Raw genomic sequence first — 65118 nt, 5'->3', positions numbered from 1 at the left:
ATTAGCCTCCAAGTATGGTTACTGAATATGCAGAAGATCAGAAAGATACAAGTCTAGTACTTTTAACTATTTATAATATTTCTATAGCCAGACGTTTCTAAATAAACTTTGACTTGACATATATTTTGGCCAGTCTTTGAAGTACTTAATCTCTGACCTTGACAAATTTAATACACAATACATCATGTCTAAGTTTCATTGTTTCTGTTCCTTTAATAACTTACTCAGAATCTAAAGCTTGCTAAATGTCTGACTTTTTTCATGTTGTTTAAGACCATTTGGATGTGTAAATACTTTATTTATTTATTTAAATACTACATTTATTACATTCATGGGATTTCTTTCTAATACCTCTTCCATTACAAGCTTCTGTAAGATCTAACCTGTTTTGTGGAGAAAACAGGAGAGGAGAGGAGATTTCCACAGGCTTTAAGAAAAATCAAAACATCAGGTGTTTTAATTGTGGCAAACAAGGTCACCTAAAAAGGGATTGTAAGGATAATGCAAACAGAAAGCTCCTCCCTCTGGCATATACAAGACGAGTGGCAGGGCAAACTAGGCCCAATGATGTAGATCAACAAAGGAACATAGAGGGTAACCCTTTGCTATCAGAAAAATTTCACAGACCCCATGTCCTGTTTAGTTCAGTCATTCCCTGTACCCTTGGGGGAACCTCATTCCCAGAGCAATAAAAGGATTTATTGGCTATTGTAGATGATAAAACTGTTTTGGAAAATAAAACTAAAATTTCGGAAGGAACAATAAAGCAAATATTTTAGCCGCCTACTATAAATGATCAAAGACCAAAGCTAAAGTTCTAAATGAATGACATAATAATTGAAGGTCTTGTAGACACAGGGGCAGATACCACAATAATTGGCACAGAATCTTGGCATCCAAATTGGCTCCTTCAAGAGAGAAATGTTGGGTTGAGGGTAGCTCAGTGGTAAAGGGTTTGCCTAGCAAGTGCCTGAGTTTGATCCTCAGCTCAAAAGAGAGAGAGAGAGAGAGAGAGAGAGAGAGAGAGAGAGGAAGAAAGAGAGAGGGGGGGAGAGAGAGAGAAATGTTCAGCTTTTAGGGATTGGAACATTATTATATATATTCGGGTAAAACAAAGAACAGGATGGGCTGATGTGTAGGGCCAGAAGGAAAGAGAGGAAAATCTAAGCGAAATGCGGCTAATATTGCAATGAAAATTATAAGGATATTATTTGTTAAACCATTTCTATCAATCCTTGTACTGTCTCAAGCCTCATTTGCCTCATCTATGTATTGTCCATTCTGCTTTCCTGATTCCTTCATGTCTGACTACAAGATTTCCCTTTCTTCTACTTTCCCCTTTTTCTTTGCCCAGCAACACTGCCTATCCCTTCTCTGCCTAGCTATTTGGCTGATCATCTTTTTATTAGGCCAATCAGGTACCTTAGGCAGGCAAAGAAATACATATTTACATTGTTACCAAATGCAACATAAATAAATGCAACACATCTTTATATAGTTAAACAATGCCAACTTGGGGTTCACTACTGTGGAATATCTTTCTGTATAATTAGAATATGTGTGGCTCCCATTGGATAAATAAATCTTCATTGGCCTATGGCAGGGCAGGATGGAGACAGGAGGGAAAATCCAAAGGAGATAGTAAGAGAAGAAAGGCAGAGTGGAGAAATGCCAACCTGTTGTCCAAGGTGCAACATGAACTAAGACACAGGTAAAGACACAAACACATGGTGATATATAGATTAATAGCAATGGGTTAAGTTAAGTTATACAAGCTATTTAGCAAGAATCCTAAACCCCAGGCCATACAGTTTGTAATTAATATTAATCTTGGTCTCCACAATTCACACTCTTACTGTCCCTCCTCTTTCTTGACAATTGGACTCCTGGAGCTCCACCTGGGGCCTGGCCGAGGATCTCTGCTTCCACTTCCATCAGGTATTGGATGAGAGTTCCAGCATGACAGTTAGTGTTTTTCGGCCATCTGATCACTAGAGTAGGTCAGATCAGCCTTTCTCTCGACCATTGCCAGCAGTCTACATTGGATGTAGCATTGTGGATTTCTCGGGACCTCTCCAGCACTCTGCCTATTCCTGTTCTCATGTGGTCATCATTTATCATGGTTTGTTATTCCTTGTTCTCCCTTTCTGTTCTTGATCCAGCTGGGATCTCCTGCTCCCCATTGCTTTCTTTCCCTCAAACCTTGTGCTTCATTACTCCCACTGTTGTCCAGGTAGTTCATGTAGATCTCATCCATTTATATGTCATTGGGTGATTCCTGTGTCTTTCCTAGGGTCCTATTTTCCAGGTAGCCTAATTGGAGTTGTGTAGCAGTCTAGTCATCTTTGCTTTACATCTAGTATCCTCCTATGAGTGGGAACATACCATGTTCATCCTTCTGAGTCTGGGTTACCTTACTCAGGATGATTTTTTTCTAGATCCATCCATTTTCCTGCAAACCTCATGATGTCATTGTTTTTCTCTGCTGAGTAGTACTCCATTGTGTGTATGTACCATATTTTCTTTATCCATTCGTCAGTTGAAGGGCATCTAGATTGTTTCCAGGTTCTGGCCATTACAAACAATACTGATATGAACATAGCTGAGCAAATGCCCTTGTGGTATGATTGAGCATTTCTTGGGTGTACTCCAAAGAGTTCCACAGCTGGATCTTGAGGGAGATGGATTCCCAATTTTCTAAGGAAGTGCCATATTGATTTCCAAAGTGGCTGTACAAGCTTGCATTCTCACCAGCAGTGGAGGAGAGTTCCCCTTGCTCCACAATCTCTCCAGCATAAGCTATCATCTGTGGTTTTTATCTTAACCAATCTGACAGGTGTAGGGTGGTATCTCAGTCATTTTGATTTACATTTCCTGGATAATTAGGGATGTTGAGCAATTCCTCAAATGTCTTTCAGCCATTTGAACGTCCTCTGTTGAGAATTCTCTGTTTAGTTCTATAGCCCATTTCTTAATTGATACTGTTGTGCATTTTGATGACTAATTTCTTGAGTTCTTTATATATTCTGGATATCAGTCAGATGTGAGGTTGGGGAAGACTTTATCCCATTCTGTAGGCTGTCACTTTGCCTTGTTGACCATGTCCATTGCTGTACAAAAGCTTCTCTGTTTCGACAGGTCCCATTGATTGATTGTCTCTCTCAGTGTCTGTGCTGTTGGTGTTATATTTAGAAAGTGATCTCCGGTGCCACTGCGTTCAAGACTAATTCCTACGTTCTCTTCTATCAGGTTCAGAGTAACTCCCATATCCACCCTGGAGCTCCCATTTGGACAACATACAGAGACCCCAGCGACTTCCTGAGACTCAGAGTTCAGTCCCTAGCTCCCATGTGGCCAGCACTCCCATCTGAACCAGAGCTCCCATCCCACCCAGAGCTTCCATCTGGATCAGAGAGAGGATCCCTAAATCTGTCAACTCTGTCTGGACCAAGTGCACTGATAAGACCAAGAACTAATCCATAAGGAGATGGGTAGATGTCAAGGCAGAATTACATACATCAAAATATAGAGTAATACAGCATCACCAGAACCTAGCCCTCCTCCAACAGCTAGACCTGAACATAACAGAATGGAAGAAGCTGAAGAAAACAACCTTATAAATAATATCGTGAAATGTCTAGAGCCTTATAGAGAAGAATTCAAAAATAATGTGGAGAAACAGAAAAACAAAAAATGGGAAGAACACTATAAAAACTACAGGAAAGTACAAATACAGCAGAAGAAAACAATAAGTCCCAGAAAGAAAATCATGAAAAATTAATGAAACAGATGAGGGAAAATTCTTCTGCAGTATGAACTCTTATACAAACTGAAAACACACAAACGATGAAAGGTAACATTTATATAATATCCTTGCATTAATATAAGTATGGAATGTGTTGTGCACAGCTCAGTTATGAAGGATATTTTTGTTTTATGTTTGAGCAGATAAAAGGCATCTGTCAACTTTATGTCAGTTTGGACTATATAACCAAATCAGTATGGAAACTCTGTAGGCAACAAGATGTATCATGTCTCATACAGTTTCAGAGCTGTTCCCATGTAAAGGGATCAGAATGCATGTCACTTGCCTGGTAGTTTTTTTCTTAATTTATTTCTTTATGTCAGTGGTCAGTATTTTCAGGGGATCTCTCCTGATCACACCTGATCTCTATTCATTTTGAAGGAATCTTCAGCCTTTCATTTCCTGTGAAAACAAACATTATAACCTCTCCCTAAATGCAATTCATTTTCTGTATTCCATTTAAACTTAAGCCATCCCTTAAAGACCTAGGCTGGTTTAATTCAGCAGTCTCTTTTACAATCCAGTGTTCACAACAGCTATCATTCAAACATCAGCATTTAAAAAATTCAAAGTCAACATAACACCATATAGGATGCAGAATCCCTTTTTATTTCCCATCTTTATGTGGCTTTTTTCTTTTATGTTACTTTGTTCTCTCTTTAAAGAGTTGACATTATTTACAAGCTTTTTATTAGTTCTATGATTGACTAGACCCATTTTATGTTCTTTTTTATTCACTTAAGAACATTTTATGCACAATATAATGTGTTTTGATGTTTTAATTCCATCCAGACCTGTCCTTAATGTATGCCTGTAGTCTTTTCTGATCTCCTGAGCCAAACCTCAATTGACCAGGCTCCACTTAGCACCTGACACTGGTGACTGGTTCTGCCTCATCCTCAGGTCCAAGAGTCAGCCTTATGCAAACATGTTTGGGCAGAGAGCTGCATTTAACTGAGAGACAAATTTACCACCCCAGCTCTGGGAATTTGATGCTGTGGTGTTTTTGCTTACCAGGCTCTTTCAACTTAATCTTGTGGCTGCTCAAATGCTTGCAGTATGGCAGAACTCTGCCTCTGTATGCCAAAAGTACCAGGCTACTGGGTATGGTGATACTTTACTTGTGCTGAAATGTGATTTTATTTGTAAGTTAATAAATAAGGTTAGAGCTAATAGCAAGCTATAGCAGAAACGGGACAGTGATGGTGCACACCTTTAATCTCAATCACATGACAGGCAGATCTCTGTGTGTTCAAGGATCCAGCCAGCATGGAGACACGCACCTTTAATTTCAATACCAACTGTAGAGACCTAGAGGTCTGTATAGATAGGCAGAGATGAGGTGATCATGTGGTTGGGATTACAACCAATAAGAAGGCAGAACAGAAAGTCAATAAAAAGGCAGACACTGAGGAAGTAGGCCTCTTTCTGAGGGGAAGGAAGGCAGTGGCAATGAATGGTTAGAAAGTGTTTTTAGTATCAGCTGTTAGCTACTGCTACTACCTCTTGGGTTTTTAACTCGACATTTGGCTCTGTGTTTCTTCTTTAATAAGACTGCTACATCTACAACTTCGGAAGCCATGTCACTTTTTATTTTGTTTTCCTTTTTCAGGCCCTACAAGGAAATACAGGCGACACAATGTGCTTCAAATGTAGCAGGCTTTCTTAGACTGCCGGCCCCCAAAGCATGATGTGAAGACTTACTATTAGTTATGAATGCTCAGCTTTAGCTTAAGCTTGGTTGTAGCTAGCTTTTCTAACTTCAATTCACCCATTTCTATAAATATATGTGCTGCTCTAAGACTCACTTATCTTATTTATAAACTCTCCATTCTTCTCTCCTGTTTACTCCATGTTGGCTACCTCGCTCCCCTTTCTTCTTCTTCCTCCTTTTTCCTCTGTCCACTAGCCCCACTTATGCCTCCTCTGCATATCTAATGGTCATTCAACTTTTTATTCGACCAATCTTTGGACTTAAGCAGAACTTTCCATACTTAAACAATTTACATAGTTAAACAAAAGATTCCGTAACATACCAAATGCAATACATCTTTACATAGTTAAACAAATGAAAAACCAGGGTAAACAATGTGATCAAATATACCACTACAATCTTCTGATCGCTCAAGGGGCTGTCAATGCCTGTTCAACCACTTCTGCAATCCACATTAGCATGTGCCTACACCTGGTATTTTCCAAGGTGAGGTAGAAATGAGTAGCCCTGGGAAAGTATATTACCTGCACTAGAAATCATATAGTGAGCCAGACTGAGCATGCCATTCAAGTGTTAGTGTAGCTTTAAAGAATCCTCAGTGGAATATCTGCAGGCAGGACACAGGATAAAATTCCTTTATAGAGCAGTGGAGCACAGCAGTAAAGCAGCTGGACAGGTGATCTTCATTTCATTTCCACTGCTGCTGGCTGATGCTTCAGCACCATCATAGATTCCAGACAGAGGTGTCAAAAAGTGGACAATGGACTGTGGGCCAAAGGCCAATGTGCCGTAGATCCATTTGGACTCCAGGACAAAGACTGACACTAATGGTCCAAAAACCTGGGGTTGCAGAGCCTGCACAATCTTTGCTGTTTACTGTTTGAGATAGGGTCTCTCTTCTAACCTAGGCACTTCTAACCAAATATCACAGTGATCCTCCTGCCACAGTGTGCTCAGTACAGTGCATAGTTGTGTGCCACCCTAACTTCTGTTTATTTAATGACTAAATGTGAATAATTAATACAAGTCAGTCATGGTGGTGAAGCCCTATAATCTTAGCATTCTGCAGCAGAGGCAGTGATCTTTATGACCTCTAGGCTAGCCAGGTCTGCGTTATGGGTTCAAGACCAGGAAGGGTGGTAGAGTAAGACCCTGACAAAGAAAATGTAATAATAGGGGCATGATGTGAAAACACTTTTTCCTCATTTGGCTTACCTAATTTTCAGTAATGATGCAGAATTAATAGAAAATTAAATCTGAGAACTCAGATGTAATGTAGGTAGCAAAATATGTATAATTTAGCTGTCAATATCAAGAGGTTGTCTAGTAGATATGGAGTGATTAAGTAAAAATACTTTGATTTTGTAGGGTTTAGTAGACTAAAATTTTATTTACTTTTCTGGGTTTTTTTTCTACAGAATAGGTTTTTAAGAGATTGTATATTTTTACTACATTTTTTTTTAAAAATCAAAGTTTACAGAAGTGAAAATCATAGTACATTTTCCACAGCTGGCGTGATGTATGGTTGTCCATGAAACTGACAGGTTTTCTTTGTCCTTTCTCAGTTTCATAGCAAACATGACTAGTGCCCCAGAAATGTGTCCTGAACTCCCAAGAATTTGGTCAGAGTTAAGATCTGAATCAATAAGTAGCTGATCCCAGCAAAGGTTTCAGGTACCACACTTCTCTCTCTGGGTGTGATGGTGGGGTCTCTCACCCCACTCTGCAGGCTGCCATGGTGCTACAAAGGAGGTGCCTAACCCAAAAGTTACTCTGGCCCTACTGGGTAACACCTGAGTTCATGGACTTTCTACTGAGATTGCAGGACCTGCGGAAGCCTCCATCACCAAGTCAGTCTGGATTTCCTGTAGTCAGTGTTTCAGGTGCTGGGGACACAGGCCTAGAAGCATAACAAAGATGGGAAAGGAGTGAAATGTCATTTCACCTGCCCAGAAAGAAGGTCCCTGAGTAGCTCACTTGCATAGTCCACCGGATGTGGTGCCCTGCCCTAGGTTTGACATAAGAATATGGAGGTTCTAAGAAATAAAAAAGGAAAGGACATGAGTGCTACTAGGTATGGTGGAGGAGAAAATTTTTTTTAGATAAAAGGCAGAGTGCAGGGAGAGGCAGGGACATTTGAGGGAGTTCAGAGCGGACATGAGCTTGAACAATGTGAGAAGAGGAGCTAGGGGAGATGAGAGACAGAAAAAGAGTTCAGGAAGCTAAAGGGTAGAGGGGGAAAATCTAGGTTACCATAATGGTTGGTTTATGTAGGGAAATGCAGCCCAGCCCCTGGGCTGGAGAAGTTCTGGGCGGTGGGCGGGGCTTGCCAGCCCTACCCTGTAACAGGTAGGGGCTGAGGGATGCAGGGAGAATCTGGCAGACAATGTCTTGCTTGGAAATGGACATTAGGCACCTTAGCCATATGTCCCTGGTTTGAGACCTATCACCCTGTGTCCAGGACGAAGAAGTGCGTATCTGAGTGCAGGAAAGGTGCAGAGACGACCTTGCAGCCCAGTTCCAAATTTTGCAGCAAAGCCAATATCAGCCTGTCAGGGACAGCTCTGTGCCTTAAGGCAGAAGCCAGGGCTTGGAAACACCGTGCTGTGTCCCTTCAAGGTACTCTGTCCCTAGGGGAGCTGTTCCTGTCACTCAGGACACAATAGCCAATCAGGGCCTCCAGTCCGAATAGGGTGGGTATTTCCTGTCTTCCCATCTTCTGGCTTGGCGGCTCCGAGGCTGAGTGAGACTCTCTTGTTCCGTGTGCTGCGCAGTGACCCGCTGCCGGGAGCTGTGAGGAGAGCGGGGCGAGTGCCGAATCCGCCATGGTGAGTGAGGGACCTCCGTCCCCTTGCGGGGAGGAGTCGCGCGTGCGGGGTGGATCCCGGGGCTGTCGGAACCGACAAAGGCGGCGGCCCTGGAGGCCTGAGTTCCCTGCTGTTCCTGCAGCTCCCAAGTCCTGCAGCCTCTGAATAACTTGCATATGCCACAGAGGCGGCGGGGGCTGTGCAGAACACAGGGATGTGGGCACTGTGCTTGGGTATTTACTTATTGTGACATCAGCGTGTAGTGCGCCCACATGCGCCCCTTGTGTTATTCCCAGTGGAAGGAAGATTGTTAACTCACAGAGCCCTGGTTACTCTAGTGGCACTGAATATTCAGGTGTAGGATCCTTCTGCAGTTAATTCTGTTCAGAGGGTGTTTTTGTGTCATTAACATGTTTGCACGGTAGTCCATTCACTTGTGTCAGTAAGGTCAGGCATGCTGGGTTTCCTGGCCTGTGAGTCAAAATTGACTCTATATTTATTGTATCGTTTTAAAGTTTTCTCTTTGACCAACAGCACATAGTGAGTTCTAGGCCACCTAGTGCTGCATGGTGATTGCCCAACTCAAAAACCTTAAAGAAAGATATGTCTCTGTACCTTTTTGTCTGTTTGTTTTGTTTTGTTTGTTGAGTCAAGCTTTTTTGCCTGGTATAGGTTATGGAATTAATCTTGAGTTCCCTGCAAATAAGCAGTATGTTCTCTTAACAGCTGAGCCATCTCTCCAACCAAAAATCCAAGTATTAAATCTTTAATTTTAAAACCACAGTTTTACTTTCTCAAACATTTAAAAGTTGAATCTTTTATCAATATAAAAGCATGCAAACAATTATGATGATCTATATGAGAAAAATAAATTAACATGATACACTATTAATATTCAAAAATTACATTCAAGAAACTTGTCTCCGTAGAGCAAAGACTGTTGTCAACTCTACTCCATACATACATACGTGTGTGTGTGTGTGTGTGTGTGTGTGTGTGTGTGTGTGTGTTTTAATGGGGACTATGGGGATTCAGACCCTGATAGTTTCCTCCCAGGGTCCAGGAAGAATCTGCAACCAGCTGATAATTAATCTTTGACGAAAAATAATGAGTCTATGTACATGAAATTCCTTGGTCCATATACTTTATTATTCTGTGTCAGTTACAAGCTTATATTCTGCTCTCACATTTAGCTCCTTTCTTGCCCAATTACTCTTTACATTTATCTGTTGTCCCCTCCAGGTTCTATCTTAATTCCTTCATCTAGTTCTGCCCCTTCTAGAGTGTCATCCATCTAGTTCTTTCCCATATGAGCTCCTCTCCCATCTCTCCTTCTCTCTCGTCTTGTTCTTCCACATCTTGTTCTTCCCCATCTGGCTCTTCCTCATCTTTCATCTCATACCTCTAGTACTTTCTTCTAGCCCTTCAATGTAGTTCTTCCCCATCTCAGTTTGTTCCTCTCAAGTTCTTACCCATCTAGTTCTTCCATTCTGTTTTCTGTTCTCTGTCCCGTGTCCTGGAAGTCCCAGTATATGAAGGGAAGGTCCTTGCCAAATTGTGTAAAGCCATTACTTAACGTCCACCTGACCTAGGCAATGTCTCCTTGTGGAATTTACCTTAAATCAGGAGACTTGCATGTTGGCTGTTATCACTGTTAGTCCTTGAAAGTTGGTTGACAACCTGTGAGGTGTTTCCTGTAGTCCTTGAAAGTGGCTAAGGGAGGTATCTGATTTCAGAGAAAGCCTTTCCTGAGGCTGTTCTCCAAATTCCTGGAATGTGCATGTCCAGAGAATGATCAGTACACACTGTTAGCCCTTCTTAGAGAAAAGTCAATTGGGAAAACTATGAAGGCACACATGACTTTCATATCAGAAGACAGCTGATATATAACAAGCCAAATAACACCACAAGCTCCTTGGAATTTGGCTTCCTCTGGAGGAAATTCTTGATCCCTCCAGGTAGTGACTTGGTCATAACCAGCTGAATTCTTATGATATATTCCTGTAGCCTGCAGCAGTGTGTGTGTGTGTGTGTGTGTGTGTGTGTGTGTGTGTGTGTGTGTATGTCTCACTGTGTATCTTAGCTGGCCTAGATCTCAGATCCATCTCTCTCTGACCCTGAGGTCTAGAATGAAAGGCCTAAGCTACCATATCTAGCCATATTTATAACATATATGTAATTTTTACATAAACTGTTATAAGCTGGTGGGTTAATAAGTAAATAATTGCCTTCTAGATCTCAAGTAAATGTATCATGTTCATTGCATGCTTCTTTTTTAGCTTTCATTTGCTTTTGCTGTTCTTTTTTTTATTAAATTTTTTTGCATTTATTTTACATACCAACTAGTTTCCCATCCCTCCTTATCCTCCTTTTCCCTACCTTCATCAATGTATATGCTTGCCAACTTCCCTCTCACACCAGAAGAAGGGTCAGATCTGTTGGAACTGTAGGCATGGGAGACAACCATGCTGGGTGTTGGGCACCAGACTCAGGTCGTCTGCAAGAGCAGCATAGTCTTGACAATTCAGCCTTCTCTGCAGCTACTGCAGGTTTCTGAAGCTGGTGAGCCAGTACCCTTGGAAGATGGTTTTACTTAATTTTACTTTTTGTTTGTTTGTTTTTGTTTTGTTTTGAGAAAGCATTTCTCTGTAGTTTTGGTGCCTGTCCTGGATCTTGCTCTGTAGAACAGGCTGGCCTTGAACTCACAGAGATCCACCTGCCTCTGCCTCCCTATGGCTGGGATTAAAGGCGTGTATCACCACTGCCGGTTTAACTTTAGTTTTTAATGACATAAACCTGGTAGTCAAATTACACCCACTCAGTGCTACTTGATACCCTCAAATGAGCAAGAGTTCTTATAGAGTTCTGGCCATAGTCCTCATGGCTGTCTTCATGTTCACAAGTAAGATGCTACAAAGAAACATAAATTTATACTTTGAAATGACCAGATACTCCATGTGCTGTAATGTGAAGATACTTTGCCCCAGAAAAATCACTTGGTAAGGGAAAACCATCTTCAGCCACTGATCATCTTTTGCATTCTAGTCTTTTTAACAGTTGTGTACAATTGTGAACAGTTGTGACAATGGTACTGCTTACAACTGTGACCCATCCTTGAGCTATCAATAATTGTCCGGGCATTATATAATCACCATTGGCATGTGACTCCACCTTCCATTTTCCATATTTAGGTAGAAATGATTAGTCAATTTTAGTCTGGATTCAAATAGCACTAGTTCTTTTATTCCTCTTAAGATAATGTAAAAGGATTCTTCAATGCTGTCCCATAGTAGAGCTTAAATAAATTGTTTTGTGCAAAATTAGGTATTAGACATTTTGATTTTGATGAAATTCCACTGGAAATACCAAGAGCAGCTCATGAGGCTGAGAAAGAATTGGCAAATGAATTCCTTATTCCTGTAATGTTCTAGCTTGCCTAGTTTGTAAAGTTAGCATTTTCATAGGTTCGCATATGTCCTCATCAGGAAATGAAGGGAATTTAAGATTATGTAGATTATAGAATTCCTCACTACATGCTTCAAGATCATCTTCATGCCAATGTGCCTAAGTATTTAAAGGAGGTTTCAGTAAGGGAGCAGAAGGAACTGTCTCCACGGAGGTTGTCAATGGCACTATGATTCCTTTAACTATGCCATGACCTTTTTAGTTGTATTGATACGGTTGGCATATCCTGGTTGTTGATCATGAGGCTCTGCACTCAGGAAAATGAAATGATTTAGAGGGGGAAATGGTAGGACAAAATGCAGGCCTGTTCTGGTAGTTAGCCTACCTTATACACTGTGCTTCTAAGTAAGAAGTGTGGCTCATCATGCTCCTGAATATTCCCTGAAATGAGAACATTGAATTAAATATTGAGAAACAATCAAGCCTAAAAATTATTCTCAGTGCTGGTTTTTTGTTTGTTTGTCTGTTTGTTTTGTTTTGTCTTTCCTGGAAAGATCTTACAAATTCATGCTCACATGCCTGGAATTTAGTATATAGAGCATGTTTGCCTGTGGCTCCCTGGTGCTAATATTAAAAGTGTATGTCACTGTACCCAGCCTCACTGTTTACTATTTAAATATCACTACCTGGAGAATGTATCTTTGTAGAGATGAAAATGGAAGAAGACCCTCAGCTATTTACTGAACTTGAGGCCAACCTGAGCTACTTGAGACTATTTCCACCCGAAACAAACCAAGGTGTGTGTGGTGGAGCACAGTGTAATATCAGGACTCAGGTGGCAGAGGTAGAAGGAAGGAAGCAAATTTTTGTTAGAGTTGGCATAGAGATCCAGACCAGTCAGGACTGCATGAGCAGACTTTCTTCCTGAAGCAACACCACAAAAGATGCCATACCCTATGAAAGTAGAAGACCTACAAGTGATTAAGGTGCTTGCTTCTGAGCCTGAAGCCTTGCTTCAATCCCCAGGACCCACCTGATGAAAAAAATGACTCTGACAATTATTCTCTGTATTCCAAGTGTGTGCAACCCTTAAGTCACCATGCATGGAAGAAGGGTTTGGGGGATGTAGGACAGGGGTACAATACCTGACCAAGCATGTGAAAGCTCTGGATCCCATCCTAGCACCTCAGAAAAAATCTTGCTTGAGACAGAATTCGTCTTTGCTGTCCCTGATCTCCTGAACCTCCCTGTGCAGCCCATGCTAGTCTGGATGATGAGATAACATGCGTGTGCCACCTAATCGGCTTGATATATTGCTTAAAAGTCTCCTGAAGAGTTTGGGTAAAGACTTCCTAATCAAACAGAAGTACTAACAGCAGAATGCGTGTACACTTCTCTTGCTCCAGGAGTTCAATCCAGCAGGACTTAGGCTCTGGCAGCTCCTTTCTGTTCTCCCCAACTTGAGAAGTCACTCATCTGTGTTCCCATTTAAGCCACTTAATGTCAATCATTGGAGTGCGTGACAGTCTTATGTTAACTTGACACCAGCTAGAGTCATCTGAGAGGAGGGAGCCTCAATGAAGGAAATGCTTCCATAAGATCTAGATGTAGGCAAGCATATACGGCATTTCTGTACTTAGTAATTGATTGCATTATGCCCAGATATCAACCCCAAAGAGACCACCAAAGACTGAGGATGTCCAGAATGCAACAGCAAGGTTTATTCCATAGACAGAACCTAGGCAGGGAACTCCTTCCTACATCCAATACAGTGAGGCAGGGAGGAGTTTCTCTTTCTTTGTGAGGCTAGCTTTTTATAGGCATAAACCACAGAATTCTTTTTCTACCCCCGCCCCCCATTAGTATCAGTTCTTTTCTTTTTCCCCAGTCTTTCATCTTTCATCTGTTCAGCCACTATGTCAGGAGCTTTACGAGCTGTCTCCAGAGTTGGGATCATTTATGGCCAATTAGTCCCACCAGGTGGCTGAACATCCTGATTTTGTACTTGATATCACCATGTGGGAACCTGATACTGGCCTGAATTTTATCTAAACTAATATATCCTGGTTTAAGCTTCTCTTTGTAGGGAAAAGAGTGGGGGGTCTGACTGAGGTTTTACAATTGGGAAGTTTTACAATTCATGGGGGATGAGGTCTCCCATGAGCTGGTGGTCCTGGGTTCTATTAAAAAGCAAGCTGAGCAAGCCATGGTGAGCAGGTTACTAAGCAGCACCTTCTATGGCCTCTGCATCAGCTCCTGCTTCCAGGTTCCTGGGCTGCTTGAGTTCCTGTTATGCCTTCCCTCAAAGCATTAGGCACAGGAGCCTTTGTGAGGAAAAATGCTTATTTTTGACCTCACCATGCCATGAGCACAACTCTCCTGATTTTATTGTCTCCATGGAAGGCAGAGTTGCTATCTCTCAAAGCCCTAGTTTCTCTGGGGACTTCTTGAAGTTCTGTCCTTCCCACTTACCATGCAGTGGTAAGATTTTACCGGAGTTAATTTTGCACAGTTCTTAAAATCTGTGTTATTAATACATTAGCATATAAAAGACACAGTGTTCCAGACACTTATGTTAGTAAGGCCATACTGGGTATCCTGCTCTCATTTGTCAACAGTGATTGTATTTCAGTTGTGTTCTTATGTCTGTATGCTCTAAAGTTCTGTTATCTCTTTATTCTTTCCCAGACAGTACAATCTTTATGGTAGTTGCATTTGAACTTTGGAAGTCGGATGATGTCTTTAGTGTACTATATATTCAATCTTGATCGTTTTTTACATTCATGATGTCCTTTTGCCATCAGTTTAATATTGTTGATAACATATATTACACTTTATATTCAACTTCTGTTAACTATAAATTCTGTGTTTTCCCAAGATTGACATAATAGGCAAGAGGGCAGCAAACCACAGGGATTCTTTGTTGGCAAGGATGGCCCAGCTGCCTGCTATGACAGTTCCCTCCTCCATCAGACACAAGACCTGGTGGTACCCACACTTCTCAAGGTTTAAATGTGCCCTGTCCTTTAAAAGTACATTTTAATAGGATTCCATGAACATAGGAGGAGATGGTACCTGTGGCTTGGACATGTAGGCTCCATACAACCAAGTAATAGAGGAAAGAATTCTGTGGCTTAAGTTGAGTCCATCCATGAGTCTTAACCACAAATTGTACATGTGGAAGCCAAGCATTGTCCTCCTGGTATTTTACCTTCTTTGTTTGTTAAAGTGTATCACTGTAGGTTTGCTTTGTGGTTTCAAAAGCCAAAGCAAGGTTTCTTTCGGGTTGCCTGTCTGTATCAGGATATTGGTCTCAGCCCCATGCTTGCCCACCTTGATGCTGCCATTCATGATGATAATGGACTAATCCTCTGTCTGTGTAATCATGTCCCAGCATAAAAAGCCTTGAATTATAACTGTCACTTTGGTCATTGTGTTTCCTCACAGCAACAGTAATTAGGATAGATGTTTTGTGTAGTATTTTGGCATATTGTCTGTATGTATTGTTCCTGTATCCTGTGAAAACAAGTACAGCTAAATTAAAGAGTCGTACACTGTATTAATTTACATGTGTGACTGAAGGAGAGCCTCTATGACTCTAGTCCTGTATTATTTTCAATACCCATAATACAAGAGGCCCAGGTGTGCTTGAGACATGTTGTGACCAAAGTTAGAGGATGGGTGCAAAACCCTTTCAGCAAAACAGTCACTGTTTTCCATAAGAATTCTTGAAGGTCAAAGTACTCCTGAGAACTGGTTGTTCATTCAAATATTACCCCAGATACAGTGACTCTGCTAAATTCCTACATTTCCCCCTTTTGTTTTAGCTAATCTAATTACATTGAAGGTTATGCAGCTGCACAGTGAAGATAGTTCATGTACATAAGTCACAATATATTTGAAAAGTGTTAAAATTACTATAGTAAAACCAAGCATAACAATTGCCAGAATAAGAAACTTATCAAAATGATTCATAGTGTTAAATGAAGGTATGCTATCTGCAAGGCATAACATGACATCCATTTCAGACGCGTCAGGTAACTTAACTGAAAAAGTTTCCTTAGTTTCTTGTTGTAAATCATCTACTTTAATTTTGCTGAGCCCAACGTTTTGTAAATGCTCATGCCAGTCTCTAACAAATTCAGCAATTTAAGTTTTTTTATGAAGGGCTACTCAGGCTGTTGCAACAGTAGCAGAGTTTTGGGTCCATGGTTATTGGATATCCTCTGCGGCTAATGTAATAAATCTTATCAGACTTGATAGGAGAAAAAAAAAATAGATTATTACCACTGGCCCTATGAACAGGGCTAGCTGTGGGAACAGTGAAGACCGCCAGAATGAATGCAATGGAGATGTGCCCTGGTCATAGTGATGTAGTTTTTCAGACAGTTTGTGGAGTGGCTCAAAATTAGTTTCTGCCAGGCCAGATTCCTTGATACAGCAGCAGCACTCTTTCCCCAGGAACATGCAGGTGTCTTGTCTTGGCCAAGCAGGGAAATCAATCCCTCAGTGTCCTGCTTCTCCACAGTCTGGACAGGATCTTGGCTGCAGTTGAGGTGAAAGGCAGTTTTTTTTTCTATTCTGTGACTTGATTTGCTACATTTAATGCATGCTCTACACCTGATGGGACACAGGAAAACTTCTGACTACAGAGGATCAGTAATTATATTGAGATTTATTTAAGTCTAATAAAACCATTAGAATAGCATACAACTCTGATTTTTGAACTGGAGCATGTGGACTTTGAATTCCTTTTCTGATGTTTCCTGCATTATAACCAGCCATTTCTAATTTGCTTGTGTCAGCACAGAATGTAAACACTCCAGAAATAGGCATTTGACTCACCATGCTGGGAAGAACCCATTCAGTTATTTTTATGAATTGAAGTCTTTTACTTTTAGGGTATTTATTATTAATTTCTCTTAAATAATTACTACAGGATATTTTCCAGTCATCATTAATTATTCATAATTGCATAATTTCTACATTAGTATAAGGTAGTACAATTTCAGCTGCATCCATTCCTCATAATTGATGAAGTCTTGTTCTTCTTATAATTAATTCAGAAATCTTTTCTCTGTAGTTTTTTAACTTTTTACTCTGTTTATGAGCTAAAAATATCCATTCTAAAATATTATCTTCCCTTTGCATAATATGCCCAATAGGGGAATGGATAGAAAGGCAAATTACCAAAATATACTCAGTTGTGAAATCAAATCCATCTATATAGTCACTCTGTATGTTTGTTTTACGTGGGTCAGCTTCTCTTCTGTCTCAACTGTTAAATGCCTTGGTCTATTTAAATCTGTGTCACTTTGCAAATTTTGAAACAAATTACTTAATTCTTAAGTAGACAATCCAATGGTAGACTGCAACCAATTAATATTCCCAATAATTTCTGAAAATCATTAAGTTTGTATAATTGCTGTCTTCTAATCTATACCTTTTGAAGCTGAATTTTTTGTTTACTCAATATAAATCCTAGATACCTAAGAGAATCCCGTGGTTGAAATTTTTAGGAGCAGTTTGTAATCGCTAATAAAGTAAGATCTTTCGTACCACAGCAAACACCTTTTCAAGGATATCAATATTAGAGGCAGCTATTAAGAAATCATGCATATAATGATAAATAATAGACAGAGTAAATTGTTTAGGAACTACTTCTAGTGGTTGATTTACAAAATATTGACATAGTGTTGCATTATCTAACATTCCCTGGTGAAGAATCTTTTAATTAATCACTTTATTGGCTGAGCATTGTTATAAGTAGGAATGGCAAAAGCAAATTTTTCTCTGTACTGTTCTTGTAAAGAAGTAGTAAAGAAGCAATCTTTTGCATGAACAACTATTATAGGCCATGCTTTACATAATAAAGAAGGTAAAGGAATTCGAGGCTTGAAAGGATCTATGGGTTGAATTACTCTGTTTAAAGCTCTCAAGTCAGTTAACGTTTTCCATTTTCCAGATTTCTTTTTATTACAAATATAGGAGAATTACAAGCACTTATACTTTCCTTACTGTGTATAGCATCTAACTGTTCCTGTATCAGTTGCTCAAGTGCCTGCAATTTTTTTTTAGTTAAGGTAATCGAGCAATTCTAACACGGCTTCTATTTGCATAGTGTTTTTTTACATAAGCCATCTATTAAAGCAGTAAAAACAGTTTCTATAGGATTTTAAGTAACTTTAGGCAGTATTTGCAGAGTATTTTAATAAAATTTTAAAAAGAGATACTTTTAATAGATCCCAAGTAACATGACAATGCAACTTGTCAATTATTACCAGTGTGGAACAAACAATTTTTCTGTATTTTATTTAGTGGAAAAACAACTTTTCTAGGCTATCAGTAAGAGATTATATTTTATGAATTTTTAACTTAGTAAACACATTATTTAATAAGCTGGCAGCCTGTTCTGTTTACAGCATTACATTTTTAAATGATTTAATCAAGCATTTCCAGAAAGGAACTTAATAAGAAGAGCCAAATTATCAGTAATGATAAACAGACAAGAGCATATGATAATATAGTTCAAAATCACGAATTTTGTTTTAATTTATTTATTATGAAAAATAAACGTTCATGCAAACATCACTTAAATAATCAAGAGAAGAGAACAAGTTCCATGCAATGAATGACTAATACCTTTGGAAATTCAAACAGCATTGACTTACTCCTTCATCTCCTATCTGCAATTATGTTTTACTAGAAGTTGGGCTTGTTTTCATTCTTGCTTTTTCCCTTGAAGGGACCATTGATGAGTTATATTCATTACTAGAGAAAAATAAAACATTTGCCACAAAGGGACCTTTAATATTGAGTTATTCCCGCTCTGAGGGGAAAAAAAAACCAAACCAACATTTAAACCAAAATTAAGCAAACAAGGAAATTCTAAGCACTGGACTGGCTGTGTGTGCTTGCTCAGGCTGCATCAGTGATGCCCATCCAGCCTGTCTCTATAGGAGATGATAGGTAGAGTACAGCTCTCAGTTACAGAAATCTTTAGTTTTTTTTACTATTGTCAGAAAAAGCCTTTGTTTCTTCCTCTGTTTCTCCTTGAAGAGGCTTTTTTCTTTGCTTTGTTTTTCCTTTATAGGCACTTTATTCAACATTTCCCTTTCTTCTACTAGGAAAACCCTCTTTTCTTGATTAAACATTTCTCCTTTTCCATCCTGAAATTTCCTTTTCATATTTCCTTTCCTTCACCTTTCTCTATTGTGAAGGTACATTTTTAAACTTCGTTTCTTTTCTTTCTCTCCTGGAAAGATTCTTATTCCTTTATTTATCCTTTGTCCCAGGAGCTAATTTATTGTTGAAACCACTGAGATTGAGAATTTAAATTCTCTATATCCCTGCCCTATGCTGGAGTCTCTCTCACTACTATTGGCATATGTTACCTCCAGTATTGGGGTGTCTGGACCCTTCTTTCCTTGCCCCACATTGTTGATCACCAAATGTCAGGTGTACTGTGTAATGTGGGTCAGTTGAAGAAAGAAGGCACTCCCAAGATGAAATTTTAAGGCCTATGTGGCAGCAGGAAGTTCTAGCTTCTTCTGATGGACTGAACCGCAAACATCTGTGTGGTTGTTTTGCTTTGACCATGACCTTGGCCTGGACAGTCCAAGTGAGGCTGTGCTTCTTGCCATAATACATGACATCTTAAATTAAGAGAGGAAGGAGAAGGCCCAGTGGTTAAGAGCACTGACTGATATTCAAGAGGACCCAGGTTCAATTCCCAGGCCATATTGAAAGTTAGACAAAGTATTTCCTCATACCAAAGTCCCTAATCCTAATCTACATTTCTAACTGGATAGAAATGCCACACAAGGCTGCTAAGGTTTTCAGGTTGGTTTAACTATTTTAATAAGTTGGAATCTAAATGTCTTAAATTCTACCCAACAGGTAGAGTCACAATTCTGTCTGTTCTCAGACCAGACAATATCTGCTGGATTAAAATGAGACCAAGCAACATCTTGTGCCTAGTGACTGAGACAGAAAGTCACCTGGATGATAATGCTTGGCTTGTACAGTTACAATCTATGTGGTAAGATAAATGGATGGACTCAGCTGTCTCTGGTTGAAGCAATGGAATTATTTCCATTGTGGGTTGGTCCTCAAGTCCCAGAAGGTGGAAGGTGAGGGCTGGATCCCACAGACTGCCATCTGACTCTCACATTTTGCTATCTGTGTGCAAACATAGACAAGAATAATGAATTAAATTTTAATATAAATATTAATGGCTAGAGTGATAACTCAGCAGTTCAAGTACTATGTGTTTGAGTTTTTGATAGTCAACTTCATTCCTCATTGTACATCTGTCTTCAGCACTGGCCAGACAGACTAGTTAAAGGGAGTTTGTGGTGGGAATCACCACTCTGCATCATTCAAGTCCTTCATGGTGCAACTAATTTCTACAATTCCTCCAGGGCTTATGGAATGAAAGCATGTATGTGTATGTGTGCACATGGGTGTGTGTGTGTGTGTGTGTGTGTGTGTGTGTGTGTGTGTGTGTGTTGGGATTTATTGTAAAGACTTATAGGTTGCAGGCCAGCTTATCCAGCAATGACTGGTTGTGACTGGAAAGTCCAATACTGCAGGAATTGCTCAGTCTATAAGGCAAGATGTCTCAGCCAGTTGTCAATATATAATGGAATCCCAAAGAAGTAGGCTCTAATTCCAGCAAAGAAACTTGACTTGCTAGCAAGGAGAAGGCAATCAGGCAAAAAACAAAATCTTCCTTCATCCTTGTCCTTATATAGACTTCTAGCAGAAGGTATGACCCAAATTAAAGGTGTATCTTCCTATCCCAAAGATCCAGAATAAGAGTGGATCTACCTGCTTCAAGTTTGACAAAAAATTCTCAGAGGTGTGGCTATCTGTTTTTGGATTTAATTAATTCCAGATGTGATCAAGTTGACAACCAAGAATGGCTGTCACAGTGAGGTAGGACACAAGGTCTGGGCCAAGATCCACTCAGTGGATCCAATTTGAGGTCAGGGCCTCATGCTTTGGGCAGTAATTGTACTTTTCTATGTGAGCCATCCCCCAGCTCCTGATCCTTTATAGGTTATTTACACAATCTCTCATCAATTTACCCATCACCTCCCTTTATCCTAGTCCTTTCTTACATGTGTGGTTTGGTACATGGAGTTCTGGTGTGGAAAGGTTTCTAGTAGTTGTTTTTCCAACAGGCTTTTGTTTGTTTGTTCTGAGACAGCATCTTATGTAATCAGGTGTCCTCAAACTCAGGGATGTAGTTGAAGATGACCTCGAAATCCAGAGCCTTACACTGCTGCCTCCTGAGTATTGCAATGACAGACAAGAGCCACCCCACCTGCTTTATGCTATGCTGAGAATGGAAGTGCTAATGGAATGCCAAAAGAGATTACAGACCATTACCAATTTCTTTGGTCTAAGCAAGTAAGTTTTATTTTCTGTATATATAACAGAGTTATCTCCCTAAAGCAGAGTTTGAGAGAGTAGCATCAAACAAGATAGAAGGTAGGGTTTCTGTAGCCCCCCCCTCCAAAAAAAACTACAGGACTAAGGAGTTTTTAAGGGTTAGAGGATTTCTAGGGTTATTATTATTATTATTATTATTATTATTATTATTATTATTTTGGAACTTGGTTGAACATTTCAAAATTATTTGGTAGAACATCTTATTATCATACACTCAAGATCTGAGTTAAACTACATAGGGTAGGGAACATGTCAAATTACAGAAACAGGTAAAATAGTCAACTTGAAAGTTACAGCAAACAGAAATTAATTTATACTGACCTTATAACAAAGGGGCTTCCATTGTTAATTTTGACTCGATCTTGTCCATCAGTACCCAGGGATCTGTGCAGCCCAGGCCAGCCATCTGCCACAGAGCCTGAGCCTCAGCCCTTGACTTCTTTCCTGTGGTAGTCTTGATGCTTCTTTCTGTACATCCCTCTACTGCTGACACAATGTTAATGCACCTCAATTTGCTGAGGAGTTCATGACAAATTTGTCATTTTTATCCTGGACCCATTTTAGTATTACACATAAATGATAAGATGTAGAATTTTTTCTTCAGGGAACTAGCCTCCAAGGCCGAATAGGGTTTGAGAGAAATCCATGGCATTTGGTGTAAATTAGGATTTTTCTATCTGAGGGGTTTTAGGGAATGAAAACACTCACACACTCTCTTGTTGGTTTTATTTTTTTTTTAATTCTTTTCATGTTGTTCTCTCCTTTGTTCCCTTCCCCTCTTTAAATACCCCAACAGAATCTATCAGGCAATATATGAAAGGCCCCCCGTCTCAGTAACTTAGCCTAAGAAACGGCCTTGGGAAAGATAATTGGGAAAGTAACCTTGAGTCAAGGCAGGAGATATCAAACACCCGGTCTTGGGAGGAACAAACCTTGAGTCAGAACAAGATATCTATAATTGGCTACCTGGCCTTGGAGAACAGACAGCTGCACATTCCTAAAAATTAAAGATAGCCCCCAAGTTCACCCTGGCCTAATTTGAATTAACCAATGGGGACCCTGTAACTATGCTTCTTGCTTCTGTAACCGTGCTTCTGCCCCCAGGACTCTATAAGAAGTCCCCCTTCCCCTAGGAGGGCGCGCAAGTCCTCTGAGAGACTTGTCGCCCCAGGTACCTGTGTATTCAAATAAACCCTCTTGCTGTTTGCATCTGATCTGTGGTCTCGGTGTGTTCCTTGGGTTTGGGGTCTCTCTTGAGGAAAGATCCCCTGTGGGGGGCTTTCTTTCATTGGAGGTCCCACCGAGATTGAGACCCCTCCCCAGGACCACCGACCCACCGTCAGGAGGTAAGCCGGCCGGCCTCGGTATTTATGTTTAAGCTCGAGCCGTCCTGTGTCTGTTTTGTCTCTGTGCTGTCTGTTTCTGTGTTTGAGTTCTGTTCCTGTGCAGCGTCTGGAGGGTCCAGGAAAGGAGGCGGGCAAGGTCTGCCGTGAGGCCGGGCCGCCTGATTGTAGTGCCGGGAGAGGAGGCAGGCAGACTTGCCGTGAGGCCGGGGCCGCCTGAGTCCCACACTAGGGTATCTCCCCTAGTGTTCTGTATCGGGGTGAGGCTGAAGGGGCTGACGAGCCCGGACTTCGCTCACCAACCCTGGAAGACGTTCCACGGGAGTCTGAAGTCCCCTTTGGGGCACGGTTTTTCGGGGCCACTCACGAATTCGAGGGATACGTGATGTTGGTTGGAGAGGAGGGATCCGGACCCTCACAGCACTCTCCGTCTGAGTTTCTGCTCTCGGTTTGGAGCCGGAGCCGCGCAGCGCGTGTCAGTCTTGTTTGCGTTTGTCTGTCGTTTGTTATTTTCTGTCTGAGCGCTCTCTTCCTAGAAACAGCTATGGGACAGACTGTCACCACACCCTTGAGCCTCACGCTTGACCACTGGTCAGACGTGAAAGCACGAGCCAACAACGAGGGACTTATGATTGAAAAAAAGAAATGGATCACCCTTTGCGAGGCTGACTGGGTCATGATAAATATAGGATGGCCTCGCGAGGGAACTTTTAACCTCAGTCTTATCTTACAGGTGGAGGGAAAAGTCTTCGCTCCGGGTCCCCATGGCCACCCGGACCAGGTTCCATACATCGCTATCTGGAAACTCCTAGCGACCAACCCCCCCCCCCCCCCCCGGTGTAAGCCGTTTCTCTCCCTTCCAATGCCCCAGGCCTTCCCCCTTCCCGGGCCAGCTGCGCCAGCAGCGGCGGCGGCGGGAACAGGGGGGGGGGGGGGGGACAGGCACTTCCCGGGCCTACCACAGCAGCGGCGGCGGCGGGAAGGGGGGGGGGGGGGGGGGGACCGGCATTTCCCGGGCCCACCACAGCGGCGGGGGCGGCAGAAGCGACAGCACCCACGCCAACAGCGGCAGCGGTCCCGATGCCCATGGCGGCCCCCATGCTGATAGCTGCATACAATACGGGCCGATTTTCGGCCTTTGATCTTTACAACTGAAAACAGCATAATGCATAACCCTCCTTTCTTTAAGGACCCTGTTGCCTTGACTAACTTGATTGAGTCCATTTTTAATAACCCACGCCTAACCCACCAGCCTACATGGGATGACTGTCAGCAGCCTTTCCCCTCACCCGCCCGAACTGGGACTTCAGGACCCCAGGAGGTAGGGAGCACCTACGTTTTTTTGCCAGTTGCTCTTAGCGGGTCTCCGGGGGGCTGCTAGGCGCCCCACCAATTTGGCTCAGGTCAGCAATATGGTCCAGGAAAAAGATAAAAAGCCGACAACATTCCTAAAAGATTTAGAGAGGCCTATAAGATATATATATATATCCATATTGTCTTTCATCTATCAGTCAAGTCCTGGCCGCTATAATGTCTCAGGGACAGGTCAGAGAGGGAGTTAGGAAGGGAGATCAAAGAAGGACACCCCTTGACAAAGACCAGTGCGCTTACTGCAAAGCGAGAGGACATTGGGCTCGTGACTGCCCAAAGAAACCCCGAGGGCCTGGGAAAAAAACTAAGACAGGAGCCACGGACCTCCTCAATCTAGGGGATTAGAAAAGTCAAGGCCAGGAACCCCCCCCCCCTGAGCCTAGGATAACTCTCAAGATCGGGGGGCAGCCAGTGACCTTCCTGGTGGACACCGGAGCTCAACATTCAGTCCTGACCCATACCGGAGGCTCTCTCAATGACTGCACAGCTTTGGTCCAGGGGGCCACGGGTAGCAGGAGATATCGATAGACCACCGAGAAAAAGGTTCAGCTGACATCTGGACAGCTCAGCATCATACACTGTCCTGGGCACCAAAAGGATGACTCTGTAATAGCGTGGGAAAATCGGCTGGCCGATCTGACGGCCTGGACAATGGCCTTACAACCCCCAGGGGTGACAAGCTGCTGGTCATGCAAGACGACCAACAGCCAAACAGGGACCCCATGCTCTACAGCCCGGAGGACCAGGAACTAGCAAAGAAAATGGGGGCGGAATGGAGCCCCGAACGACAAGCTAACATCATAGATGAAGGCCCGTCTGGCTGATGAGGCCTCGAACACTATATTATTAAATCAGGAACAGGTCCTCCAACAGGTGACTTCCAGCTGTCCTGCTTGTGCCCAAGTCAACCCAGAAAAAAACCCATCTGAACAGAGAAAGCCGCCTGCGAGGCCACCACCCCGGAGTCCATTGGGAACTTGACTTCACTGAGGTAAAACCCGGGCTGTATGGATACAGATACCTTCTGGGTTTTGTAGACACTTTTTCAGGATGGACGGAGGCCTTCCCTACCAAGAAAGAAACTGCTACCATGGTAACCCAGAAACTCCTGGATGACATCTTTCCCAGGTATGGAATGCCCCAGATATTGGGGTCAGACAATGGGCCCGCCTTCATCTCCCAGGTAAGTCAGAAGGTGGCCAGGCTATTGGGGATCGATTGGAAACTCCATTGTGCATACCACCCCCAGAGCTCAGGATAGATAAAACGCATAAATAAAAACATTAAGGAGACTTTGACCAAATTAACTCTCGCAACTGGCACTAGAGATTGGGTGCTCCTACTCCCACTAGCCCTTTACCGAGCCCGGAATACTCCTGGGCCTCACGGCCTAACCCCGTTTGAGATTTTATATGGGACTCCCCCACCGATAATAAACTTCCTTCACCCTGATATCTCCTCTTTTGCCACTAGCCCTACCCTGGAGGCACACCTTCAAGCCCTCCAACTGGTACAAAAGACGGTGTGGAAACCCCTGGCAGATGCCTACCGGGAGCAACTGAATCGCCCGGTGATGTCTCACCCATTCAAGATTGAAAACTCTGTCTGGGTCCACATGTCACATATAAAGGCTGTCAAAGAACCCGACAAAGCTGAGAACACCAAGACATCTACATGGAAAGTTCAACGCTCCCCAAACCCACTAAAGATAAGACTTACCTATGGGTTCCCCTAATCCCCCTAATAGCCCTCGTAACGTTAGGAAGGGCATCACCAGAGTCCTGCTCATTTTATTATTTGGGCCAGGCATCTTCAACAGATTGGTACAATTTGTCAAGGATAGGATTTCTGTTGTCCAGGCTTTGGTCCTAACCCAACAATATCAGAGGCTCCGAGAATCAGAGATGGAGCTGACCCTTTATTCTCCATCCTAAAATGAAAGATTCCATTTAAAACAAAAGAAAATGGGGGAATGAAAGGCCCCCCGTCTCAGTAACTTAGCCTAAGAAACGGCCTTGGGAAAGATAATTGGGAAAGTAACCTTGAGTCAAGGCAGGAGATATCAAACACCCGGTCTTGGGAGGAACAAACCTTGAGTCAGAACAAGATATCTATAATTGGCTACCTGGCCTTGGAGAACAGACAGCTGCACATTCCTAAAAATTAAAGATAGCCCCCAAGTTCACCCTGGCCTAATTTGAATTAACCAATGGGGACCCTGTAACTATGCTTCTCGCTTCTGTAACCGTGCTTCTGCCCCCAGGACTCTATAAGAAGTCCCCCTTCCCCTAGGAGGGCGCGCAAGTCCTCTGAGAGACTTGTCGCCCCAGGTACCTGTGTATTCAAATAAACCCTCTTGCTGTTTGCATCTGATCTGTGGTCTCGGTGTGTTCCTTGGGTTTGGGGTCTCTCTTGAGGAAAGATCCCCTGTGGGGGGCTTTCTTTCATATATAAGTCATAAAGAGTTTACATACCATTTACCAAGTGAATGATTATAGGTAAAAATATGTGCCTCTGGCGAGTTGTGTAGCTTGATCTGCTTGGGGACCCCCTGGCAGTAGGATCAGATTCCATCCCTGGTGTATGACTGGGCTTTTTGGACCCCATCTATGATGGGACACCTGGTGTAGACTTGAGGCAGGGGGAAAGGCTTGGACTTGCCTCTACTGGATGTGCTTCCCCATGGGAGGCCCCCATGGGGAGAGTGGGAGATGAGTTGGGAGAGGGAGGCTTAGGAGAAGGGGAGGGAAGAAGGGGATCTTTGGTGAGTAAAATGAATGAAAAATTTCTTCTTAATAAAAAAATTATATGTCCCAGGCAGGGAAAAGGCAAATCAAACTAACCTATGACTATGTAAACATGTTGAACTAGCCCTGTGCAGTTAGAAGATATCTAAAGCATATTGAGTCTCTGGGCAAGGAGATGCCATAAATCCTCTAATTTAGACTCAAGTCAACATTTCTGAGATACCATATATATTTTAGCATCAGCTCAAGTCCGCACTTCTAAGATGCTTTTAAGTCTCAAAATGTACTTTCTGCCCTGTGTGTGACTCCTGACTATCAAAAGAAATCTGTAGCCCTTACTTTGGGGCTAAAGAGTCAATTTCTTTGTATCCCTGACTAGTCAGAATTTGTTTTTACAAATTGAGGTCAGGAATGGGTGCAAAGAATTAATCATTTGCCATCTTGCAAGAATCAGGCTGTTTCATATTTACAACTTATCCAAACAGCTCAGTTATGTCCTTGTGAATTACAGCTTATTTTTCTGGGAAAGTTTATCTTAAAAACCATTAGCAAGGCATCTGGTCTAATCTAAACCTGTTTTAAAGCTTTGAATCAGCTAGTGGTGCTCAGCAATAAAAGTAAAGGAATTTGAGCCAGGCTGGATCCTAGTTAATCATTAATTTGAGCTGTGATCTGAAGCAGCTCCTCAGGGGACACTCTTAGGCCCTGACTGCATAACATTTCCTTGTATTCATTTTCATTCATTCATCAAAATGTTGTATAGGCTATCATGATTATTGTTAATTTACACAGTAAAGCTTAAGGAGAAATTATCTTCCTCACAATCCACAGTATAAGTGCCTAGTAAATTGTTTGAGAATATAGGTGTGTAATATAATTAAGGAAGTAATAATGAAAACAATAGTATTTTCTATGTGAAATGACAGCAACTGTGAGGTAACATGCACAGTGAACAAATTCATCAGGGTCAGAAAAAACAAGCATAGGGCCTGTTGGATGGCTTAGCAGGCAAGCTACTCACCACTAAGCCTAGTGACCTGAGACTGATGTCCTGGCCTCATATGTTGAAGGAGAGAATCGGCTCCTGTAAGCTATCCCCTGATCATGCCATGTGCACTGTCATTTGTGCAGGTATATACATACATAACCCATCCCCCGCCCCCAAATCAATCACAAAATAACTCCTACAAGTTATCCTGACTTTGAGACAGGTGTGCTGAGAGGTATGTGTGCACCTATATACACAAATAGATTAATGTGATTTTATAATAAGAAGGTAAACAAATGGAAGAAGCAGTGCTGTTATATAAACTGTAGTATACCCACAGTGAGGTCAGACATTAGATAAAAGCTTTCAGCAGAACATCTGGTGGAGAGGTCACTAGGGCCTTCTATACACAGAGAAGCACTAAGATAACTAGGAATACTAATCACATAGGATTGTCTCCTCATTGGAGGAGATAAAAATAAAAAACCTGCATTCCATCTAGAAAGCAGAGAGTGGATTTTGTTAATGGTCTGGTGAACAATTTGCTGTCTGTGGAGGCAAACCTCACCCACCTTTTGTTATAGAGGTAGACCTCACCCAATTTCCCCATAATGATTATTCCAGCATCTTCCCGCCGTAAACCATTACTTATCCTTAGAGGAGCTGTCACAGGAACTTCATGGCCTGCTGACCTCCATGCTATCTTTATCAGAGACCACATTTGATTCTATGTTTTTTAGCTTCAAATCCCTGATTCATGGTCACATGTACTTTATCAAAATTTTGAAAATCTTGTGTTACACTCATTTGTCCCAGCACTCAGGATAACACATAGGAAAATGTTTATAGCTACAAGGCCAGCATGGCCTAATAGTGCATTCCAGGCCAGCTGTACCTGTATAGTGAGACTTTATCTCAAAAATAAATAAGTTAACCAATAAATAAATATAAGGAGGAAAAAGTTAAATCCTAAGATGTATAATTTTTAATTTTATTTTTCAAACTTCCTTGTATCAGAGTCCAACTCAGTTCTTTCAAATTTTATAGCTTTGAACTTTCAGGGACCAGACTGTCCTGATTTTTACAATTGTACATCTATGTATACCAGCTTAAATTTAGTAAAATTTCCCCCATATAATATGATTTTAATTTTGTCTGTCTTTTTCTTTTCAATGTATTTTGGAAGCCCAAGCTAATGCTTACAGCGATGTGATCAACAATTCTATAGATAAGCTGTGCATAACATTCTTTGCTTTAGAAACTGAGACACTGAAGGCTGCCGTTGTTTACTCTGCAAGCATATGCAATGCTTTGTCATTGGAATAAACTGAGCTGTGCTCTTTTGAATGTCATGTTCTTCCCTTTTTTAAAGCCAGTCTCATACTTCCAATCCTTTCACTAGGGCTCATGCTGTATGCAGTGGTATTCATGTGGTTGTTAATAAGGAGAGTCATAGGAACAGCATCACTACCAAAGGGAAGATCATCAGACAAAGACAGTGGACTGGAAGCTTATGGTAGAATTGTAGTAGGATATAGTTTTTGTTTTGTTTTGGGGTGTGTGTGTGTGTGTGTGTGTGTGTGTGTGTGTGTGTGTGTCATTCTGACTGTCTGTCTATGTGTACATGCTCCTCTGTAAGCATGAAGGTCGGAGGACACTTTCAGGAACCATTCTCTCCTTCTCCCATGTGGACAAGAGACATTGAATAAACTAGGTCCTCAGGCTTGACTCAGACATTTTTACTTTGAACTCTCTTGCTAACCCTCATTAATGTTTTTTTTTCCTGAATAGTGTTACATTCATTGAAAATTTGTATTTAATCATAGCCTAATATTTATTAGCACCTGGATTTGTACTTATTGTACTCTGGCAATATTTTAACAAATTGTACTGTGTTTTAAATATGGTAACAATAATCTGCCTGGTATTACACTCCTAGAAGTCTGGTCCAGGTTGACAAAATCAAGCTATCCTGGATTTTTATTCTTATCTCCTCTTGGGTCATGGCCCACATTGACACCTGCAGGGTCCTCCACAGCATGAGACCTCCTTTAATAGGATGTCTCTAAGTAGGCCTGTAGGTAGTACTTCAGTAACAACATCCTGATTATTTAGGCTTGATCTGTGGGGCTCCTATCCAGATTCTTAAGGTGACAGTGTAGTATTTTGCTGAAAAGTAAGTTTTTTGTTTGCCCATTTTTTGTTTTTGTTTTTTGTTGTTGTTGTTTTTTTTTGTTTGTTTTTGATACATGGTCTCTCTACATAGTCCTTGCTGTCCTGTATCTCACTATATGAACAGGGTTGGCTTTGAGTTTACAGAGAAATTCTCTCCAGCCTTTGTCTCTGGAGTGCTGGGATTAAGGATGTAAATTATCATGACCAACTGGAAAAGGAAGTTTTATGGCTTGAGTTGACTCTATTTTCTTTTTGTGAAACTATTGTTTCATCTGCATTGATGTTCTTTGCCTCTATACAGGTCTGTGTACTATGTTCATGCTCATTAGCAGGGAGGCCTGAATGGGAGTAAAATACCTCAGAATTGGAGTTACAGCTGACATCTACCATGTCACCCTGGGCATCAAACCTGGGTCCTCTGAAAGAACAGCCTGTGCTCTTAACTACTGAACTGTCATTCTAGCCCAAGTTCTCCATTCTTGACAATGTTTCCTGTCCTAGGCAGCCAATTCACTAAGGTTCATACTCCTGTAGGTCATTAAAGAGAGGCCTCTTCCTGCTTGAGTGAGAGTCATCCTCCCGCATGGATGAGCCCCATACATGGTTATTATGAAATACAAAGTGGTCAGGCCTAAAGACATATACACACAAACACAAACTTTTCACGTTTCATTGCTACTGTGCATACTTAATCATATATATGTTAAAAAAATAAAGAAAAAGAGACAATTTGAAATTTGGGAGGCATAGAAGGAGTTGAATGCAGGTAACATGGGAAGGATGGAGGGAGGAAAGGGAAGTGGAAAAGTGATATAATTGTATTTGAATGAAAATATATAATAAATAAAATTTAAATTAAGCAATAGAATGAAATTTGGTGGCGCAGCAGGGCCACAGAGGCAGGCGGACCCAGCTGTGGGGTGGCTTCCTAGACATAATTATAATAAAAACCAGGAGCCAAGCTGCCATTGGCTGAGAAGTTGATGTAAACAAGCTCCTGATCAAGAGCTTGGAACAAGGACGCCTTTAATACCAACATCTGGGGAAGGAGCCATCTCCATGGGAGGAGATGAGAACGGATCTGAACAATGTCTGAGGCCAATCTAGGGCCCAGCTACTGATCCTGCAAAACCCAACAACTTGGAGGTGTTAATGAGACTACCCTACTCAGCTGAAATCCATCTGGGAGAGGAATCAGAAACCTACAGTCTGCAGTCTGAGGGAGCAAGAATAGCTGAGGGGTTCACTAAAACATGACCTGAGCACACAAAAGAAGGCAACACCCAACCACCGAACCAGATCACCAGAATCAGACCAACAGGACCAATTTAACAAAGAAATCCTAGTGAACCAAGACTAACAATTAGAATAAGAGAGGCACCTTCAGACACAGACACAACTGCCTGCACCAAACAGAGGAAGAGATGAGTAGACGCCAGTGCAAAAACACAGGCAACAATATGAAGACCTATATCACAACATCACAACCTAGTGCTTCTACACCTACAAGACCTAAACATACCAAGGCAGAAGGAAGAGCAGAAATCGACCCTAAAAATGACTTTAAGAAGCTGATAGAAGCCCTTAAAGAGAAGTGAAAAACTCCCTTAAAGAGGAAATAAATAATTCCCTTAAAGAGGAAATGAAAAATTCCATCAAAGAGGAAGTGAAAAACTCCCTTAGAGAGGAAAAAAAATTCCCTTAAAGAAATGGAAGAAAAACCAAACAAAAAATTGGAACAAATAAAAGAAAGCAAAGAAAAAGTAATGAGAGGAAGGAAACAATCCAAGATCTGAAAAATGAAATAGAAATCCTGACTAAATGAACAGGAAGTACAGAAACAAGCATAACCAACTGAATGTAAGAGTTGGAACAGAGAATCTCAGAAAATGAAGACACAATAGAGAAAATAGATGTATCACTCAAAGAAAACACTAAAGACAAAACAGTCATAACACAAAACATCCAAGAAATATGGAACACCATGAAATGACCAAATCTAGAATAATAGGGATAGAAGAAGGAGAAGAATACCAACTCAAAGGCACAGAAAACATATTCAATAAAATCATAGAAGAAAACTCTCCTAACCTAAAGAAAGAAATACCTATGAAGATACAAGAAGCTTACAGAGCACCAAATAGGCTGGATTTTAAAAAAAATGTCCATTTGCCACATAATAATCAAAACACTAAACATACAGAACAAAGAAAAAATATTAAGAGCTGCAAAGGAAAAAGACCAAGTAACATATAAAGGCAAACCCATCAGAATAACACCAGACTTCTCAATAGAGACTGTGAAAGCTAGAAGGTCCTGGACAAATGTTATGCAGACACTAAGAGACCATGGATGCCAATCCAGAATATTATACCCAGCAAAACTCTCAATCAACATAAACGGAGTAAACAAAATATTCCATGATAACACCAAATTTAAACAATACTTGTCCACAAACCCAGCCCTACAGAATGCACTAGAAGGAAAAATCCAACCTAAAGAACCTAAACACACCTATGAAAACTCAGGCAATAGATAATCCCACACCAACAAACACCAAAGAAGCACAACACAACATGACCACAAAGATAACAGGAACTAATAATCACTGGTCATTAATATCCATCATTATCAATGATCTCAACTAACCTATAGAAAGACACAGCCTAACAGAATTGATAAGAAAACAGGATCCATCCTTCTGCTGCATACAAGAAACATACCTTAATTTCAAAGACAGACACTACCTCAAAGTAGAGGGCTGGGAAAAGGCTTTACAAGCAAATGGACGTAAGAAACAAGCTGGTGTAGCTATCCTTATATCTAATAAAATAGACTTCAAACTAAAATCAATCAAAAGAGATCAAGGTGGACATTACATATTTATCACAGGAAAAATGACACCAAGATGAAGTCTTGATCCTGAACATTTATGCCCCAAATACAAAGGCACCCACATTCATAAATGAAACACTACTAAAGCATAAAACACACATCAAACCCCACACATTAGTAGTGGAAGATTTCAACACATCCCTCTCACAAAAAGACAGATCTACCAGCCTGAAACTCAACAAACAAATAAAGTATCTAACAGATGTTATGACTCAAATGGACTTAATAGATATCCTCAGAATATTCCATGCTAACAAGTGGTAAGATTGCCACTTTTACTATGTTAATCCTACCTATCCATGAGCATGTAAGGTATTTCCATTTCCTGATATCTCCTTCAATTTCTTTCTTCAGGGACTTAAAGTTCTTGTTATACAGGTCCTTCGCTTGTTTAGTTAGAGTTTCTCCAACATATTTTTTTTTTTATCATTTGTGGATATTGTAAAGAATGATGTTTCTCTGATTTCTTTCTCAGCCCCTTTTTCATTTGTATGTAGGAGGGCTACTGATTTTTTTGAGTTTATCTTGTATCCTGCTATATTCCTGAAGGTGTTTATAAGATATAGGAGTTCTTTGGTCAATTTTTTTGGGTCACTTACATATACTATCATGTCATCTGTGAATAGTGAAAGCTAGAATTCTTCCTTTCCAGTTTGTATCCACTTAATCTCCTTATGTTGTCTTTTTGCTCTACCTAGATCTTCGAGTACTATATTGAATAGCTATGGGGAGACCAGACAGCCTTCCTGATTTTTGAGGAATCGCTTTGAGTTTCTCTCTGTTTAATTTGATGTTGGCTGTTGGCTTGCTGTAAATTGCCTTTATTTTGTTTAGTTAAGTTCCCTGTATTCCTGATCTCTTCAAGACCTTTATCATGAAGAGGTGTTGGATGTTGTCAAAGGCCTTTTCAGCATCTAGTGAGATTATCATGTGGTTTTTTTTCCGGTGTATTACATTGACAGATTTTCGTATGTTGAACCATCCTTGCATCCCTGGGATGAAACCGACTTGGTCATGATGGATAATTGTTTTGATTTGTCTTGGAGTCTGTTTGCAAGTATTTTATCGAGTATTTTTGCATCAACATTCATGAGGGAGATTGGTCTACAATTCTCTTTCTTTGTTGCATCTTTGTTTGGCTTGGGAATCAGGGTAATTGTAGCTTCATAGTAGGAATTTGGTAACATTTCTTCTGTTTCTATTGTGTAGAACAATTTAAAGAGAATTGATATTATCTCTTCTTTGAAGAGCTGGTAGAATTTTGCATTGAAACCATAATGTCCTGGGACTTTTTTGATTGGGAGACTTTTAATGACTGTTTTTATTTCCTTAGGGGTTATTGATCTATTTAAATAGTTTACCTGGTCTTTGGTATGGGGTACCTATCCAGAAAATTATTCATTTCTTTTAGATTTTCCAGTTTTGTGGAGAACAGGTTTCTGGAGTATGACCTGATGATTCTCTAGATTTCCTTAATGTTAGTTGTTATGTCTCTCCTTGCTTTTCTGATTTTGCTAATTTAGATGCTTCTCTGCCTTTTGGTTAGTGAGGATAAGGATTTGTCTATCTTGTTGATTTTCTCAAAGAACCAACTCCTTGTTTCATTCATTCTTTGTATTGTTCTCTTTGTTTCTATTTTATTGATTTCAGCTTTCAATTTCATTATTTCCTGGTGTCTATTCCTCTTGGGTGACTTTGCTTCTTCTAGTTCTAGGGCTTTTAAGTGTGTTATTAAGTCACTAGTAAGAGATTTCTCCAACTTTTTTATGTGGGCATTTAATGCTATGAATTTTCCTCCTAAAAGTTTGGGTATGTGGTATATTCATTTTCATTGATCTCTAGGAAGTCTTTAATTTATTTGTTTCTTCCTTGACCCATTGGTCATTCAGTTGAGCATTATTCTGTTTCCATGAGATTATAGGCTTTGTGTAGTTTTTGTTGTTGTTGAAATCTAACTTTAAACCATGGTGTTCTGATGGAACACAGGAGGTTATGGCATTTTGTTTTTTGTATCTGTTAAGATTTGCTCTGTGGCCAATTTTAGAGAAGGTTCCATGGGATGCTGAGAAGAAGGTATATTCTATTTTTGTTAGGATGGAATGTTATATAGATACCAATTAAGACTATTTGTGATATAACATCAGTTAAGCCCCTTATTTCTCTGTTAAGTTTATATTTTACAGATCTGTCCGGGGTGAGAGTGAAGTGTTGAAGTCTCCAACTATTAATGGATGGGGTTTTATGTGTGATTTAAGCTTAGTAATGTTTATTTTACATATGTAGGTGCCCTTGTGTTTGGAGCATAAATGTTCAGAATTGAAATTTCATCTTGGTGTGTCTTTCTTGTGATGAGTATGTCATGCCCTTCTTTATCTCTTTTGACTGATTTTAGTTTGAAGTCTATTTTGCTGGATATTAGGATGGCTACACCAGCTTGCTTCTTAAGACCATTTGATTGGAAAGACTTTTCCTAGCCTCTTATTCTCAGGTACTGTCTATCTTTGAAATTGAGTTGTATTTCTTGTATGTAGCAGAAAGACGGGTCCTGCTTTGTTTGCATTCTGTTAACCTGTGTCTTTTTATAGGTGAATTAAGACCATTATAGTAAGGGATATTAATTGCCAGTGATTGTTAGTTTCTGTTATCTTTTGGTGGTAGTGTCTGTATACTTCTTCTGTTTGGGGTTTGCTGCTATGGGATTTTGTATTGCCTGCATTTTCCTGGGTGTATCTGACTTTCGTAGGTTAGCATTTTCCTTTTAGTGCTTTCTGTAGGGCTGGATTTGTGGATAGATATTTTTTAAATCTAATTTTTTCTTGGAATGTCTTCACTCTGTCTATGATGATTGAAAATTTTGCTGGATATATTAGTCTAGGCTGGCCTCCAAGGTCTCTTAGTGTCTGCATTATATCTGTCCAGGTCCTTCTGGCTTTCAAAGTCTCCATTGAGGAATCAGGTGTTATTATGATTGGTTTGCCTTTGTAAGTCACTTTCCCTTTTTTCCCTTGCTGCTCTTAATAGTCTTTCTTTATTCTGTATGTCTAGTTGTTTAATTATTATGTGACAAGGGGTCTTTTTTGGGTGGTCTAGTCTGTTTGGTGTTCTATAGGCTTCTTGTATCTTCATAGGCATTTCCTTCTTTAAGTTGGGAAAGTTTTCTTCTGTGATCCTGTTGAATATATTTTCTGTGCCTTTGAGTTGGTATGCTTGTCCTTCCTCTATCCCTATTATTCATAGGTTTTGTCTTTTCATAGTGTCCCAGAGTTCTTGGACATTTTGTGTTATGACGTTTTTGGTTTTGGTATTTTCTTTGACTGATAAATCCTTTTCCTCTATTGTATCATCTACACCACAGATCCTCTCTTCCACCTGTTGTTTTCTGTTGGCTATGCTGGCATCTGTGTTTCCTGTTTGTTTATTCAGATTTTCTATTTCCAGCATTTCTGCTTTTTGTATTTCCTTCATTTTTTTCTATTTCTCTTTTCAGGTCTTGAACTGTTTCCCTCATCTGTTTCATTGATTTTTCATGATTTTCTTTAAGTTATTTATTGCTTTCTTCCAATTTTTTATTTGTCTTTTCCTCTATTTCTTCCAATTTTTTGTTTGTCTTTTTCTCAATTTCTTTCACTGTTTTGTTTATCTTTTCCTCAATTTCATTTTTTTCTTGAAAGTATCTTCCTGTTGCTATTACTAAGGTTGCTTTTTTCTGCTTCTTCTGTCTTGTGATGTTCAGGTCTTGGTGTTCTGGTGAAGCTGTTTTGCTCTTTATGTTGTTGTATGTATTTCTGCCTTGATGTCAGCCAATCTCCTCCTTTAATGGGTATACGAGGTGCCTGTGTCTGAGTGAGTTGCTATTGGTCTACTCTGTGCTTGTTGTGTCTGTATCTCAGGGGACCCTTCTGGATCTTATCTTAGCGCTTGATGTAATTGGAGCAGGCAGATTCTGTGTCACAGGCAGCTGCTCTTGGGTCAACCCAAGCTAGTTGATTCTGTGAGTCACAGATGCTTTCTTGGTCTTCTCAGGAACCTTGGTCTAGTCAGAGCTGACTGATTCTGTGTTTCAGGAAGCCTCTCTTGTTCCAATGAGAGGTGGGAGATTTTACTTCTCAGAAAGGCACTCTTGGTCTAGTGAGGGCTGGCAGAATCCCTGTCTGCTAAGGTTACTCTTGGTCCAATGATAGCCCTTTGCCCAATGAGAGCTCTCTCTCTAGATCCAAATAGAGCTAGGGGTTGGTTTCCAAGCCTCAGGAAGTGCCTGAGTCTCAAGCTTATGATAATGGGTGTAGAGCATGTAGATTGCAGGGTCCACTGCTGAGGGGTCTTGGTGATCTGGGAGCCTTCCAGCAGGAGCCCTGCCTGCTGGCCAGCAACTGGGACCAAGTTGGCCTGATGTTCCTGGAGAATGGCTGCGACTCAGGGATTTGTCCTAGGGGTGAGCTTCACTGTGTATGTCTACAGTCACTCACCTCTAGGTTCAAATAGGGTTGGGGTTGGTTTCCAAGTCCCAGGAAGTGGCTAGGGTCTCAGGCAGATGGGATTGGGAGCAGGGTGAGTAGATTGTAGTATCTGCTGCTGAGGGGTCTTGGTGAACATGGAGCTTTCCAGCAGGAGCCCTGCCTGCTGGCTGGTAACTGGGGCCTGTAGTATGAATCTTAAATGGTCTTATTAATAAAATCAAACCCAGGCCATGAAGATCAGAGAGACAGAACAAGTCACAGCTACCTTACCTTGCCAGTTCCTCAGCTAGTCTTGTTTCCTCAGACTGCAAGCTTCTTTGTCCTCATTCCAATGGCTCTCAGCTGAACTGCTGCTCGAAAGTCTTAATGCTGAACCAGCCAAATGCTGAACCAGCCAAATGCTTCTAGTTTATGGTCTTCACGCCTTTGGTCTTTCTCTTTCTGCTCCCACTCCCTGGGATTAAAGGAGCTTGTCATGCCTGGCTATTTCCAATGTGGCCTTGAACTCACAGAGATCCACCTGGCTCTGCCTCCCAAGTGCTGAGATTAATGGTGTATGCCACCACCACCCAGCTTCTGCTATGGCTTGCTCTGACCCATTTTCTAGCCACCATTTTTGGCTCTGTATCTAGTGGCTGTCTGTTCTCTGACCCCAGGTAAATTTATTAGGGTGTACAATATTTTGGGGAACACAATACCACCACAGGGGCAGAGTTGGCTGGCTACCAAGTAAGTTCCAGGACAGGTGCAAAGCTACACAAAGAAACCCTGTCTCGAAAAACTAAAAAAAAAAAAAAAAGAAAGAAAAGTAAGGAAAAAGAAAAATACACATACAGTATAACAAAATTAACTTTAAATTTGTATCAATAAACTAAAATCCATAGCATTGTAAAACAGTTTTAAACAAGTTGCTCTTTAAATGTAGGTTCAACAGTGTACCCCATATCTATATCCTATATATCTATATCATATCCCCCTTTCTACTTTTAGAAAGATATTGTATTTATAATTAACCTGCTTTAAATAAAAATATTGGTTTTTCTCTGTCCCACACCAGAGGGCTCTTCTGATATGGGACACAAGAATCTCTCAACCTTTTCTTTTAGGGATATGCTTGCGTTTAGAGAAGGAGTGAGCCAATTCCATCTCCAAAGCCAGCTTGGTATATTTGGGAATTTTTGGTGTAGTTTCTCATATTACTTCCTGCTGGATGGGGACGCTGTATTCTTATGGGGACATAAAGAAAATTTTAGGATTATGGAGTAGTCCATGAGGGTGTATTGTCTGAGCCAGTTGCCTTGACTGTTCCTGATGTTGGATCATCTTTGCCATGGTATCTTCAGAGACCTTTCAGGGAGTCTTAGCTGGTTATACCTTATGTATCTTAATCTGGAACAAATCCATAGCCTCTTGTTTTTGTGGAAACAAAAGCAGAGCCTCCTTTCCAAAGCAACGTATCTTTAGATCCAGATTTTGCAGTCAAGGTATCTTTAAAATACATATATTGGCTTAACTCAACAGCTTTTACAATCAAATGTTTTTCTGCAGTCAAAAATCTCAAAGACAACACAATCCAGATTCTCTGTGTAATGTCCATCTTTACATGGCTTATTTTTTATACTACCTTTACTGTCTCTTTAAAGACTTTATTTTTAATAACTATTTCTTTATATAACTGTATGCATTTCTTTTTCTCTGTCTTTAAAGCATACATGCATTTTTACACACACTGTAAACCATTTAAAGTCTTGTTCCTCCTGAATCTGTCTTATTGTGAATCTATTGGTTTAAACTGCAGCATTTCTAAGATAGAAACAGGGCTGTTGTGGCTGCTGGCTCCACCCATCTCAGCTTCCCAACATGGCAGTGGTACATTTACCCCCAGCTTCAGAGGAACCATGCTCACCACTGGAGGTAGTGGGTCTATACCTCTATCAAAGTAGCGTGTAGCCCAGAAACCTTTTTTTTTTACTAGCAAAGGCTAAAGCCACCATGTAGCATAATGCTTGCAGAAGCCTCATTCCCACCATACTGCAGATCAAGCATGCACACCAGAAACCTGCTATAGTAGCTCACACCCGTGGGCTGTTGATAACTTGAGAGAGAAAACTAGGATGCTGATTTTAGCTCCATTTTAGAATATTCTTTCCCAGATTTTAAGTGGAAACTCTTGCCAACCCCACCCCCAAAAAAAGGAAAGAAAAGGAAAAGAAAAAGGAGAAGTGCTGTGGATGATTGATTGATAAATAAAACACTGATTGGCCAGTAGCCAGGCAGGAAGTACAGGCAGGACAAAGAGGGAGGAGAATTTTGGAAGTGGAAGGCTGAGACATAGAGATGCTGCCAGCCACCATGATGAGGAGCAGGATGTACCTGTAAGCCATGAGCCACGTGGCAAGATATAGATTAATAGATGAGTTATTTTAAGATAGAAGAATTGGGGGACTGGAGAGATGGCTCAGAGGTTAAGAGCACTAGCTGCTCTTCCAGAGGTATTGAGTTCAAGTCTCAGCAACACATGGTGGCTCACAACCATCTGTAATGAGATCTGGTACCCACTTCTGGCATGCAGGCATACATGCAGACAGAACACTACACATAATAAATTAAAATCTTAACAGAAAAAAAACAAGATAGAAGAACTAGATAGCAAGAAGCCTGAACCATTAGACCAAACAGTTTAAATAATATAAGTGTTTATGTGTTTATTTTATAAGTGGGCTGTGGGACTGCTGGGGCTTGGCAGGACCTGGAGAGAAACTCTGCAGCTACACCCAGCAATACCACTCTTGGGCATTGACCTCCAAATTAAGATCCTCCTGCACTGGCTTGTTGAGTGTTGGGATGGTAGGCTTGTTTTGCTTCATTCATGGTATTTCTCATGCGCTAGGGAGTGAACTTCAAGTAATTGGTAAAATGGATGTGGAACAATGAGAATGTTAAATAATAAGAATTTATGCTCAAGGCTGATACATCTGGCCCTGTTGTTGTGCTCCTCTGATTTCCAGATCTCCCCTAATCTTCTCTTCCATCTTTGACCTCCCCTGTCCTTCCTTCTTCCACTCAAGCAGCAATGCCCACAGTGGTTCTAATTCCTTATTCTGAGTGGATAATTTATTTCTGTTCCTTTAGCAGCCTCTCATTGGTACGTGCATCCAGCTTCTAGCCTTCTGAGCTTTCACCTTAAAATCTGAAATACAGGGTATCCTCAGGCAGAAGATTGACACCCTAATGACCAGATAAATTATGATGCTTCTGGGTGTTGAAGAGGTATGGGAGAAGAAGAGCCAATGCAGAAGTTTGAAGGTTGACTGACTGACCCAGGGCTTTCAACATTGACATAGAAAACACTTAACCTGATAAGTTTTTAGAAGAGGCAACAGTTATTAGTATGTGAAAAGTCTAGTGGCCTTCAGTTATCAATGGTTCCAATATATCAGTGCCATTTTAAAGATTTGCTCCTGAAGGTAACTAGGTTTTTAATTAACTTTAACACTCATTGATACTTCACCTGACCAATGGCACAGTGTTGGGTGGTGAGAGCACTGAGAGCCATGACATTCTCCCTACTATTTAGGCTGCCTGGTTCCTGGCTCCAGACAGCTCTATGAGACTTCCATTATTTATTGATGTTGCCATTCAAGAATTTCTACAAGTGTTCATTAAATTACACGGTGTCAATCATTCTATGATTCCTTTGGAACAGGGTTTGGTCTAAAAGTCATTTATGTGTTGAATATTGGAGGACCCATTGCAGTCCTAGACCATACTACAGCCTGGACTTTGGCCAAAATTTCAACCTACACCCTTTGTTTTCTTCAGTGCCCCAACCCCAGCAACAATAAACATATATTTGTTAAATAAAGCATATGAGCTGAAACTTATGTGGTGCAATGTGGTCTGGCCTATGAGAGAGGGCTTGATGACTTTGTGAGAGAAAAAGCACATGCTCTGAAGGAATTTTTGACTTTTTTTTTTTTGAGACAGAGTTTCTCTGTGTAGCTTTGCACCTTTCCTGGAACTTGCTTTGGAGAACAGGCTGGCCTCAAATTCACAGAGATCCACCTGCCTCTGCCTCCCAAGTGCTGGGATTAAAGGCATGTGCCACCACCATCTGGCTTGACTTTTATAATAGTCTTTGCAGATATTAACCCATTTCATTTGCTTTGCCTACTGTTAGGATTAGTTTAGAGGTCACATAGTTGGATTCTGTTCTAAGAACTCAGTTAATATGAAATGTTGGTGTATGAGGGATGGGATATGTGGACACTTGTGGACCTCTATACATTGTTCTTAGTAGTAGTACTATCTATGATTGGTACCCAAAGTCAGGCTAGCTTTTGTATCCTCCTCTATTCACTCACAGCACACTGCTCTGGCAGCTGTATTTTTAGGAATTCAGTTTATATTGTGTGGGTGTTGAGACACTGAAAACCCACTCTGTGGTAACATACGTATTCAGTAAAACAGATTTCAGATAATCACATATTTCCCTTTTAATATGAAATGAAATTATCCTTCAATGAAATTATGCATAAAGTGCTACACCAAGTTTTTGAAACTAACACACTGAATTGCATAGAGCATCAACATGAGAAAAGATATGCTGTACTTGAAAGAAGGAAGAATAGGGAATGTGACTGAACTCATTGGAAAAATAAAAGCCTTTTGAGGACAAACGTGATACACTGGCATTAAGATGAACAGGTTATAAATTGTACCAAATGGAAATAAAAATATTCTGTACAGCAAAGGACATCATAAGTTAAGCAAAGTGGCAGCCAATGGAAAGGGAGGAATGACTTACCAATTATATAACAGTTAGGCAGTTACTTTCTAGAACATATGGAGAACTCAGAAAATTGAACCTCAAGACAACAAACCAATTAAAAATGATCTACACAACTAAACAGAGTTCTTCAAAGATGAAACACAAGTGGCTGAGAAACCCTTAAAATATGTGTCATTTGATAAATGGAAATTAGGGAAAATAAATGACATGACAAAATGTTATATTGATGAATATAATCAAGAATCAGAAAAACAAATATAGCATGCTCACTCTCCTATGTGAACTTAGCTCTAAATTTTATCTATGCACTTCTGTGTAGAGAGAGAGGGCAGGTGACAGCAAACTTTCAAGGAGCTCATGAGTGAGAATATTTTCTCTTTGCAGCAGAAATTTACCCTATAATTAAAACATAGTAACTAAAATATCTGCTTTTTCTAAAACTCAAACTCCTGTGTGAGTAGATTAGTATCTTATCTTTTATTGAAATTTCTAAAAATTATCTTAATATTTATGCCTAAATTTCTTCCAGCTTAACTTTTTCTTTAAGTTTTTAATGTCTATTGTATATACTATGATAATCTGTGAGGACATTTCTGGACATTTCTGTTTCTACTGAGTTTCAAAATTAGTATAATATTATAAATAATAACAGTAGAATTCACTCCAAGATATTTTGACCATATCCATCTTCCCAGAGATTCCACCTTAACCTCTCCAGGGCCCCAGTACTTTATTCTTTGTTTTTCTAAATAACAGAATGTGCTAGATTTATACTGGCCATTTTTAATGAATATGGGGTCATCCACTGGAACATGGTCCACAACCAGGCACTCTATTCTTGAAGAAAACTGATTCTCCTTACATGGGAAGTCATCTACATGTATCCCACATCTTCTCAGTGAAGGATGGAGGCTCATGAGTCCTTCTCACCTCCATTTTATAATGTAGATTTGATTGATCTTCTGCAGGTTTTGTGCAGGTAAACATAGCTGCTATGAGTTCTTGACTATAGCAGTCCAGTTATGTCCAGAAGACACTATATTTGTCAGGTACTCCCTGATATGTGATTCTTAATTTTGCCTTCTCCTCAGTCATGGTAAGTCTGTGAGCCTTTCCTGTGGGATGATACAGATGTCTCATTTATGGCTAACCGTTCCACTGACAGTTATTCTCTGCACTTTGTTGCATTTTTGTTTTTGTGTTAACCACTCTCAGTGCACAAATAAATTTCTCTGATAAAGTCTGAGAACTTCACTAGTCTCGGGATATAATGATGAATGTATAGGGCTTTCTGTCTTATCTGTTTAATAAGCATAGGTTTATATTTGAAACTCCTCCCCAGATAACATCAGCGGGAATGTGTTTCTGCCTGTGGAAAAAGCCTTAAATCAAATTAGAAATGCTTGGTTGCCAGCATAAAACTTGTGCCACTTCTGCATCTTCAGGCATATCCTATCTGGTCAGTTGTTACAATAGCTAGCTTATTATGTTTTATTTTTATGTTGATCCTGAGGACTCTCATATTTCATTTATTATTACATAAATTTGTCCCTTGATTAAATTTTAATATAGAAATAAAACTGCATTTAAGACTTTCAATTAAATTTTAAAATAAAAATAAACCTATAATAAAGCCTGCCACAAGTTGTCTAACTATAAAAATGATTGGGAGTAGAAATTAAGGGAAGTATTTGACAGATTTCATTTGAAAATAAATGTTTATGTATCAACCTAATTTATATTTGTTCCATGATATGATGCTAATTGATTATTTATGTTTTATTAAACAATGCAAGTAATAAAATGAATATATTATACCACTTCTTAAAAGCAATACAGCATGTTCCAATATCGATCAATTAGTATAGATGGTCATAGTATACATTCTTCTGAACAACTTCTTTATTAACTCTTACCCTCCATGTAGTTTCCTTCATCTAATGGAATATTATCTTGTCTATTGAATTGTGTCTCCCTGCAAGATTAATCTACAATCTGAGCCTGGTTAGCCAGTAATTGACTTGGGAATTCATTGTTTTATAAGTAGTTGACTGATAATAAATTCATTGTTGTTGGGCCTCACAGTAGTTGTATTTTGAACAATAAAGAATAGCCCAGGTCTCTACTGAGAGAAGTAAAGAAGTGCTGGAGTGGCAATGCCAACCTTTCCCAGTAGTAAGTGGTAGTAGATTCCAAGAGGTCATGCATTCTTCATCTGCATCAGCATTGAAAATATCCAGTGAATTCTAGATTTTTGACCATCCATGTTCAAGAACTATGGGAGACAATATCTTTTGTGTTAGAAGAGACCATCTTTTGATTCTTTCATATAGACATTCTGGAACAAAAGTTTAAATTTATAAACGTCTGGGTACATTTGAAGAAAAACCTGCCCTTCTTGTACAATTTATGACTCATCTACTTCCTTCAATACAATTGCTTGCCTATGTGTTCTTGCCTACCAGTTTCAAGTCTAAAATTGGTTCTTGAAAAGCATCTCTCAGAACAGTATAAAGTGTTCTATGCTCAAACATATGTATGGATAAATCAGAGTTCATTTATCAGTCAGTAAAAGATGACAAACTGGTCAGGCCTTACACAGCACATGGTTGTTATATATATGCACATTTCAAATATTCACTACTATTGTGAGACTAATGGATACCTAGTGAGGAAAGAAATGGTTTACTTTTTTACTTTCTTTTTATTTATTCTGTGTGTTTTACATCATATGTCTAGATCCTATTCATCTCCTTAACCCTTCACATCTGCCCTCCGCCTCTGCAACCCCATGAGAGCAAATAAAATTTAAGAGAGAAAAAAAAGAAAGAAAAAACAAATCTCATCATGCATGATGCAGTGTGACACAGTGAGTCACGTAGTAAAAACCTTTATTCATATACCTTCACTTGCAAGGATTCATTGCAAAGAGTTATTGGTCTCTTTGAGGCTTCTGGTTTCTACTACACTATCAATGCTGAGGCCTAACTAGTTCTCTTCTTGGATATTCTGTTTTTGTTCTGTGTTGTGAAAATCTTGCATCTTTGGGTCTGTGTGTCAGTTTCCTTTATGTGCTCCAGCAGACCATAGATGGAATAGATTTTGGGGCTTGCCAAATCATAACCCTGGTTCTGGCCCTGAGCAGCTGCTGGGTTGGTCTGCCTGCCAGTTCTCCCATGTTCTCACCTGGTCAGGGGCAGGGACAGCCCTCCCACTCTTATGACCCTAGGGCCAGCTCCCCTACTTGTCTCAGGTGTTGATGGGCGGGAGTTGTGGGAAGACATCTCTCTTCTGCCCAATGTTGACATATGGCAGATGAGCAATGGGGACAGGTCTCCCTTGATTATGACATCTTGGCTGTGTCACCCTCTGCTCTGAACACCAGGTAGCTCTGCTGTGCTGCCTAGACCAGATGCAGGTACTGTTTCCTGAGTTCTGCAGCCAGTAAGGGGAATGGTTGCTCTCTGTTGCAGGCAGTAGGGGGAAGGTAAGGAGGGGTATCTCTCACCCTCCACACCACCACACGACAGAAGAGTAGTGAGGACAGCTCTCCCAAGCTTACAACATCAGGGCTAGCTCACCCACACCTCTGCCAAGAAGGTGGGCTCTGTTGTGTTAACCTGGTGAGTTGCAGGGCTGGATATCCCTGGTGTTGCTGGTGATGTGGGGCAGGGATGGTTCTCCTGCTCTTGTGACCTCAGGGCCATTTCTCATGCCTCACACATTCATTGTTCGGTGGGGCAGTAAGAAGGCAACTCTCCTCATTACACTAAAGATTACTAAGCGAACTCATGAACCAATACTGATCCATCATATATAAGTGAAAGCCATATTTACACAATGATTAACATTCTATGCTGTACAGAGTTTTCATTACTGACGTGTTTACCCTGTAATGGTAACAGTATCACACACACACACACACACACACACACACACACACACACACACACACACACACACAGTAGAGTTACTGCCATAGCTCACCGTTGCACTTTTGAAACATAACCTTTTTACTGATAGATTAGCTCCTTGATTAGGGTATGTGAACTGGTTTGCATCAACCTGAATGGCTTTAACATGTGCAGCTTCTTAGTTTAAATTTGTGAACAAATCCACTAAGAAGACTTCATGCCTCAGTACTGATTCTCTTTGGTCATGGATGAAATCTTTTTTTTTTTTTTTAAGGTTTATTTATTATGTGTACAAGTGTTCTCCCTGCATGTATGCAGGCACGCCAGAAGAGGGCACCAGATCTAACTACAGATGGTAGTGAGCCACCATGTGGTTAGTGGGAATTGAACTCAGGACCTCTGGAAGAGCAGGCACTACTCTTAACTCTGAGCCATCTCTCCAGTCCCATGGATGAAATCTTGTTGCAGTGAAGATGTTATAATCATAAGTTTTAGCTTGTAATTTATTTTGAATGAAGGGCATCAAAAACAGAGCCTACAGGAAGAAAATATTAAAAATAATTCGCAGGTGAAGGAAGATCTTGGTAAAAAATACAGGGGTATGTCCTGGGACTATTGCAGTAATCAATAAAACTAAAAACACATATAAACATTCATGAACTGTGGGTATAGAATCTGGGTAATGTGGAATTCACTTCACCAGACTCAAAGATTCACAGACCTTCTGTTAATAAGTTTTCCTCTTCAATTTTTATCTCCTGCATTCTTTAGATTCCATTTCTTGTGTACTCCTAGAAAAGCATTGAGTACTTAGTCAGAATGGATGACATATATACTGTGAAAACCATATGCTTATTGCTGGGTTTTCCCTGTTTATACAGTATATCCAAAAAAAGAGTAATTGAAGGTTGCCACATTATGACAGGGATGTTATGGGTTAGTATAAATATAGCAATAATCTTTATATTTTTTCTTCTAAATGTAATATGCATATGTCCTGGTGAATTATGGATTTAAATATAATTACTCAGTCTTTTTTGGGGGGGCAGATTGGGGTTTTCTTTTTTTCTTTTTTTTACTCCTTTTTAAAATTTATTATATTTGTGTTTTAATTTTACACATCAGCCATGGGTTCCCCTGTCCTCCCCCCTCCCACCCCAGCTCCCACATTCTCCCCAGCTCCTCCCCTCCATTCCCATATCATCAGGGTCTAAGACTCCCCTGGGGACTCATTAAAACCTGGTGGATTCAGTACAGGCAAGTTCAGTCCCCTCCCTCCATGCTGAGCAAAGTGTCCCTGTGTAAGTCCAAGGTTCCAAACAGCAGCTCATGCACTAAGAACAGGTCTGGGTCCCAGTGCCTGGGTGCCTCCCAAACAGTTCAAGCTATTCAGTTGGCTCACTTATCCAGAGGGCCTGATCCAGTTGGAGGCTCCACAGCCTTTGGTTCATAATTCATGTGCTTCCATTAGTTTAGCTATGTGTCCCTGTGCTTTTCCAATCTTGGTTTCAACAATTCACACTCTTATGGTCACTCCTCTTTCTTGATAATTGGACTCCTGGAGCTGCACCTGGGGCCTGTCCAAGGATCTCTGCTTGCACTTCCATCAGTTATTGGACGAGAGTTCCAGCATGAGAGTTAAGGTCTTTGGCCATCTGATCACCAGACTAGGTCAGATCAGGCTTTCTCTCGACCATTGCCAGCAGTCTACAGAGGATGTAGCATTGTGGATTTCTGGGGACCTCTCGAGCACTAACCTATTCCTGTTCTCATGTGGTCATCATTTATCATGGTCTGTTATTCCTTGTTCTCCCTTTCTGTTCTTGATCCAGCTGGGATCTCCTGCTCCCCTAAACTTTCTCTCCTTCAAACCTTGCACTTCATTATTCCCACTGTTGTCCAGGTTGTTCATGTAGATCTCATCCATTTCTCTATTATTGGGCAATCCCTGTGTCTTTCCTAGGGTCCTTTTTTCCAGGTAGCCTCACTAGATTTGTTTAGCAGTCTAGTCATTTTTGTTTTACATCTAGTATCCTCCTATTAGTGAGTACATACCATGTTCATCCTTCTGAGTCTGGGTTACCTCACTAACGATGATTTTTTTCTAGATCCATCCATTTTCCTGCAAACCTCATGATGTCATTGTTTTTCTCTGCTGAGTAGTATTCCATTGTGTATATGTATCATATTTTCTTTATCCACTCTTCAGTTGAAGGGTATCTAGATTGTTTCCAGGTTCTGGCCATTACTAACAATGCTGATATGAACATAGCTGAGCAAATGCCCTTGTGGTATGATTGAGCATTCCTTGGGTATATTCCCAAGAATGCTACAGCTGGATCTTGGGGGAGATGGATTCCCAATTTTCTATGGAAGCGCCATATTGATTTCCAAAGTGGCTGTACAGGCTTCCATTCCCACCAGCAGTGGAGCAGAGTTCCCCTTGCTCCACATGCTCTCCAACATAACCTGTCTTCTGTGTTTTTGATCTTAACCAATCTGACAGATGTAGGGTGGTATCTCAGAGTTGTTTTGATTTGCATTTCCTGGATAATTAGGGATATTGAGCAATTCCTTAAATGTCTTTCAGCCATTTGAACTTCCTCTGTTGAGAATTCTCTGTTTAGTTCTATAGCCCATTCTTAATTGGACTGTGGGGCATTTTAATGTCTAATTTCTTGAGTTCTTTACATATTCTGGATATCAGTCAGATGTGGGGTTGGTGAAGACCTTTACCATTTCTGTATGCTGTCGCTCCATCTTGTTGACTGTGTCCTTTGCTCTACAAAAGCTTCTCTGTTTCAACAGGTCCCATTGATTGATTGTCTCTCTCAGTGTCTGTGCTACTGGTGTTATATTTAGAAAGTGATCTCTGGTGCCAATAAGTTCAAGACTACTTCCTAGTTTCTCTTCCATCAGGTTCAGAGTAACTGGATTTATGTTGAGGTCTTTGAACCACTTGGATTTAAGTTTTTTGCAAGGTGACACATATGGATCCATTTGCAACCTTCTACACATTGACATCCAGTTATGCCAACACCATTTGTTGAAGATGCTTTCTTTTTTCCATTGTACATTTTTGGCTTCTTTGTCAAAAATTATATATTCATAGGTATGTGGGTTAATGTCAGGGTCATCAATTCGATTCCATTGGTCCATATGTCGTTTTTTATTCCAGTACCAAGCTGTGTTTATTACTGTAGCTCTTTAGTAGGGCGTGAGGTTGGGGATTGTGATGCCTCCATAGGTTGTTTTATTGTACAGGATTCATTTGGCTATCCTGGGTTTTTTATTTTTCCATATGAAGTTGAGTATTATTCTTTGCAGGTCTGTGAAGAATTGTGTTGGTATTTTGATGGGGATTGCGTTGAATCTGTAGATTGCCTTTGGTAATATCACCATTTTTACTATGTTAATCCTGCCTATCCATGAACATTGGAGATCTTTCCATTTTCTGACATCTTCAATTTCTTTTTTCAGGGACTTGAAGTTCTTGTCATATAGGTCCTTCACATGCTTAGTTAGAGTATCCCCAAGGTATTTTATATCTTTTGTGGCTATTGTAAAAGGTGATGTATCTCTGATTTCCTTCTCAGCCTGTTTGTCTATTGTATATAGGAGGGCTACTGAATTTTTTTGAGTTGATCGTGTATCCTGCTATATTGCTGAAGGTATTTGTAAGCTCTATCAGTTCCTTGGTTGAATTTTTGGGGTCACTCATGTATACTATCATGTCATCTGCAAATAGGGAAAGCCTGACTTCTTCCTTTCCAATTTGTATCCCCTTAATTTCCTTTTGTTGTCTCTTTGCTCTGGCTATAGAGCAGGACCTCCCAACCCCACTGGGAAGGTTCCCGCTCTCCAAGAGCCTCTGGTGGACCCTACAACCTCCACTCCCTGCCCCCACACCCATCTACCGGAGATCCCAGCCACTTCCGGAGACTAAGAAACCAGCACCCAGCATCCATCCTGTCCTGAAACTCCTATGTGGACCAGAGATGAGTGCCTGGGGTTATAATCAGAGAGGGCCCCACTGCTAGCTTCCACCCCTGGGCACCAGCCATCCTGGGAAGACTACCCAACTCGGCCCCAGTTTCTGGCCATTTGTCGGGCCCTGTGTGAAGGTTCCCCTTTTCCAAGTCTGCAGGCAGACCCTACAATTTCCACACCATGCCACCACACCCATCTGCCCGAGACCCCAGCCACTTCCTGAGATTCAGAGACCAGCCCTCAGCTCTCATCTGAACCAGATTTCCATCTTGCCCTGGAGCTCTCATCTGGACAAGATACTGAGACCCTAGCCACTTGATACTTAAAAACAATTCCCAGGTTCCATCGTGCCCCTGAACTCCCATCTGGACTGGAGCCCCCAGCTGCTATTCCGCCCTGGAGTTCCCATCTGGACAAGATACAAAGACCTCAGCCACTTCCTGAGATTCAGAGAGCAGTCCCCAGCTCCCATCTGGCCAGCACTTCCATCTGAACCAGAGCTCCCCTCTGGCCCAGAGCTTCAATCTGTACCGAGAGAGGCTCCCTAAGTCTGTCACCTCTGTCTGGAACAAATACACTGATAAGACCAAGAACGAATCCACAAGGAGATGGGCAGACGTCAAGGCAGAAGTACATAAAACAAAATATAGAGTATTACAGCATCACTGGAACCTAGCCCTGCTCCGACAGCTAGACCTGAACATTACAGATGGAAGAAGCAGAAGAAAACAACCTTATAAATAACATCATGAAGAGGCTAGAGCCTTATATAGAAGAAATCAAAAATAAAGTGGAGGAACAGAAAAACAAAAAATGGGAAGAACGCTATAAATCTAGAGAAAAGGACAAATAAAGCAGACAAAAACAATAATTCCCTGAAAGAAAATCATGAAAAAGCAATGAAACAGATGATTGAAGTAGTCCAAGACCTGAAAAGGGAAGTAGAATAAATGAAGAAGACACAAGCAGAGCGAATGCTGGAAATAAAAAATCTGAGTAAATGAACAGGAACTTCAGATGCAAGTATAACCAACAGAATGCAAGAAATGGAAGAGAGGATCTCTGGTGTTGAAGATATGGTAGAAGAAATAGGTTCATCAGTCAAAGAAAGCACTAAAGCCAATAGAGTCATGACCCAAAATGTCCATGAAATTTGGGACAGCATGAAAACACCAAACCTATGAATAATAGAGTTAGAGGAAGGAGAATATCAACTAAAAGGCACAGAAAATATATTTAACAAGATCATAGAAGAAAACTTTCCCAACTTAAAGAAGGAAATGCCAATGCAGATACAAGAAGCCAATAGAACACCAAACAGACTAGACCCTCCAAAAAAGTCCCCTCACCGCATAATATTTAAAAACTAAATGATGTACATAATAAAGAAAGAATATTAAGGGCAGCAAAGGAAAAAGGCCAAGTGACTTATAGGGGCAAGTCCATCAGAATAACACCCGATTTCTCAATGGAGACTTTGAAAGCCAGAAGGACCTGGACAGATATAATGCAGACACTAAGAGACCATGGATGCCAGCCTAGACTAATATACCCCGAAAAAATTTTCAATCATCATAGATGGAGTGAACAAAACCTTCCAAGACAAAACCAGATTTAAACAATACTTAACCACAAAGCCAGCCCTACAGAAAACACTAGAAGGAAAATTCCAACCTATGTAAGTCAGATACACCCTGAAAAACACAGGCAACAGATAATACCACAACAGTAAACCCCAAAGAAGAGAAGTATACACACACTACCACCAAAAAATAAAAATAATAACAGGAATGAACAATCACTGGTCATTAATATCCCTTAATATCAATGGACTTAATTCACCTATAAAAAGACACAGACTAACAGAATGGAAACGAATAAAGGACCCATCTTTGTGCTCCATACAAGAAACACACCTCAAATTCAAAGATAGACACTACCTAAGCATAAAAGGCTGGACAAAGACTTTCCAATCAAATGGTTTTAAGAAGCAAGCTGATGTAGCCATCCTAATATCCACCAAAATAGACTTCAAACTAAAATCAATCAAAAGAGATGATGAAGGGCATTATATACTCATCACAGAAAAGATCTACCAAGATGAAATTTCAATTCTGAACATTTATGCCCCAAACACAAGGGTAAACATATGTAAAACAAACATTACTAATATTAAATCCCATATAAAACCACACACATTAATAGTCGGAGATTTCCACACCCCCACTTTCACCTATGGAAAGCTCTGCCAAATTGAAACTTAACAGAGAAATATTGGACTTAACTGATGTTATAACCTGCATTTTTTAATTATTCATTCCATTTTTACATGAGCTGTATAAGCATAATACCCAAAACAAGAGTAGAAACAGTGTAACAAAAATAATTTTAAAGTTGTATCAATACATCAAAATTATACCAATGTAAAGTATTTGATATTAATAGTTGTCTTTTTAGCGTATAATCCTATACCACCCCTAAATGATGACAAACATCCATATCCCACAGAATCACCAAGTCCACTCACCCAACCTCTAGAATATTATGGCATTTTGTTCTTTAGACTGTTTCTTGCTATTTGAGGGTGACAGTATCTTTAGGGGATGCTGACAGTGTTGAGATAATGATCAAGTCCCAGGAAAACTACTTGTAACATTTGTTGTCCAGTCTCTGTGTAATGGAAAATTGAAGGGCTTATCTGACACCTTGCTGGAGTACTCTGTGTGGTAGGACTCCCTCTGCTAGCTGCTTTGAAGTTGTTCTAATGAGTTTTGTGAAAACTTTAATAGGGGCATTCTGAGAAGCTGTGCCACCTGGGCTAACTTGTCTTTATTGGTGTCTGGTCTTTTTTTTTTTTTTCTGAAAGCACACAAGCGTTTAAAGGTAACACATGTCCTTGCATTAATGTAAGTATGGAATGTGTTGTGAACAATTCAGTTATGAAGGATTTTTTCTTTTATGTTTGTGCAGATAAAAGGCATCTGTCAACTTTATGTCAGTTTGGACTGTATAACCAAATCAGTATGAAAACTCTGTAGCCAACAAGATGTATCATGTCTCATACAGTTTCAGAGCTGTTCCCATGTAAAGGGATCAGCATACATGTCACTTGCCTGGTAGTTTTTTTCTTAATTTTTTTTATATCAGTGGTCAATATTTTCAGGGGATCTCTTCTGATCACTCCTGATCTCTGTTCATTTTGAAGGAATCTTCAGCCTTTCATTTCCTGTGGAAACAAATATGTAACCTCTCCCTAAATGCAATAAGTTTTCTGTATTCCATTTAAAGTTAAGCCATCCCTTAAATACCTAGGCTGGTTTTATTCAGCAGTCTCTTTTACAACCCAGTGTTCACAACAGCTGTCATTCAAATATCAGCATTTAAAAAATTCAACGTCAACACAAAACCATATAGGATGGAGAATGCCTGTTTTTTCCCCATCTTTATGTAGCTTTTTTAAATATTACTTTACTCTCTCTTTAAAGAATTGACATTATTTACAAGCTATTTATTTGTTCTATTATTGACGATACCCATTTTATGATTTTTTTTATGTACTTAAGCACATTTTATGCATAATATAATGTGTTTTGATATTTTTATTCCATCCAGACCTGTCCGTAATGTATGCATATAGTCTTTTCTGATCTCCTGAGCCAAACCTCAACTGACCAGGCTCCACTTAGCACCTGACACTGGTGACTGGTTCTGCCTCATCCTCAGGTCCAAGAGTAAGCCTTATGCAAACAGGCTTGGGCAGAGAGCTGCATTTAACTGGAAGACAAATTTACCACCCCAGCTCTGGGAATTTGATGCTGTGGTACAGCAGGTTTTTTTGGCTTACCAGGCAACACATTGGGCTTAAAATGTAGCAGGCTTTCTTAGACTGCCAGCCTCCAAAGCATGATGTGAAGACATACTATTAGTTATGAATGCTCTGTCTAGTTTAAGCTTGTTTGTAGCTAGCATTTCTGGCTTTAATTAACCCATTTCTAAAAATATATGTGGTGCTCCAAGACTCACTTACCTCATCTATATACTCTCCATTGCTCTTTCCTGTTTACTCCAAGTCTGGCTAGCTCGCTCCCCTTTCTTCTTCTTCCTTCTTTTCTTCCTTTTCCACTAGCCCCACTTATGCCTCCTCTGCATATCTACTGGCCATTCTACTTTTTATTCGACCAATCAGGTGACTTAAGCAGTCAGGATAAATCAGCAACACAACTTTACATACTTAAACAATTTACATAGTTAAACAAAATATTCCACAACATACCAAATGCAATACATCTTTACATAGTTTAACAAAGGAAAAATCAGGGTACACAGTGCGATCAAATATACCACTACAAACCTCTGATCGCTCAAGGGGCTGTCAATGACTGTTCAACCACTTCTGCAATCCACATTAGCATGTGCCTACACTTGGTATTTTCCAAGGTGAGGTAGAAATGAGTAGCCCTGGGAAAGTATATTATCTGCACTAGAAATCATATAGTGAGCCAGACTGAACATGCCATTCAAGTGTTAGTGTAGCTTAAAGAATCCTCAGTGGAATGGCTGCAGGCAGGACACAGGATAAAATTCCTTTATAGAGCAGTGGAGCACAGCAGTAAAGCAGCTGGACCGGTGATCGTCATTTCATTTCCACTGCTGCTGGCTGATGCTTCAGCACCATCATAGATTCCAGACAGGGGTGTCAAAAAGTGGATAATGGACTGTGGGGCAAAGGCCAATGTGCCGTAGATCCATTTGGACTCCAGGACAAAGACTGACACTAATGGTCCAAAACCCTGGGCTTGCAGAGCCTGCACAATCTTTGCTATTTGCTGTTTGAGATAGGGTCTCTTTTCTAACCCAGGCTTTCCTAAATCTCACAGTGATCCTCCTGCCACAGTGTGCTCAGTACAGAGGATAGTTGTGTGCCACCCTAACTTCTGTTTATTTAATGACTAAATGTGAATAATTAATACAAGTCAGTCATGGTGGTGCAGACCTTTAATCTTAGCACTCTTCAGCAGAGGCAGTGATCTTTATGATCTCAAGGCTAGCCAGGTCTGTGTGATGGGTTCAAGACCAGGAAGGGTGGTAGAGTAAGACCCCGACAAAGAAAATGAAATAATAGGAGAATGATGTGAAAACACTTTTTCTTCATTTGGCTTACCTAATTTTCAGTAATGATGAAGAATTGAGAAAAAATTAAATCTGAGAACTCACATGTAATGTAGGTAGTAAAATATGTATAATTTAGCTGTCAATAACAAGAGGCTGTCTAGTAAATATGGAGTGATTAAGTTAAAATATTTTGATCCTGTTGGGTTTAGTTGACTAAAATTCTGTATTGGTGGGTTTTTCTACAGAATAGGTGATTAAGAGATTGCAGATATTTAATACATTTTTTTTTTTAAATCAGAGTTTACACAAGTGAAAATCATAGTACATTTTCCACAGCTGGCTTGATGTATGGTTGTCCACGAAACTGACAGGTTTTCTTTGTCCTTTCTCAGTTTCATAGCAAACCTGACTAGTGCCCCAGAAATGCGTCCTGAACTCCCAAGAATTTGGTCAGAGTTAAGATCTGAATCAGTAAGTAGCTGGTCCCAGCAAAGGTTTTAGGTACCAAACTTCTCTCTCTGGGTGTGATGGTGGCGTCCCTTATCCCACTCTGCAGGCTGCCATGGTGCTACAAAGGAGGTGCCTAACCTAAAAGTTACTCTGGCCCTACTGGGTAACACCTGAGTTCAGGGACTTTCTACTGAGATTGCAGGACCTGCGGAAGCCTCCATCACCAAGTCAGTCTGGACTTCCTGTAGTCAGCGTTTCAGGTGCTGGGGACACAGGCCTAGAAGCATAACAGAGATGGGAAAGGAGTGAAATGTCATTTTACCTGCCCAGACAGAAGGTCCCTGAGTAGCTCACTTGCATAGTCCACAGAAAGGGGTGGCCTGCCCTAGGATTGACATAAGAATATGGAGGTTCTAAGAAATAAAAAAGGAAAGGACATGGCTGTTACTAGGTATGGTGGAGGAGAAAATTTTTTTGATAAAAGGCAGAATGCAGGGAGAGGCAGGGACATTAGAGGGAATTCAGAGCAGACATGAGCTTGAACAATGTGAGAAGAGGAGCTAGGTCAGAGGAGAGATAGACCAAGAGTTCAGGAACCTTAGATGTGGAAAATCAAGGTTACCATAATGGTTGGTTTATGTAGGGAAAGGCAACGCAGCCCTTGGACTGGAGAAGTTCAGGGCAGTGGGCGGGGCTTGCCAGCCCTACCCTGTAACAGGTAAGGGCTGAGGGATGCAGGGAGAATCTGGCAGATAATGTCTTGCTTGGAAATGGTCATTAGGCGCCTCAGCCATTTGTCCCTGGTTTGAGAACTAACACCCTGTGTCCAGGACGAAGAAGTGCCTATCTGACTGCCGGAAAGGTGCAGGGACGACCTTGCAGTCCAGTTCCAAGTTTTGCAGCAAAGCCAATGTCAGCCTGTCAGGGACAGCTCTGTGCCTGAGGCAGAAGCCAGGGCTGGGAAACACTGTCCTGTGTCCCTTCAAGGTACTCTGTCCCTAGGGGAGCTGTTCCTGTCACTCAGGAATCACTAGCCAATCAGGGCCTCCAGTCCGAATAGGGTGGGCATTTCCTGTCCGCCATTCTTCTGGCTTGGCGGCTCTGAGCCTGAGTGAGACTTTTTTGTTCTGTGTGCTGCGCTGTGACCTGCTGCCAGGAGCTGTGAGGAGAGCGGGGCGAGTTCGGAATTCGCCATGGTGAGTGAGGGGCCAAGGACCCCTCGCGGGAAGGAGTCGCGGGCCCGGGGTGGATCCCGGGGCTGTGGGAACCTACAAAGGCAGCAGCCCTGGAGGTCTGAGTTCCCTGCTGTTCCTGCAGCTCCAAAGTCTGGCAGCCTCTGAATAACTTGCATATGCCCCAGAGGTGGCGGCGGGGCCTACACAGAACACGGGGATGTGGACACTGTGCTTGGGTATTTACTTATTGTGACATCAGCGTGTAGTGCGCCCACATGCGCCCCTTGTGTTATGCCTGGTGGAAGGAAGACTGTTAACTCACAGAGCCCTGATCACTGTAGTGGAACTGAATATTCAGGTGTAGGATCCTTCTGCAGTTAATTTTGTGCAGAGCGTGATTTTGTATCATTAACATATTTGCAAGGTAGTCCATTCACTTGTGTCAGTAAGGTCAGACATGCTGGGTTTCCTGGCCTGTGAGTCAAAATTGACTCTATATTAATTGTATCTTTTTAAGTGTTCTCTTTGACCAACATCACATAGTGAGTTCTAGGACACCTAGTGCTGCATAGTAAGAGCCCATTTCATAAAACCTTAAAGAAAGATATGTCTCTGTGCCTTTTTGTCTGTTTTGTGTGTGTGTGTGTGTGTGTGTGTGTGTGTGTGTGTGTGGTGTTTTTTTTTTTTTTTTTTGAGGCAAACTTTTTCTCCCTGGTATAGGTTATGGAATTAATCTTGAGTTCCCTTCAAAAAAGCAGTATGTTCTCTTAACAGCTGAGCCATCTCTCCAACCAAAACTCCAAGTATTAAATCTTTAATTTTAAAACTACAGTTTTACTTCCTCAAATATTTAAAAGTTGAATCTTTTATCAATATAAAAGCAGGCAAACAATTATGATGATGTATATGAGAAAAAATAAGTTAACATGATACACTATTAATCTTCAAAAATTACATTCAAGAAACTTGAATCTATAGAGCAAAGACTGTTGTCAACTCTACTCCATACATACACATATTTATGTGTGTGTGTGTGTGTGTGTGTGTGTGTGTGTGTGTGTTTTAATGGGGACTATGGGGATTCAGCCCCTGATAGTTTCTTCCCAGGGTCCAGGAAGAATCTGCAACCAGCTGATAATTAATCATTGATGAAAAATAATGAATCTATGAACATGAAATTCTTTGGTCCATATACTTTATTATTCTGTGTCAGTTACAAGCTTATATTCTGCTCTCACATTTAGCTCCTTTCTTGCCCAATTACTCTTTACATTTATCTGTTGTCCCCTCCAGGTTCTATCTTAATTCCTTCATCTAGTTCTGCCCCTTCTAGAGTGTCGTCCATCTAGTTCTTTCCTATATGAGCTCCTCTCCCATCTCTCCTTCTCTCTCGTCTTGTTCTTCCACATCTTGTTCTTCCCCATCTGGCTCTTCCTCATCTTCCATCTCATAGTTCTATTACTTTCTTCTAGCCCTTCAATGTAGTTCTTCCCCATCTCAGTTTGTTCCTCTCAAGTTCTTCTCCATCTAGTTCTTCCATTCTCTTTTCTCTTCTCTGTGCCGTGCCCTCGAAGTCCCAGTATATGAAGGGAAGGTCCATGCCAAATTGTGTAAAGCCATTACTTAATGTCCACCTGACCTAGGTGATGTCTCCTTGTGGAATTTACCTTAAATCAGGAGACTTGCATGTTGGCTATTATCACTGTTAGTCCCAGGTACTGATGCAGATCCTTTGTAAAAGGAAAAGATGATCTTAACTGTTGATCCATATTTACATTTACTGGGATTTTTGCTTGTTTGTTTGTTTTCTTTTATGGTTTAACAGCAACCTTTCCGTCACTAATGTTTGAGAGAATCATTTTGATATGTGTGTCAGTAACGTAATAAAAATGAAATTTTTCCATAGGAATATCACATTAGCTGTATAGTTCAAATGAGTCACTCCAGTTTTCTGAAAGCCAAGTACATTTTTAGAATCTATGTTTAGCTCATTGAGAGTTTAGAGTGAGCCCCTTGTGCTCAGTGTTTTTCTTTGTTTGACAGGGTCTCAATATGTACATTTGACTATCATAGAAATCTCTACATAGACCAGGCTGCCTTGGAAATCACAGAGATTCACTTATCTCTGTCTCCTGAGTTTGGGGATTAAAAGTGTGCACCACCATGCCCATCTTGTCCACCCTTTTTTTGATGTCAGTAATTTTGAAACAAGTGTGCTGTTGTTTACCCAATGGTATTGCTTTTTTTGAATATCTCTCTCTGTATATAGCTCAGCATTTCTCTTGCAATGCCATGTAGTATTCATAGGGATCAGAAATGAGAGTCATAATCCTCTTTCTCTAATTCCCTCTAAAATGGTTTGCTGATTGCATTTGAAATGCTGTGATAAGAAATAAATTTGTCAAGCAACACATAATTATGTAAATATAAACCCACTGATGTGTACATTTCAGAGTATCCAATCTTCCCATTTCTGTTTCATATGTGTATGTGATTTTTAGGATACAATGACCTATGAGGATGTGCAAGTGAACTTCACCCATGAAGAATGGGCTTTGCTGGATCCTTCCCAGAAGAGTCTCTACAGAGATGTGATGCTGGAAACCTGTGATAATCTCACTGCTATAGGTAAGAATGTGAGTTTTCCCTTCAATTTTTAACTTACAGGTATAAACCTTTCTTAGGAATTTTTGTTCCACTGTGAAAGAAGAATGTGATAAATAAATTAGGAATGGTTCTAAGTTTCACTGAAGATAATAACTCAAAATTTGCATAATTCCCGATAATATATCATTCATTTCTGGTACTATATTTTAGGCTACAAATGGGAGGACCAGAATATTGGAGAACGTTGTCAAGGTTCTGGAAGAAATGGAAGGTAATTTACATGTTCAAGGTGATAGATACATTTATGTCTCTGAAGAACTTTTAAAGTGCCCTGACATTTAATGAAAACCAACATACATATAATTACTGCTTTGTGATGATTATTAAATTCTTACAATATCATGTACCTCATGTGTTTGCAACGTGTTCCTGTAAGAGACAAAACAAAGAAACAACGCCTTAACTGATGTCACCAAATCAATCTTAACTCCCTGAGATCCAGGCGTCCATTTAGTTTCATTCCATTCAACTAATGGAAAGGCATTCACATTGATTAGGGGTTTAGAGTATGTCCAAAAAATGTTCATAAGCAAATTGTCCTTTAGTTAAGCTTGTGTTACTCATATACTTGAAGAGAGTAATCATCGTTTAGTTTAAGGGGCAGTTTATGAGATTTCAGAATGCTGTCCTTGTGAAGAAAACTTAATCCCTGAATACATCTCTTTGAGGAACAAAAAGTTACACTTTGTGAATGCAATGTGAAAAACCTTTGATTGCTATTTTCTCTTAACAGGTATATCATCTGTCACTCTGGATATAAGCCATGTGACAACAATGGATCTGGAAAGAAGATAAGTACCTGTCTCTCACCCAGAAAAATCAAAAGATATGCAGTGGTTACCACTGTGAGTAGACAGTGTGATCATGAAACAAGTGTAGAATTAATTGGATTTCCAACTTCACTGGAACTACACCAACATACTTACAATGGAAAAAAGCCTTATGAGTACAAAGAACTTGGAAATTTTTCTGTCTGTACTGGGTCATGTTGTACCTGCAATGTGACTCCCACTATAGGAAAATGTTATGAATGCAATCAGTGTGGTAAACCTCTCAGTTCTTCCAGTTCTCTTCAAAGAAATGTAAAAACTCACATGGAAAAAGGAACTGATATTTGTGAGCCATGTACTAAAGGCATGAACCATCACACATATCTTGAAACATGCAAAAGAACCCATAAAGAAGAGGAATCCTATGAATGCAAACAACCTGATAAAACATTTATATATGATTGCCCTTTACAATTACATCAAAGAACGCATTTGAAAATTAAACCCTCTGGATATAATGAAAGTTTTAAAGCTTTTGCACATCATAGTTATCTTCAATTACCCAGAACTAATGCTTTAATGAAACAGTATGAAGATAAGCAATGTGGTAAAGCTTTTACATATCCCAGTATTCTTAAACAATATGAAAGAAGTCATAGTGGTGTGAAATCTTATGAATGCAATCAGTGTGGTAGAGCATTTGCACAAAAGAGTCATCTTCTCAATCATGAAAAAAGTCATATTGGAAATACACCCTATGAATGTAATCAGTGTAGTAAAACATTTGCATGCAAACGTAATCTTCACAATCATGAAAGAATTCATACTGGAGAGAAACCATATGAATGTAATCAATGTGGTAAATCCTTTACACGTAAAAGTAATCTTCACATTCATGAAAGAATTCATATTGGAGAGAAACCTTATGAATGTAATCAATGTGGAAAATCCTTTACACGTAAAAGTCATCTTCACAGTCATGAAAGAATTCATACTGGAGAGAAACCTTATGAATGTAATCAATGTGGTAAATCCTTCACTCGTAAAAGTCATCTTTACAGTCATGAAAAAATTCATACTGGAGAGAAACCATATGAATGTAATCAATGTGGTAAAACATTTGCACGGAAATATGATCTTCACCCTCATGAAAGAAGTCATACTGGAGAGAAACCTTATGAATGTAATCAATGTGGTAAAACATATGCACGGAAACGTGATCTTAACTATCATGATAGAATTCATACTGGAGAGAAACCTTATGAATGTAATCAATGTGGTAAAACATATGCACGGAAATATGATCTTCACAATCATGAAAGAATTCATACTGGAGAGAAGCCTTATGAATGTAATCAATGTGGTAAAGCCTTTACACATAAAAGTTTTCTTCACAGTCATGAAAGAATTCATACTGGAGAGAAACCGTATGAATGTAGTCAATGTGGTAGAACATTTGCATGGAAAAGTTATCTTCACAATCATGAGAGAATTCATACTGGAGAGAAACCTTATGAATGTAATCAGTGTGGTAAATCCTTTACTCGTAAAAGTCATCTTCACAGTCATGAAAGAATTCATACTTGAGAGAAACCTTATGAATGTAATCAATGTGGTAAAAGATTTGCATGGAAATGTGATCTTCACTATCATGAATGAATTCATACTGGAGAGAATCCTTATGAGAGTAATCAATGTGGTAAAACCTTTGCATGGAAAAGTCATCTTCACAGTCATGAAAGAATTCATACTGGATAGACACCGTATAAATGTAATCAATGTGGTAAAACATTTGCATGGAAACATTATCTTCACAATCCTGAAAGAAGTCATACTGGATAGAAACCTTATGAATGTAATCAATTTGGTAAAACATTTGCATGGAAACATGATCTTCACAATCCTGAAAGAAGTCATACTGGAGAGAAACCCTGTGAATGTAATCAATGTGATAAAACCTTTGCATGGAAAAGTCACCTTCACAGTCATGAAAGAATTCATAGTGGAGAAAAACCCTATGAATGTAATCAATGTGGTAAAGCATTTGCATGGAAAAGTCTTCTTTATACACATGAAAGAATTCATACTGGAGAGAAAACCTTTGAATGTAATCAATTTGGTAAAGCATTTACATATAAAACTGATCTTCACAGTTATGAAAGTATTCATAATGGAGAGAAACCCTATGAATGTAATCAATGTGGTAAAACATTTCCACCTAAAAGTCACCTTTACTATCATGAAAGAAAACATACTGGAGAGAAACCTTGTGAATGTAATCAGTGTAGTAAAACATTTGCATGGATAAGTGATCTTCACAATCATAAGAGAATTCATACTGGAGAGAAACCATATGAATGTAATCAATGTGGTAAATCCTTTAGACATAAAAGTCATCCTCTCAGTCATGAAAGAATTAATACTGGAGAGAAACCTTATGAATGTAATCAATGTGGTAAATCCTTTCCACGTAAAAGCTATCTTCATATTCGCGAAACAATTCATGTTGGAAAGAGTCCCTATGAATGTAATCAATGTGGTAAAGCCTTTACACATAAAAGTTATCTTCACAGTCATGAAAGAATTCATACTGGAGAGAAAACCTTTGAATGTAATCAATGTGGTAAAGCATTTACATATAAAACTGATCTTCACAGTCATGAAAGTATTCATAATGGAGAGAAACCCTATGAATGTAATCAATGTGGTAAAACATTTCCACCTAAAAGTCACCTTTACTATCATGAAAGAAAACATACTGGAGAGAAACCTTGTGAATGTAATCAGTGTAGTAAAACATTTGCATGGATAAGTGATCTTCACAATCATAAGAGAATTCATACTGGAGAGTAACCATATGAATGTAATCAATGTGGTAAATCCTTTAGACTTAAAAGTCATCCTCACAGTCATGAAAGAATTAATACTGGAGAGAAACCTTATGAATGTAATCAAGGTGGTAAATCCTTTCCACATAAAAGCTATCTTCATATTCACGAAACTATTCATGTTGGAAAGAATCCCTATGAATGTAATCAATGTGGTAAAGCCATTACACATAAAAGTTATCTTCACAGTCATGAAAGAATTCATACTGGAGAGAAACCGTATGAATGTAATCAATGTGGTAAAGCATTTACATATAAAACTGATCTTCACAGTCATAAAAGTATTCATAATGGAAAGAAACCCTATGAATGTAATCAATGTGGTAAAATATTTCCACCTAAAAGTCACCTTTACTGTCATGAAAGAAATCGTACTGGAGAGAAACCTTATGAATGTAATCAATGTGGTAAAACATTTGCATGGAAAAGTGATCTTCACAATCATGAGAGAATTCATACTGGAGAGAAACCTTATGAATGTAATCAATGTGGTAAATCCTTTACACGTAAAAGTCGTCTTCACAGCCATGAAAGAATTCATGTCGGAAAGAAACCCTATGAATGTAATGAATGTGGTAACTCATTTGCATGGAAAAGTTCCATTCACAGACATATAAGAATTCATTTTCGAGAGAAAACCTATGAATGTAATCAATGTGGTAATGCCTTTACACATAAAAGTGATCTTGACATCATGCATGGAAGTTATAAATGGAGAGAAACCCTATGAACTCAGTCAAAGTGGTACAGCATTTATATCGAAAAGTCATATTCACAGCCATGAAATAAATCATATTGGAGAGAAACGCTATGGATATGTTCAGTGTGGTAGAAATTTGCATGGAAAGGACTTCTTTGCAATCATAAAAATATCATACTGGAGACAAAGTCTATGATAGCAATTAATGTTGTAAAGCATTTGCTTTCAACTGTCATCTTCACACCTAGTGAAAGAATTCATAGTAGAGAAAACCCTACAAATGTATTCAATGTAGTAAAGCCTTTACATATCCCAGTAACATGAAACAACATGAAAGAAAACATGGGAGAGAAGGTCTATTAATGTGGTAGAGCATTTATATATAAAGTCATCTCACAGGCCTGAAATAATATGTCCTAGAGAAAAACCCTTGAACCTTATAAATCAGGTAAAGCTTTGAACACCAGGCACAAAATCCATCATTTTGAGATGCCAGTACCACGGGGTGTCCACCAAGACAATCAACAGTGGTAAAGTGGAACCAGTAAGAGCTAGAAGTTATCTGTACTGTAGAGAATGGAGCCAAAGAAGTGACCCAAGCCCATTGGAGAATCGCTGAAGATTCTGAATGGATCACAGTTACTAGAAGTTGAGTTAATCTATACAGTCAGACTTTTGTTTTGCTTTTTTCAGGTTTTGACTGCCTTGCTTCTTCCTCTGGTATAGAGACAGTATTTAATTTAATTTTGATTTTTCCATGAGCCATATTTGAAAGGTTTTGAAGTTTTAAAACAGATTATAGATTTTTAGTGAGATTGAATATTTTTAAAGAGAAACTTTAATGAATATGAATTTGTAAAGATTGTTGGACTTTTATTAAAGCTATTGTGTTTTTAATGCAGTATCCAGTAAATGAATAGGAAAGGAGAAGTTGTGGCTTAATAGTGCCATGTTGTGTGTCATGTTGAAAAGGGGTCAACTGTACTGGCTAGTCCCATGTCAACTTCACACACAAGCTAGTTATGAAAGAAGGGAAACTCAATTGAGAAACCTACATAAGATCTGGCTCTAAGGCATTTTCTTAATGATTGATTATGGAGCTGTTCGATGTTCTATAACATAGGCAGAACAAGCTATGCAGGATAATCCAGTTAAGAGCTACACTGCATGGCCTCCTGCATCAACTCCAAGTTCCTGCCCATTTAAGGGTTCTGTCCTGATTCCTTCACAAATATGGAAGTTTTAGGCCAAATAAACCATTTCCTCTCCATTATGCTTTTTGGTCTTTGTGGTTCATTGCCGAAATTGTAACTAAGACATTTTGTCTCAAAAATCCAAAAATAGGGTTGTGGACAGATGGCCCAGCAATTCAACACACTGGCTGTTTTTCCAAGAGGACACAGTTTCAATTCCCACCACAATATGGAAGTTCACAACTGTCTGTATGTCCTCTTCCAGGGACCACAACACACTCACACAGACTTAGATCCAAAC

At 40.1% G+C, this 65118-nt stretch overlaps 1 protein-coding gene across 1 annotated transcript; it reads left to right on the top strand.

Moving 5' to 3' along the window:
- Positions 1 to 8228: 8228 nt before the first annotated feature.
- LOC118576261 (zinc finger protein 431-like) lies at positions 8229 to 61745 on the top strand. The gene is made up of 4 exons (XM_036176578.1): positions 8229 to 8347; positions 59101 to 59227; positions 59417 to 59477; positions 60000 to 61745. Exons 1-4 carry the CDS (start codon positions 8345 to 8347, stop codon positions 61621 to 61623), a joined length of 1815 nt encoding a protein of 604 aa, XP_036032471.1. The 5' UTR covers positions 8229 to 8344; the 3' UTR covers positions 61624 to 61745.
- The last annotated feature ends 3373 nt before the right edge of the window (positions 61746 to 65118 follow it).

The sequence above is a fragment of the Onychomys torridus genome, unplaced genomic scaffold (assembly GCF_903995425.1).
Source record: "Onychomys torridus unplaced genomic scaffold, mOncTor1.1, whole genome shotgun sequence".
Lineage (NCBI taxonomy): Eukaryota > Metazoa > Chordata > Mammalia > Rodentia > Cricetidae > Onychomys > Onychomys torridus.
Note: the sequence above shows the minus strand (reverse complement) of the source record. Positions and strands in the feature narration are given on the sequence as shown.

Bases quoted from the DNA above. Each gene is read 5' to 3' on its own strand.
- LOC118576261 (XM_036176578.1), top strand. The intron at 59,228-59,416 runs GTAAGAATGTGA...ACTATATTTTAG, and splicing joins TGATAATCTCACTGCTATAG to GCTACAAATGGGAGGACCAG. The intron at 59,478-59,999 runs GTAATTTACATG...TTCTCTTAACAG, and splicing joins GGTTCTGGAAGAAATGGAAG to GTATATCATCTGTCACTCTG.